This window comes from Camellia sinensis, chromosome 14, assembly GCF_055761805.1.
Source record: "Camellia sinensis isolate YWXY chromosome 14, ASM5576180v1, whole genome shotgun sequence".
Taxonomy (NCBI): domain Eukaryota; kingdom Viridiplantae; phylum Streptophyta; class Magnoliopsida; order Ericales; family Theaceae; genus Camellia; species Camellia sinensis.
The window spans coordinates 67,034,215-67,106,303 of NC_138974.1; the positions used below are offsets into that span (position 1 = coordinate 67,034,215).

The 72,089-nt window shown below is 37.4% G+C and overlaps 7 protein-coding genes across 7 annotated transcripts; 5 read left to right on the plus strand and 2 right to left on the minus strand.

The window, feature by feature from the left end:
* Positions 1 to 22,945: 22,945 nt before the first annotated feature.
* LOC145807049 (uncharacterized) lies at positions 22,946 to 24,229 on the plus strand. Its single transcript, XM_082904964.1, has 2 exons — positions 22,946 to 23,602; positions 23,915 to 24,229. The coding sequence occupies exons 1-2, from the start codon at positions 22,946 to 22,948 to the stop codon at positions 24,227 to 24,229; spliced, it is 972 nt and encodes a 323-aa protein (XP_082761090.1).
* Positions 24,230 to 25,112: 883 nt separating this feature from the next.
* On the plus strand, positions 25,113 to 25,820 carry LOC145807050 (uncharacterized). Its single transcript, XM_082904965.1, has 2 exons — positions 25,113 to 25,206; positions 25,279 to 25,820. The coding sequence occupies exons 1-2, from the start codon at positions 25,113 to 25,115 to the stop codon at positions 25,818 to 25,820; spliced, it is 636 nt and encodes a 211-aa protein (XP_082761091.1).
* A 154-nt stretch (positions 25,821 to 25,974) lies between these two features.
* LOC145807051 (uncharacterized) lies at positions 25,975 to 26,451 on the plus strand. Its single transcript, XM_082904966.1, has one exon. The coding sequence runs from the start codon at positions 25,975 to 25,977 to the stop codon at positions 26,449 to 26,451; it is 477 nt and encodes a 158-aa protein (XP_082761092.1).
* A 580-nt stretch (positions 26,452 to 27,031) lies between these two features.
* LOC145807052 (uncharacterized) lies at positions 27,032 to 27,394 on the plus strand. The gene has a single exon (XM_082904967.1). The coding sequence runs from the start codon at positions 27,032 to 27,034 to the stop codon at positions 27,392 to 27,394; it is 363 nt and encodes a 120-aa protein (XP_082761093.1).
* A 23,724-nt stretch (positions 27,395 to 51,118) lies between these two features.
* On the minus strand, positions 51,119 to 52,801 carry LOC145807987 (scarecrow-like protein 14). The gene has a single exon (XM_082907160.1). The coding sequence runs from the start codon at positions 52,306 to 52,308 to the stop codon at positions 51,268 to 51,270; it is 1,041 nt and encodes a 346-aa protein (XP_082763286.1). The 5' UTR covers positions 52,309 to 52,801; the 3' UTR covers positions 51,119 to 51,267.
* An 870-nt stretch (positions 52,802 to 53,671) lies between these two features.
* LOC114292353 (scarecrow-like protein 14) lies at positions 53,672 to 56,355 on the minus strand. Its single transcript, XM_028236295.2, has 2 exons — positions 56,148 to 56,355; positions 53,672 to 55,943 (listed from the first exon to the last, which is right to left on the minus strand). Exon 2 carries the CDS (start codon positions 55,903 to 55,905, stop codon positions 53,821 to 53,823), a length of 2,085 nt encoding a protein of 694 aa, XP_028092096.1. The 5' UTR covers positions 55,906 to 55,943; positions 56,148 to 56,355; the 3' UTR covers positions 53,672 to 53,820.
* A 2,442-nt stretch (positions 56,356 to 58,797) lies between these two features.
* On the plus strand, positions 58,798 to 60,126 carry LOC114292344 (uncharacterized). Its single transcript, XM_028236286.2, has 3 exons — positions 58,798 to 59,086; positions 59,240 to 59,413; positions 59,633 to 60,126. Exons 1-3 carry the CDS (start codon positions 58,798 to 58,800, stop codon positions 60,124 to 60,126), a joined length of 957 nt encoding a protein of 318 aa, XP_028092087.2.
* The last annotated feature ends 11,963 nt before the right edge of the window (positions 60,127 to 72,089 follow it).

A 72,089-nucleotide genomic window follows, 5' to 3' on the forward strand; every position in this document is an offset into this window, starting at 1 on the left:
CCAATAAAGATGCTTAACACTTGTTAAAATTTGTAGCAATTTACAAGTTTATGTTAAGCCGACATATGATCACCCGCAGAGGTATACAGAAAGACACAGGTTAAAATAAAGGCTAAGTATATTGTTCATTACTTGTTGAAATTTGTAACAATTTACAAGTAGATTACCATTTGGTACTTGTTAAGAATTAAGAAGAAGCTTGCAAAGTTTACATTCCGAAATATATGTTCTATACTTGTTGAAATTTATGAGAAGTTTCCAGGTTAGTATCCTGCCGAAGTAAAAGTTTTATGGTGTACCCGAGGTATGAAACCCCGAGAAGACTGCGCAAAGGAAGCAACACGAAGAAACATACAAAACAATTTTCTATGTACAAGACTGTGCCAAAGCAGTCAACAGAATATCACATCCAGAGGAAGAACTGTTACAATTACACATTGAAGAAACCATGTCGGCCAAAAGAAAGAATTTTTACACTACCCAGAAAGTAAGAAAGTACAAAGCGCAAAAAACAGTAGAAAGAAGGAAAATTGTACAAAAGACAATTTTTCAAGATTCTTCAGTATTGGCCACTACAGAGACTGGGACCTCGGACGACTCCGGAGGTACCTCGTCGGCTACCTTTTCCGCCTGTATCTCGGCGTCAATCTCCGCAATTGTATTCTCCACACTCCTTTCTGCCAATAGAAGATCAGACGATAGCTGCCCAGCGGCAATTTCCTGGATTACCCCCTCAACCTCATCAGCCTCCTCATCCAAGGTTAAATCCATAACTTGCCCTGCAGGAGGAGGGGACCTGACCTCGGCACAATTCTTGGGTTTTCTCACTAAGGCTTCCTCATCATTTTTTTCTTCGTCCTCACCCTCAGCCTCTACCTCGGTCTCTGATTCGTCTTCAGTCTGACTTGGAGGAGGAAACGGTAAAGGAATAGCGTCAGCCTGGCGCAATGGCGAGTCAGCAGGAAGATCAAGCTTCTTTACCAAGGACATCCAACCAAGGGAAAATCCCCTGTTGCATGCCTGCCTGACTTGAAGCTTGTAGTCTTCTGCGACGTCGGCCATGCCTTGAGCATAGGCCTTTTCATCGGCCTCTTTGACTTCGGCCTCCTTGGTGGCCAGAGCTTGTTGAAGTTCTTTTTGCGCTTGGACCTTCTGAGCCTCGGCCTCCCTTTTCTCGGCTTCAGCTACCTTTTTAACGGCTTCAGCAGCTTTGGCCTTCTCAAGAGCTAAAGTTTGGACTTTCGTTGCAGCCTCAGCCTGGTCCTCCAGTTTTTTCATTTTTGCTTCAAGGGCCCTTATCTCTCTCTTCATTGAGGAAGCTTCCCTCTTCATGTCAACCAACCTTTGACGATTTTCAAAGGATTGCATTGAAAATGAATGGGCATGTTGGATAGCCTGAATAAAAACAGCAGTGTCAGAAAATTTTCTCAGAAAGAAACAGAAAGAAAAAACACAAATGTAAACAGAAATACTTACTTGAGCAGAGTGTTGGAGCATAAGAGCATAATTTTCATACTCACTAAGCTTGCCATTTCGCTCCAAGTCATTCGGCAGAAGGAGGGCAGTGCTAAGAGCGACAGCAACATTAATGTCGTCAGCACTCTCACTAGCCATAATGGGCCTATCCTCCAGGGATAGATCAGGGGCCCAGGGGACGTCGGGCTTCTTCGAAGCCGAGGTCGTCGCAGACGATGACCTTGGCCTCTTTGTTTGTGTAGATCCTGAGGGTTGACCCTCAGCAGACCTCTTGGTGGAGACAGAGGCTGATTTCCTGCTTTCTGCCAGCTTTGAAATAGGCACAGTATCCTCAGCTTCGGCATCTGTAGCCTTGGCCTTAGGCTGAGCCTTTTTAACTCTCTTTTGTTTGGGTGGGAGCATTGATTGCACTGGCGCGGCCTCGGCATCAGTTGGAAGATCGGCAAGCAGGTCTTGAACGACAGGCCGTGGACGTACCATCTCGGCAGTTTTTATTAGTCTACGTCGGCGTTTTCGTTCAGGAACTGGTATCAGGAAGGGGGCCGAGGTTGATGGAAGATCGGCAGGGTCAGATGTAGACTCTTGATCTGTTCGGGATGTAGAAGCAGTTAAGGTTGTGGCTGTGGGTGGAGAAAGACTCTTCTTCTTTTTTCTTGGGACGTCAGGTAAGGTGGATTTGTATGTAGGGACGAAGTTTAATAATACTGGGGCTTTTCGTTTAAGGATTGGAAGGCCAAGAAGTGTTTTCAGATCTGGTCCTGGGAAGAAGGATTGACGAAAATTTTTCGGTGGTTGATGAAGATCTGCAACGAAACAGACGTCAGAAACAAAAAGTATTAAAGTCTGAAATAAAAAAAAAAAACTAAGTGTTGACTCAGGGCTCTTACTCTTGCCCTCTGTAAGTGTTCGAGGAAGAGGGTAGAGGTGGATATCTTCATCTGGGCCAAATTCCTAATTTCCAGAAGCAATGAGAAAATCATCTCCAGCCCCCTTGTTGGAGTCTGGGAGGTCGGCTATAATTTTGTACTGAGTGGATCTCGGCTTAAGATAATAGACAAAACCCCTATCCTTCAGATCAAGAGGACACATGGTATAACAATATTGAAGGTCGGCTAGGGTGATTCTAAGGTTTTCTTGCCTAGCTAAGGCTATAATACCATTAATCACCCTATAGGAATTGATAGTAAGTTGCATGGGGTTTAGCTTATAGAAATGGAGAACTTGACGAAAAAGGGGATCGAGTGGAAGCCGAAGTCCACATTCGGTAAAAGCAACTATTGGAAAAGGCATTGTACGGTCTGTGGGCACGATGGTATCATTATCCCCAGCCAGCTTAAGATGAACGTCGGCTGGGATAGAGAATTCCTCCCTAAAGTGTTCAAGTTTTGTTGGGGTATTGACCCTATGCCTCCACATACCCATTATGTCGGCTTGGACTAAGAGGAATATGTTTCAAAAGATGGGCGTTTTTCAAGTTTCCCTAAAGATTAAGGGTTCTACAAACAAATCCCAAAACTATGAAGTATGAAGATAAAAATCAAGGGCACAAATCTGGGGTAGACACAAAAAAAAGAGAAAACAAAGACAAAGTTTCAGATTCAAGAACAGAGGTATAGTTCTCAGAAACAATAGAGATACAGAAACAAATCAAGAAACAGCGGCAAAGAGAATGATGAAAAAGCATAGAGGTTCAAAGTATAGCCACAAAATTCAAGATACAGATAAATCCCAGACCTCGAATAAAATCAGTAATGGCAACAGACAGACAATAGCACATAAAGAGAATGAAAGAATTAAAGGAAGGGGTCTTACCAGGACAAATGAAGCCGAGGCAATACTCGTCGAGCCCAGAAACCAGTTGCGACAGCAAAGAAGGCTTTGCAAGAATACGGGACTAGGAACAGTTCCAGAAGAGAAATTGAAGCAATGGCGGATTCGAAGAAGAAGAACGAGCTTTCGGAAAAAGAAAGAGCAAGAAGATGGAATGAAAAAGTGAAGAGAAAATAGAGGCAAAAGAAGTTTTGTCAAAAATGTGAAACGGCGGCAAAATTAGGGCAATCATTACGCCTAGGGTAACGCACGCGTCAGACGGCGCAGACGAACGAACAGACAGCTTCCAGGCGTGTCACTGACACGCTCCAATAAAGACGAAACACGTGAAAGAAACAGTTAGATATGCATGACAGCTCATGCGCGTGGGAAAGTACGATCGAAGCCTCGTTCTCCGAAGAGAACACGTCGGCTGAAAGAAGATAATCTTGGCAAAACAGTTTTTCTTGAGCCATTACTCAGAAAAGAAGTGACAAAATTTCGGAATAGGTTCCATCACCTCAGAATGCCGAGGTAATAGAACCTAGGGGGCAGTTGTGGGGACATATTTTCTGAATACCAACACGTGGCATGGTGACGCCGACGTGTCAGCCGAGGTGCCACGTGCCCTGGTAGTTAAGCCGAGGTAATCTCGGTGAAGCCGAGGTCATCTCCGAAGATATCGGAATCCGAAGATAAGGGACAAGAGTCCTGAAGCAAAGAGGGGACTTAATTAAGATAAGGATAAAGCTCTTAGGGAGTTTATCTCTATCTTCTAAAGAGTCCAGAGTAAGCACTAAGATTGGGGTTCATAGAAGTCATACTTCCAGTTGGACTTGGATTGAGTATATTATAAAAGAGAGGCACCCCCGTGGGTCTAAGGTATGCAATTCATACTTTGAATATTCAGTTTAGTACTTGATTATTCTTGAGAAACATATTGACTTGATCGTCGGAGTGCCCCCGGATGGAAGAACCACCGCCGGAGCTTTTTCTTTCTGCTACAGGTTGCTAAAGCCATCTATTCTGCCGGTGCTTTGCTGCTGATCACTAAACGGGCAGTGTGGTCAGATTTTTACCCACACAGTAGGTGTGTGGAAAAAAAAATTATCACGTGGTGATGGTGATTATAGAAATATGGATGGAACTAGGAAAAGATTATGAGAGGTCATGACCTTTTATTTCTGTAAAAATTTTATTTACCATTAACATTTTAAAAATATATGTCATATTTTATAAATAAAATAATTCCTCCCACTATAAAAAAATATGTATTACATTCTTTTATCATCTTATATTTTTTTTATTATTTCTATTTAATTTTTTTTTATTATCCTATTAGAGATTCCTTCTATAGTATTTGAATTTTTAATATATATATATATAATTTATATATCATATAATATATAGTAAAAAAATTTATTTGTCTTCGACCCTTCCGATATGAACATATCAGGAGGTGGTCCTGTAAACACGAAAATAAGAAACTTTCAACTGGAGTGGTTAGCCGGAGGTATCTCAAATGCTTAATTTAACAAAATACTTGAACTCTCTATAAAAATTGCAAGTTAAAATGTTGGTTGTTGTGTATTTGATTTGATGAGTTCTTTGTTTACCTATAAGTCAGTGTGTTACTGTTGACAGATTTTAAGCACTATTTTCCCTTTTGTCCACTTTAATTGGGATCATGCCCCAAGTTTGCACTATTCCAGGTAAAGATAAGCATTGTCCCACTTTAAGTGCTCGTTTGGTTTTTACTCTAGGGAAAAAAATCACGGAAGAATAAAATAAAATCAAAAAATTATAAAAAGATAAAAATTATTGAAAGATAAAAAAAATTGCCATTCCAAAATTAAAAAGTCAAAAAATCTAAACAAGAAAAGCAAACAATTAAAAAAGTCTCAAGTTAAAATAATCAAAAAAATTAAAAATCAATTAAAATAGTCACTGCTAAACGATCCCCAAGTGGACCCAATTTACTCACTGTTCGGCCTAGGTTATTGGTCCAAGGATTCTCTATTCTTAAAAATTTCTGTTCCTTGTCCTAAATCACTCACAACTATTCGATATGCCTTGAGATTTGTGAATCTTAAAATTCTCATATCATCTAATGGTTATGAATGATTTAACAACAATGATAGGTATCATGAAAAATATTTCATGAAAATAATCATGAAAATTTTGTGACTCTTGAATTATACTTAGAATAAAACACCACATATTAATTAAGATAATTTAAGAATCATAACTTTTTTATGATTATTTTTCATGAAATTTTTTTCATGATTCTTAACTTTTTTTTTCGTAATTTAAAACAAGGAAATAGAACTTTTAAAAACAGAAGATCGTTGTTGAGGTTGTCCGATCTACTATGGAGGTTGATTGTCTGGTTGATAACTCTGTTCAGAGAGTCGTCGCGTATCCTTTTAGGTCATCGTGCTAATAGCTTGATTCTACTGCGTGACAACTCGAATTATCCCTCCGACAGATAAATTATTATTTTTGTCTTGACACAACCTACTGAATTTAAGAGTAAAGTATAAGTAGGCAAATGTCACTCTGCCCAGACCAATAATAATGTACCAAGACCCTCTAAGAGTTTACCTCACATAAGTTAAAATGAATTTTTTTAGTTAAAATAGTTTAAAAAAATAAATTATATTTTTTAACTTAATAAGATAAAATATCATATTTAAATTATAATTATTTTAGTTTTTCTCTCACAAAAGTTAAAAAAGTCAAAAAATTTATTCCAAACAAAACTTTTTAATTCTAAATTAAAATAGTTAAAAAGTCAATACATATCCTAAACTAATCTTAAATGATGAGATAAAATTGTGGATCATCAATAAACAAAAATATATGCACAGTGCAGGCAATGAATAAAATTGTAGACTCCGCTTATTATACAAATTATAAAGATTCAAACCCAATAAAATTATGTGTCATTTGTTACTATACTAATTGATATATCAATTGATGCATATAATTTTATTCATTTCAAATAGCAAGAGAAATTTGGCTTCGAAAGCCAATTTAGGGGTCGTCTAGTTTTTTAGTATGGCTAAAAAATCACAAAAGGATAAAAAAAGTCAAAAAGTCAAAAATCACAAAAAAATAAAAAAATTGCCCAAAACAAAGCTGAAAATTCAAAAAAGTCAAATAAAAAAACCAAACAAACAAAAAAATTTTAGACAAAAAAAGTCAAAAAAATTAAAAGGCCAACTAAAAAAATTATTATCAAACCAGCACTAATTTTGTTCATTCACTTGAGATTTATCATGTCAAAAGCCAGATGTGCCATGACCATAGGACCATGCTTCTTTTGAATGATAAGAACAGAAAAATAGTGTACAACGTAAACAAAATAAAATGACCTGAATCAATATAGTAATGTTCTTTTAGGAATTATAAATCATAATAGTAAAACATATTAACTAGTGTATTAATTGATGATGTGGCATAATTTAAGAGATTTTTAAATATTTATAATGTGATTAATGAATGAAATCAATAATAATATTATAATTAATGTTAATACATTAATTAATACACTAATTAATAGATATAACATCACTATTATAAAAAGTCACATTATTATTGCTTTGTCTTAAGAAATGACAACATTTGCAATGAGGAGTCGCAAGACCATACCAAAAATTCATAAATAATTTTAAAAACTTGACATGGACAACTAGAAAAGGCAACAGTTAATAGCGTAATATCATAGAAAAGTGATTTCACTCTTTTTCTAAAATTCAATATTAGTAGGTGTGTGGAAAAAAATTTACTATGTAATAAAGATGATTATAGGAACATAGATGAAATTAGGAAAAGATTATGAAGGGTCATGTCCCCTTATAAATCGTAATAGTAAAACATGTTAAAATGATTATAAAAAAAATAATATTATATGTATCAATTAGTGTACTAATTGACGATGTGACATAATTTATGAGGTTTTTAAATATTTGTAATGTGATTAATGAGTGAGATCAATGAAAATGTCATTACTAATATTAATATACTAATTAATACATTAATTAATACATGTAACACTACTCACTACTCTTATAAAAAGTTACATTATTACTACTTTGTCTTAAGAAATGACAACATTTGCAAAGAGGGGTCGCAAGACCAAACCAAAAATTCATAAATAATTTAAAAAATTTGACATGGACAACTAGAAAAGGCAATAATTAATAGCATAATATCATAGAAAAGTGATTTCACTCTTTTTTCTAAAACTCAATATTAGTAGGTGTGTGGAAAAAAAAATTATCACATGGTAAAGATGATTATAAGAATATGGATGGAACTAGGAAAAGATTATGAGGAGTCATGCCCCCTTGTAAATCGCAATAGTAAAACATGCTGTTAAAATGATTATAAAAAGAATAATGTTATATGCATCAATTAGTGTACTAACTAATGTACTAATTGATGATGTGACATAATTTAAGAGATTTTTAGATACTTATAATGTGATTAATGAGTGGAGTTAATAATAATGTCATAACTAGTGTTAATACACTAATTAGTACACTAATTGGTGTAACACCACTCTTATAAAAAGTTGCATTATTACTGTTTTGTCTTAAGAAATGACAACATTTGCAATAAGGAGTCGCAAGACCAAACCAAAAATTCATAAATAATTTAAAAAATTTGACATGGACAATTAGAAAAAGCAACAATTAATAGCATAATGGGCCCGTTTGGTAGAGCTTATAAGCAGCTTAAATCAACTTATACATTATTTTAAACTGTTTTGGTGTGTTTGGTAAAACTTACAATCACTTTTTGTAGCTTAAATTAAGCCAAAAAAGTACTTTTTGGCTAAGTGGCCTCCGGAGTGCTTAACTCATCAGCTTAAGCGGGAAGCTACAAAATTGCGGGACAAAATTACTTAAATGCCCTTTACTAATTTGAAGTATTACCAAGTTGCCATTATATAAACCACCAAGCATCATTGTTCATTCCTCGAGAGAGAGACAGAGGCGATTTCCGGCGAGAGGTCAACCAGTGCTCTCTCTTTCTCTCTCTCACGAGCCAGTGCTCTCTCTCTTAGCGATCGAAACCTTAGCTTCACGATTTCCGGTGAGAGGCGAACCAAATCTCTTTGCTCTCTCTCTCTCTTAGCGATCGAAACCCTAGCTTCATGATCGAAACCCTAACCAGATTGACTGTGTGAAACCCTAGAGTCACGATCCACTCTTTCAGATCTCTTTAGATCTCTTCGAACCAGAACTCTTTTAGATCACGATCGCGATCTGAAACCCTAGAGTCACAATCGACTGCGTGACGATCGACGGTGACGATCAACCGTCCGTCGTCGATCGGCTGCGGTTCTCTCTCCGGCAATAGATTTCAGCGTGTTTTGTTTGTTTGTTTGTTTGTTTTTTTTTTGTTGAAGTTTTCAATGTTTTTTTAATTAAAAAATCATAATAATAATTAAGCATTTTAGCCATTAATGAAATAAATTTTATATTAATTGATACTGTTGGCTACATATTTTGTACAAGCCAGTGACAATTCGACGTGTGGCAAAGTAAGGGTAATATGGGGAAACTAGTCAAGTCTCCGATCCTGATCATACACGTGGCAGTTAAAATTAGTTGTTATAAGATCTGAGTAACAGTGGATCAACAAAGAGATGCAAAGTAACGTGGCTTCAACGGTTACTCACATTCAAATTCAAATATAGGAGGGAAGCCTAACTGCAAGTGAAAACGTAGTGGAACTGTAACGCCCTCAAAAAAATACATAAAACCCATCACTTTAGATATGCATTGATATAAAAGAAACTAACCATTTCTATTCATCAGAGCAATTCTTATACTGTATTACATGTTAACAACAAAAACAAATGCCCTATGGGCTTACAGCTTTCCAAGTCAACACTTGGTTACACAAAAGAAGAGTACTAACTCTATACAAAATAAGCCCTTGGCTTGATATACATGTAATACAAATAAAATAAACAAAAGGAGTCTTCAACTCTCATAATCATCCAAGCTATGTCCTTGGAGGTGGCATACTACCTGGACCTGAAAATAATGTCCCATAAAGGGTGAGCCAACGCCTAGTAGAGATATGCTAAACACAGTATGAGCAATGACTAAGACATTAGCAATTGATAAATGTTCAATTTCCATAAACCAATTCATAACCCATTTCCATTTCATGACCACTATGTTCATGTTTCATTTCAGTTTCCATTTCTTATCAATTTCACAATTTACATCAACGGCTCAGAACCTAGCCAACCACTTATATGAGACAGTGACTCATATTAAACATTTCCCCTTTTTACAGTAGATAAACATACTAGTTGTATCAACATCTCAACAGATAAGCATACAAGCTGTATCCACATTTCAACAGATATGCATATTAGCTATATCAATACTTCCAAAGATAAGCATATGAGCTATATCAACACATTATCTGACAAGCATATGAGCTGTATCAGTGGAGTCCATCCCCTATCTCCTCCCAAACAACATCCGGTTTGGAGGTCCATCCCCTATCTTTCCCTAAACCGTGGAATACATCCCCTATCTCTTCCCACACATACAACGTATATACACAAAGGTCATATACACAATCAATCAATACATATCGTTAATGTATTCTATCAACCGTCATACTCTATGACATATCCAATTGATTAGTTTTAGTTTGCCTAATCATCATGTATTGTCTACAACAATCAAAACTACCCTCCACCGGTAGCCCAAGCAATTATTTTTAAACAGATAATAAAAGCTCCAACAAATAAAATATCAATGTTTTCAAAAGTGAGCGATTAATAAATCTAACTCCATCATTCAACCATATAATGAACAAATTTCATTATTTTCAACTCAATTCCATATAACCACAATTTTCCCAAATTAATCATACCAAATAATTTATACAACCAATTAGGGTTTTCTACCCCATTTCCCAATATTGATCCAATGGTCTAAATATCAACAACCAACATTAATAACACTATTTTAAAACCAACATTAATAACACTATTTTAAAACCCAAAATACATATTATGAGCCCAAAATCACAAAACCCTTTTTAACACATTTTGAAACCCTAAGTCCCAAAATCAACCATTTAAACAATAAGCTCAAAATCTAAGTTAAAACCCATAAGAGTGAGTAAGAATCCCTACCTCAAATTCGGAGCTCAAGGAAAGAAGGTGAAGAAACTCAACGTGCTCCAAAACTCAATATTCTCGGATCAATGTGTAGCCCTCGACGATCAACCCAACTTTTACAAAGGCTGAAGGAAAAGGAAACACTCTAACTAGATCAAACCCTAGAGAGAAGGGAGTTTCTAGAGAGAGGAACTCTCAAAATGTCTTTTTAGAAAGTAAGAGAGAGAGAGAGAATGTAAAAAGTGATTTTAAAATGCCCAGCTGCCAACTGATATACGACATTCCCGCTCGAGCGGAGAACACAATGCTCGAGCGTCAAAAACAAAAACTAAGTACGCTCGAGCGCAATAAGGCCCGCTCGAGCGCCAAGACACAAGAATAAAGTACATCCGCTCGAGTGCGAAAACCAGTCCTCTCGAGCGTGGATTTCCCCCTCCCATAACTTACACCAAGAAGTACTACCCGCTCGAGGGCCAGAATACCCGCTCGAGCGCCACCGCTCGAGTGTAAAGAAATCCGCTCGAGCGTGAAAAACATGCCTGCAGAAGTTCTGCAGAGCACCAAAATACTGGGAGCGTGCAATCTCCGCTCGAGCGCAAGAAGACCCGCTCGAGCGGACCTCCTAAAAACTGGGCAACAAAGAATTGAAACCAAAGCCTAACCAACTTGTAACAACTCTGCCCAATACATCCTAAAACTCAATCAAGTGGAATTAAAGGATGACAACAAGGTATACCACCACCAACATCACGAAACCGAGTTCGGAATACAACAGAACAGTAAAGGGACAACCGGGATCGCTATAGGAACTATTCATAAGGCAACATGATCAGCGATTACAGAGGTGTAGTTCGACAGTTTAATGTGCAGTTTGATGGTTATCTTTGGGGAGTATAAATAGAGGGAAGACCTCAGAGAAAGAGGAGAGGCTCAGATCTAAAGAAAACTAGTCTTACTTTACATATTCCAGTTTTTATATTTCTTGTTCTTTACATTTCTGTGCTTTAAATTCTTGCACTGCACTTCATTTGTAGAAGTAGTTTTCGAGTATATTGTCGCTGTAAATCTCTACGAGGCTGAGATCATTGTAAGTTTTTCATACTAATGAAATATTTCAATTTATTTAATTGTTCTTATGCTTAAATTCTCCTAAATCAAACTACCAATAAGCCACCAGTAAAAGTCCTCTTCATTGAGGCTGAAAGAACTATAACACAATCGTCTGAATAATTGGTTGGCAATTACAATTCTGTAAGGACTGATTGATCCTTGCTGGCACGCTCATAATTATAAAAATAACCTTCGAAAGCCAAAAAGCCAACATATATTTTTGGCGCGCCCGGTGGGATTGCTAAGTGTAAGACATGACAAACGATTAGGATTTCGCCATTCGAACTTGTCAATTTGAAATATATTGGCGTGAAAGAAAAATTTTGGATCTTCAAGAAGAGATCCATTTTCTTGATGAAATAAACTTTCATCCATTACAATATTATTTGGTGGAAGAAAAAAGACACCATTTAATTGGAGAAATTCATCAACTTGATATGGAAATTCGCCAATGGAATGATGAGTTATCAACTCTCACTACCAAGTCTTTAACTGAGGCTTTAATGGCCGGAATTGGTGAATTTTTTCAGAATTTTTCCATGGTTGAAAATAGCAAAAGCAAAGAGTTGCTTTCATCAATGGCTCGGGGGGTTCAAGAGTCCGTTTTTAAAGAGCCAATTTTTAAAGAGCCAAATTATGAAATTAACATAATGAAAGAGTATGTTTTTGAGCCAAATTTGGCTAAGAATGATATTTCATACATGGCTCGGGGGGTCCAAAAACCAATTTTTAAAGAGTCAAGTCATGAAAATAACATTCTTATGGGGGATTTTCATAAGCCATTAATGGCTAACATGGAAAAATAACCCACTTTGCCAAAGAATTATGAAAATCAATTCGGCAAAAGTCATGTTTTAAAACCAAACATGGTCAAGAATAATGAACAAGCCACTGTTCATGAATTCAAAATTTTTAACATTTTTCAAAATGTCAAAAAGTATGAATTTTCATGGTTACACTATACCATGACTTTTGGAGTTCAAAATCCTTTTTGAATTTGTGGTTCACATCAAAATATAATTTTGATGATGTGGCTAATAAAATTAACAAATTGTTCTTATGAGTTCGAAGCATGAACTTGGCTAGGACAAGGGATGACCATTTAAAATGCATGAACTTGGCTTGAAAAAGCCTATGCATTTAAATAAATGGTTGAGAATGGCTTATCTTTTCAAATTGATGGCCAGTTGTACACAATCAAAGCATCGAAGACACATTCGAAGCATTAAGAGTTGTTTCGAAGGTTGATTACTTCGCCTTCGAAGCTGTATAAAGCTTTGAAGATACATTCGAAGCATCAAGAGTTGTTTCGAAGGTTGATTACTTCACCTTCGACATTCGAAGCATCAAGAGTTGTTTCGAAGGTTGATTACTTCACCTTCGAAACTATACAAAGCTTTGAAGATACATTCGAAGCATCAAGAGTTGTTTCGAAGGTTGATTATTTCACCTTCGAAACTGTATAAAGCTTCGAAGATACATTTGAAACATCAAGCCTAACTTCGAAACTTCATTATAAGTATCATCATCCTATATCAATGCTTCTAACCTTCGAGGGGTGATGTTGTTTCTTCAAAGTTGTGCCACAAGACCTTCGAACGATGAATTTGGTTTTTTATACCGCCTTCGAAGTTTGTTATTGGTCATCTAGTCATAATTTTATACTCATTCGAAGCACTTTATTGGTGCTATTATATCATTCGAAGCACTTTGTTGATATTATTCGAAGCACTTTATTGCTTAGATTAGTCATGTGCTTGGTTCGACCCTTCAAAAATTTAAATAAATATCATTTTTAAGGGCCGTGGGAGGTAATGTCGGCACTATAAATCTACAATTTTTATTATTATTTATTATTTATAAAATTGCAGGACATGTGGCATCTTCCTACTCATTTGGAGGTTATGAGAAGTTATGAAATATGAAAAGATGATGGAGTATAAAGCGGAGAACATGGAGCATGAATTGGAGGTTAAAAGAAGTTATGAAGACATGGAGGGATATGTGGCATTGTGGGAATGAAGATGGAAGAGTGGGTAGTTTTAGGTAGTTATTGGGTAGTTATTGCTGGAAGTTTTTTCCTACAAATATTTGCCGATAAATAGCCATTCATGACTACATTGTAAGGGATCCAAAACTCATAATCAAAGACAATTGATTTTAATATTTCTTGTCATTTTCCTTATCTTAGGAGTAGTTTAACATAGATTTATATTTCGAAGCATTTATTTTCAGCATTTCTATTTCGAAGCATGTTATGCACTTTCTTTTTGAAGCATAGGAGTGGAGGTAAGTAATTATTACTTTGATTGTTCACTCAATCGTTTTTCTCCATCTCCCTTTCTTCTTTTAATTTTTCTTTTCTCTACACTTGGCAAATTTGAAGTCCTCTTCGTTGAGGCAAAAGAACCGTCAACACAATCGCTTGATAATTGGCTTAAATTTAATCTGTAAGGATTTTTCAATCCTTGCTGGCACGCTCGCATTTATGATATTTTCCTTCGTAGGAAAAATAAGCCAATAGATACTAATTAAAAATTTTAGTATTAATTGATGCTAATTAATCCATTAATTGACACTAATTAATTTATAAAGAAAAAACGAAATAATTATACTAAAAATTAAATAACACTAAAAAAAATGATATAAATTGAAAAAAATGAAAGGATTTGTCAAATGAATAAATGAATTACTAAAAATGAAAAAATGAAATATTACTAAAAATAATTAAAATGAATAATAATAATAATAATGATAATAATAATAATAATTGATGGACAAATTGCTACTAATTTTAATATTTGATGAACAAATTAATCATAATAATAATAATAATTAATAATTGATACTAATTTTAATAATTGATGAGTAATTGATAATTTTTATACTAAAATCACAATTAATAATAATAAAGAAAAGCAATACAGATATAAATAATTAAAATGAACATATGAAAATAATTTGTAATGAAATCACAACATTAATATAAATTAGAACAAGAATATTAATTTTAATGAATTAATAAATTAAAAAAAATTAACAAAGAAGGAAGAGAAGAAAAAAATTAAAAAAAAAAAGAAAAAAAAAGGTTAAAAAGAAAAGAAAAGAAAATAAAATGAAAAAGAAAAAAATGTATTATAAATGAAATCACAAATTTTATATCTTATAAGGGCAAAAATGACAATTATACAGCAAAAAGCTATTTTACAGCTTATTTACCAAACACTACTCTGCTGTTTAAATCCATAATCCCACAGCTGCACCAAACAGGTTACCAGCTTGTGTTCATAGCTGTAAGTTATAATCTGTTAAAATATAATCTATAATCATTTTTCCACAGCTCTACCAAACGAGGCCAATGTCATAGAAAACTGATTTCACTCTTTTTCTAAAATTCAATATTAGTAGGTGTGTGGAAAAAAAAAAAATATTAGGTGATAAAGATGATTATAGAAACATGGATAGAACTAGAAAAAGATTATGAGGGGTCATATCCCCTTATAAATCTTGATAGTAAAACATGTTAAAATGATTATAAAAAGAATAATATCATATGTATCAATCAGTGTATTAATTAATGTACCAATTGATGATGTGACACAATTTAACAAATTTTTAAATATTTGTAATGTAATTAATAAATTTAGTTAATAATAATATTATAATTAATATTAATACACTAATTGATTTATGTAGCACAATTTTCAAAAAAGTCACATCATTACTGCTTTATCTCATGAGATGACAACATTTGCAATGAGAAGTCGCAAGACCAAATCAAAAATTTATAAATAATTTAAAAGATTTGACTTAATAGCATAATATCTTAGAAAAGTTCTTTTTCTAAAATTTTATTAGTAGGTGTGTGGAAAAAAAAAATTATCACGTGGTAAAGGTGATTATAGAAATATGGATAGAACTAAGAAGAGATTATGAGGGGTTATGACCCCTTGTTTCTTTAAAAATTCTATTTACTATTAATATTTTTAAAATATATATCTTATTTTATAAATAAAATAGCTCCTCTCAGTATAAAAAAAATATATATTACATTCTTCTATCATCTTACATTTTTTTTTTTTTTTCTATTCAATTTTTTTATTATCCTATTAGAGATTCCTTCTATAGTATTTGAATTTTTTTTATATATATATATATATAATTTATATATCATATAGTATATAGTAAAAAATATTTATTTGTCTTTTATCCTTCCCATATAGTATATAGTAAAAAATATTTATTTGTCTTTTATCCTTCCCATATGAACATACCAGGAGGTGATCCTGTGAACACGAAAATAAGAAACTTCCAACTGGAGTGGTTAGCCGGAGGTATCTCTAATGCTTAATTTAAGGCCCTGTTTGTTTGGGGTTATAAGGAGAGGATTGAGATTACCAATTCCTTGGTATTACTAATGGGGTGTTTGTTTTGAGAGATGGGGAGAGGGCTATTAATCCCTTGATATTAGTAGTCCCCTTGAAAGGGAGATTGGTAAGGAGGAGATAGAAATGGTATTAGAAAAATAATGAGGGGATTAGAAATTTTTTTATTTTTTTTATTTTTTATATATTGGAATTTTTTTTAAATATTAATGTTTAATTTTTTATATTTATTTATTTATTTTATTATTTTATAGAAAAATAATTTAACAATTCCTCACTATTAATTCCCTCACTAACAATTTTCTCACTATTAATTCTTTCACTATAAATCTCCTCCATTCTATATTTGAAAACAAACGGAACCTAACAAAAGACTTGAACTTGAACGCTCTATAAAAATTGCAAGTTAAAATGTTGGTTGTTGTGTATTTGATTTGATGAGTTCTTTGTTTACCTATAAGTGAGTGTGTTACTGTTGACAGATTTTAAGCACTATTTTCCCTTTTGTCCACTTTAATTGGGATCATGTCCCAAGTTTGCACTATTCCAGGTAAAGATAAGCATTGTCCCACTTTTAAGTGCATGTTTGGTTTTTACTCTAGGGAAAAAAATCACGGAAGAATAAAAAAAAATCAAAAAATTATAAAAAGACAAAAATTATAGAAAGATAAAAAAAATTACCATTCCAAAACTAAAAAGTAAAAAAATTTAAACAAGAAAACCAAACAATCAAAAAAGTTTCAGGCTAAAACAATTAAAAAAAGCTAAAAAACTAACTAAAAAAGTCACTACTAAACGATCCCTAAGTGGACCCAGTTTACTCATTGTTCGGGCTAGGTTATTTGTTCAAGGATCCTCTGTTCTTAAAAATTTCTATCTCCTATCCTAAATCATTCACAACTATTCGATATGCGTTAAGATTTGTAAATTTTAAAATTCTCATATCATCTAATAGTTATAAATGATTTGATTAAAAACAGAAGATCGTTGTTGAGGTTGTCCGATCTACTATGGAGGTTGATTGTCTGGTTGATAACTCTGTCCAGAGAGTCGTCGCGTATCCTATTAGGTCATCGTGTAATAGCTTGATTCTACAGCGTGACAACTCGAATTATCTCTTCAACAGATAAATTATTGTTTTTGTCTTGACACAACCTACTGAATTTAAGCGTAAAGTATACGTAGGCAAATGTCACTGTGCTCACACCAATAATGTACCAAGACCCTCTAAGAGTTTATCTCACATAAGTTAAAATGAATTTTTTTAGTTAAAATAGTTAAAAAAAAATAAGATATATTTTTTAGCTTAATAAGGTAAAATATCACATTTAAATAATAATTATTTTAATTTTTCTCTCATAAAATTAAAAAAAATCAAAAAATCTATTTCAAATAAAACTTTTTAATTCTAAATTAAAATAATTAAAAAGTCAATACACATCCTAAACTAATCTTAAATGATGAGATAAAATTGTAGATCATCAATAAACAAAAATATATGCACAGTGCAGGCAATGAATATTCTACCCTATCAGTTTCTCATTATCACTGTCAACAGTGTGAAACTTCAATTAATGTCACCAAAAATTCAACTATATGACCTTTTCTCTTCCCATCAGTTGGACCATTCATCATTTCATTGTTGTCAATACGCACATGCAAATTAATTGAAAGTGATTTCTTCATCAAGACCAACATGACATACGTAACCTTAACAATAGTTTAGGTGTCGTTTGGTAACACTTACGTTTTCAATTTTCTGTTTATATTTACAAAAATTTAAAAAATTCAAATAAAATCTTGTTTGGTAAAATTTTTGATTTATAAATCAATGGTCTCAGTTTATAAATTTGACCAAAAAATGAAAACACAAAAAATGTGTTTCCGTTTTAAGTTTTGAGTTTTTTTTTTTTTTATCACCCAAAACTAGCCACTACCCGCCACCATTTTCTACCACCGTCTTCCGGTACCACCACTCACCACCACCTGTCACCACCACTCACCACCCACTAGCCACCACCTGCCACCACCAGCCACCACTCACCCGCCACCCACTCGCCACCACTACCCACCCCTCGCCGCCGCCGCCACCACCATCACCCACCACCCACCCGCCACCCACCTGCCACTACCACCCGCCACCCACTCGCTACCACCTACCACCCACCACCATCACCCACCCAACCACCACCACCACCACCCGCCACCACCCACTACCACCATCACCACCACCACCCGCCATCCGTCACCCACTTGCCACCATTACCTACCACCTGCCACCGTCACCCACCCACCCACCCGCCATCCGCCACCCACCTATCACCACCACCCACCACCTACTCGCTACCACCAACCACTCGCCACCGTCACCCACCCACCCACCACCACCCACTCGTTATCCGCCACCTGCCTGCCACCACCACCCGCCACTACCACCATCACCACTCACTTGCTACCACCCACTACCCACCACCGTCACCCACCCACCCACCCACCCACCCGCCACCACCACCACCTGCCACCTACCTGCCACCACCACCCACCCGCTATCCGCCACTCACTTGCCACCACCACCAACCATCCGTCACCACCACCACCACCCACTCGCTACCACCCGCCACCGTCACCGTCACCCACCCACCACCACCACCCGCCACCACCACCACCCACCCGCTACCACCCCCCACCACCCGCCATTCGCCACCCACCTGCCGCCACCACCACCAACCACCAACCACCGCCACCACCACCAACCACCCACCACCCACCACTATCACCCATCCAACCACCACCACCACCACCCACCCGCCACTACCCACCACCCACCGTCACCACTTGCCACCACTTGCCATTTCTCACTCTTTTTTATATTTTAAATTTTTTTAAAACATTTTGTCAATTACCAAACGCGTTTGTAGTTTATATTTTTTTAAAAATAAACAAAAAATAAACAAAAACCAGTTTATAAAATTTTTGTAAATATAAACTGAAAATGTAAACGTTACCAAACACACCCTTAATGTTTTAAGTTTTCATAGGAGTAATTTTTTTCCAGCACAACACATTAACTGTGTGCCAATTCAAAATTATAAATGAATTGAGTTGAAAGAAGTATAATATTATTTAAATTTGGAAAATGTTTGAGGGCTACAATTTTTATAGCCACAATGACTCAAAACTGTCAAAACAAAAATGTTTGAGGGTTACAATTTTTATGGCTACAATGGCTTCAAAACTGTCAAAACGACGTCGTTTTGGCATGTTTTGCACATAAAACGACATCGTTTTGACAGTTTTGAGTCATTGTGGCCGCAAAAATTATGACTCTCTAGCATTGTTGTTTAAATTTTGAGCCGTGTAACATAAATTAAACTTGAGTTACTTGATTTATTTTACAGAGTCCTTTACGCATGCCTAATAATAAAGACTTTATATTTACAAGTTTTGAAAAATAAAAATAATAATGATTAAATTACGGAACACTTTGAATACTCGACGACGATGTTCGGGACCTACGTGTAATTTCTTCGTTTTGGGACCCACTGGTTCCATCTCCTCCATGGGTGACTCAAGGGGTTCCTTGAAGTGGTTATATGCTTCGCCACCTAAAGATGTTTCAATCATTGACCCACCCATACATAGCCACCGAAGGTTTGTTTTTTAAAAAAGGTCATATCTGGGTTCGGTTACATTTGAGCAGTTTCCAACAATGCTAGGAATTCAAAAAAATATTTAAAATATTATTTAGAAATGTATATTCATGAATCATAATTATTTTAAGTGTGAATCACATTTTACTAATTAATTTTAAATCTACAATATTTATCTCATTTTCAAAATAAAAATAAAGATACAATATAACATTTTTGAATAGTTTTAGTTTCTTTTGTCACTTTAGGTGATAATAGGTTTTGGGTTAGTATTGCTATATATTTGCTCATTTTAGGGTTGGATTGGCTGTTTTAGCAAAGTTTAAAATATATATATATATATATATAAAAGTGCACCACCACTACACATACCAAAAACCTCTGACTTTTAATGCACTTTTTGTTTTTATTTATTTTTTATTTTCCTGTTTTTTGTTTCCATTTTTGTTTTGTTTTGTTTTTGTGTTCGTTTTTGTTTTTGGGTGTCTAGAGCTGTTACGTATTCTGTTGCTAGTCCTTTGAATTACATGGTGATGCAAATCATATACTCTCCTTCTAGAGTCTTTTTTTTTTTTTTTTTTTTTTTTTTTTTTTTTTTTTTTTTTTTTTTTAATTTTAACGTACGAACAAATGTTTTATTATAATTTGATATTTGTCTAAGGATTTGGTTTATCTCCAATCCTTCATAAGGATTGGATGGTTCAATTCATGTTTGTGGGTGCACCACTTGACATATTTTGCTGATCAAGTTTATTAATTAAATTGATTTGACAGTTGAAATAACATGATCCAAACATATTTGTCAATAAAATAAAATTATTTATTTTTTAAATTATACTTATTATCTATATTTTAAAAATAAATACAATAAAATTATGTGATTATAATTATCAAATCAGACTAATTTTCATAAATATTCTATAAATAAGGACTCACAAATAAACAATTCAACCCGTAATAAATCTATAAACTCGAATTTCATCTATCCAATAATCCATCATTAAAATAGAACACGTGACACATCCAAGCTACATTAAATGGTTTAGTCCAAAAATGAAGCAAAGAGAAGCACACATGACACATTCTATTGTCAAAACTTGTTCTCATTTTTCCAACCAAAACAAATAAATTTTTATAAAAACTTATTTTACTTTTTTCCCTATCTTTTCACTTTAATTTATTTTCTCTTCACAATTACAAGATTCAAACACAATAACAATATCTTATTTGTGCAGAAAGATGGTGGTGTAAAGTGTGAACATCATAACTATAATTGTGATTTCTCTATCATGATTTCTAATGATCTTTTTGTGTTTTTTTGTTAGAGCAAGGCACATCGATAAAGGATATCTAATTACATGGTTTTAAAAACAAGAAAATCATTGAAAAATTACAAAATAACATCTGGTGGGCATACGACTTATATAAATAAATTTATAACAAATTGAAAGGGCTAAATGTGAAATGGGTCGGGTCCAAGCCTTGGGCCGGCCCAATCCACTGAAGTCCGAATCTAATTGGGCTGGATGAGTATATGAGCAAACCAATTGAGCCCAACTTCATGATCAACAGTCCACCCAAGTCCTCAAGCACTTGGGCCGTACCTGCAGTGGAAAGGCTAGTCCAGCCGTGGTGTTGGGCTGGGCCGAGCTGCGAGACTGAATCTATGGGCCGAACAGAAAATAGGCCGAGCCCATACAAAGATACCCGAATAGACTAGCCCATCTCCATGAATGATCCTGTAAAAGGCCGAGACAAGGCATAATGATGCCGAGTTGAGGCGCATCGATACCGAGCTGAGGAAACCTCGCAAGGAAACGTGGAAGTTGTGAATGTGTACATGTGCAAGTTGCCACCTCAGCTGGTCCCCTACACCTAGAATCACAGAAGTTGTTGAACTAAAGGAATGTGGTTTGTTATCAGCATGACTACAATGAGTATATGCATTCAATGACAACTACCGGGTGGTCCCCCACCTTGAGCAATGCTAAAAGGACATCTGGCAGCATCCAAACTCCATGAACCCACCTTGAGAAGCAAGCAAGGAACACTACATATACAACATGAACTTCACATTGAAGGTAACTGAACAATTCCAAGCAAAATCACACTTAGATACAAACTCAACTCTCGATACATTTTTTCTCCGATTGCTAATTCCCACACCGGAGGGGTTATCCGGCCAACCCCGGCCGGGCAGCTCTAACGGTGTTTCCTGTGGCAGGAACCTCAGTCCCTGGATAGTCCAATCGAGTGCGGAGCCCCAATCCACTTTCATCTAGTGCAGAATCCGGTACGTACAATTGGTGCGGTCAACGTGGATGACTTCATCTCTGAGCTTTGCACTATGTTCCGGCGATGGGGATTGAGGACATTTCGCCTTCAACACATACTCCACAGACGGAGAAAATGAAGGACAAAGGTTTGGCACTCCCAACAGTCTCGGAGGAACAAACTGGAAACAATAATCGAACCCCTGAATCCGTCGAGCATCGATTACCCTTCGCTGGAGGTTCTTCTCATCACTTTCTTCTGGAAAAGGATTATAGAGATCAAATCATAGACTCCATGGGGATGGAGACACAGGAGTTGAAAGCCCAACTTAAGAGGGTGCCGGGCGATCCGACGGAAAAGAAGACGGAAGCGGAGCCCTCTCGTTTGCGACGGAGGAGCTTATCCTGAGAGCCACCAGTGAAGAAGTTCCCTAGGAATGAGTCTGGGCAACAAAGCCAGCCTATCCCAGTACAGAGTGAGGCAGCAAGTAGTCACACTCACGAGTCACGCCAGAGAAGGGCCAAGAGGCAAAAGACAGTTTGCCAACAGACTGACTACCTTCCCCAGGACCTTCGTACTTGGTTGATTGGAAATAGGCAGAACGAACAACATCGGGATCATCTGGACCGTACTGTTCACCAGAGAGAACACTGAGCGCTGGACAGGCTCGTCTCTTCGCCATTCTTCCCGGAGATTGAGACCTTGAGACCTCCAAAGAAATTCACCCCACCAAAGTTCACTTCATACGACGGGAAGTCGGACTCGTGACACATATTAGCCATTATAGACAGATGATGTCCCTATGGAACCGAGATGAGGCACTGATGCATAAAGTCTTCCCATCCAGCCTGGGAGAAACCAGGCTTCGATGGTTCGATCGTCTCCCCGCTGGATCAATCCATGGATGGAAGTAGTTCTCCGAAGAGTTCCTAGCCAGGTTCGTCTCCAACACTAAGATCCCGAAGGAGCCGGATACACTGTTCGGTCTCCGAAAGGAGCAGGAGGAAACGCTGTGCAATTATGCTAGGAGGTACTGGGAAGAGTATAATGACTTGGAGAAAAATGTGTGTAGCGAACAGATGGCCGTTATGTCCTTCAAACATGGTCTGCGCCCGGAAAGTAAGCTGAGACAATCACTTACCAAGCGCCCGGCCACAGCTTTGAAAGATTTGTGTGCCAGGATTGAGCAGTACGCTCGCCTCGAGGACGAACAGATCCTCATCGAGGAAGCGTCAGCAGAACAAACAGCTCGGTACAAGAAGAGAACAGATCGAGGAGAACACCGAGGGATTGCAGTGAATGAAGTTGATAAGTCCAAATCCCACGAAGTCGTTGTGACTGTATTCAAAGAGCCAATCTATCGAATCCTGGAAAAGATCAAGAGAGAGCCCTTCTTTGTTTGGCCGCCGAAAATGTTGGGAGATCTAGCTCGGCGCAATCAGAAGCTCAGATGCACCTACCACCAAGACAGGGGGCACATGACTCAGAGGGCATTGAAGCAACACTTGGAAGACCTAGCGGTAGCCGGGCACCTAAGGAATTACATTGATCAAGATAAGGAAGTGGCCGAACTGGGGAACCCGCCACTAGAACCGAATGTTGAGCACCCACCTCGGTTGATAATAAATGTGATCCACGGGACAACGACTCAGGAATCTGATGAGGCACTGAAAGAAGAGATCACTAAGGCTGTGCAAATTCAGAGGGTCATGTCAGTGGAGCCTGCATCGAAAAAGGTACGTACAGTACCTAAATCCCCCTTGTGTACTGTTTCATTTACTAGTAAAGATTTAGAAGGCATACAGCACCCACATACTGATGCACTGATTATAACTGTGGGAATTGGAAAACGATTTGATGTAAAATGAGTCCTAGTAGATCAAGGCAGTGTAGCAGACATATTGTATTATGATTTGTTCAGAAAGCTTGGTCTCTCTGAGCAGCACCTTACCCCAGCGGCAGCCCCGTTGGTTGGTTTCAATTCACAGCCAGAATGACCGCTTGGCAGAATAGTGTTGCCAGTCGTGGTAGGAACAAAAACCCTCCAGATAGAGTTCTTGGTTATTAATACACCATCCCCTTACAACGCCATACTTGGCCGCCCATGGATTCATCAAATGGAGGTAGTCCCTTCAACCTACCACCAGCTCATCCATTTCCCAACGAAACACGGAGTAGAGCAGATCTCAGGGGATCAAGTTGCGTCCAAACATTGCTTCATGGTAGCATTAAAGGCAAAGCAACTCTGCAATCGGGCACAGACGGTAGAAGTGGTTGAACAGCAAGTCTTGGAAAATGTAGGGGGAACCCTAGAGGAAAAGATGGTAGAGGATTTGGAGAAAGTCTTGGTAAACAGAGGATAACCCAGAAAAGTACTTCTTTATCAGTACCTCGCTAGGCGCTGATGAGAAACTTCAGCTGCTGAAACTGCTGAGGGAAAATATGGAGGTATTTTCATGGTCAATGTATGATACTCCAAGGTTGGACCCAGAATTTGTTTGCCACAAACTCAACATCAACCATTCAGCTCGGCCCATTGTGCAGAAAAGTCGGAGATCCTCAGTTAAGCACACCGAAGTAGTAATTTCCGAAGTCAAAAAACTCCTGGCTTCAGGAGCAATTAGAGAAGTTCAGCAGTACCCGCAATGGCTGTCTAACACAGTTGTAGTCAAGAAGAAGAACGAAAAATGGAGAGTTTGCGTTGACTTCACTTGCTTGAACAAAGATTGCCCTAAAGATAGCTTTCCGCTGCCTTGCATTGATCAACTAGTAGACTCAATAGCAAGGCATGAGCGCATGAGCTTTCTAGACGCTTATAGCGGTTATCATCAGATACCACTGTTCGGTCCGGATCAAGAAAAGACAGCGTTTATCACTCCAAGGGGAACTTACTGCTACAAAGTAATGCCATTCGGCCTCAAGAACGCTGGGACAACCTACCAGCGAATGATCACTCGGATGTTCAAGGACCAACTGGAAAAAACCATGGAAGCTTATATAGATGATATGGTAGTCAAGAGCAAGTTCGCTTCAGACCATCTTACAGACTTGAGAGAAATTTTTGACATCTTAAAAAACCATCAGCTTCGCCTCAATGCCTCGAAATGCGCTTTTGGGGTAGGAACAGGGAAGTTCTTAGGATATATGGTCACTCACAGAGGAATTGAGGCAAATCCAAACCAAATAAAAGCAATAGAAGATCTTAAAGTACCAACAAAAGCTAAGGAGCTATAGAAACTGGCCGGAATGGCGGCCGCATTGAATCGGTTCATCCGCAAATCTTCAGATCGGATGAAGCCCTTCTTCCAGTTTTTGAAGAAAATGGCAGCATTTGAATGGGGTTTTGAGTGCACTGAAGCACTGTAAAGTCTCAAAAAATACCTCAGTACACCTCCCCTTCTGTCTACTCTAGAGCCAGGAGAGGAGCTGTACCTCCATCTAGCAGTCTCAGATCATGCCGTAAGTGCAATATTAATTCGAGAGGTTAACAAGGATCAGAGGCCTGTATACTACGTTAGCAAGACTTTACTAGATGCCAAGACACGGTATCTACCATTGGAAAAGTTAGCTTACACGCTGCTTATCGCCTTGAGGAAGTTACAACATTATTTCCAGGGGCAAACCATCAATGTCCTCACTGAATTCCTCCTCAGATCTGTATTTAGCCGAGCCGATTTCTCTGGTAGAACAGCAAAATGGGCAGTAGAACTTGGCGAGTTTGACATTCGGTATCAGCCCAGGACAGCAATTAAGGCCCAGGTCTTAGCAGATTTCGTCGCAGAATTTGCTCCCATCCAGAGTACCAAACCAGGAAACCTAAGTTCGGCACAGGTGCCATGCATCAACGAACAAGGAAAGCCATGCGCTTCGGAAGCCTGGAAACTCTTCATCGGAAACATCTGGCAGCTCTATGTTGACGAGTCGTCCAATAACCGAGGTTCGGGGCAGGAGTAGTACTTATCTCACCATAAGGATTTATCTAGGAACAGGCTCTCAAGCTCGGTTGGAAGGCTTCGAACAACGAGGCAGAGTACGAAGCGTTGTTGGCTGGCTTACGCAGTGCCGAACACTTCAGTTTTCTGGGGTCTACGAAACATGGGATGAAAGAATGGCCATGTACGCAGGCAAGGCCAAAGACTTACTCAAAAAGTTTCAATCCATACGAGTGGAACGAATTAGTCGGGACAAAAACGGCCATGCTGATGCTTTGGCTTGTCTCAGCTCATCAGTAGATACCAAAGATGCCAGAAAAGTTTGGGTTGAGTTCGTGCTAGAGCCAAGCATTGCATCACCAGTCCTCTGCAGCAGCGTAGAGCCGAGTTGGATGAATCCAATACTTGCTTTTCTAAAATCTGGTACTCTCTCCGAAGACAAAAAGGAAGCCAACAAAGTCAGACACAAGTCAGCTCGGTTTTGGATCTCACCATCCGGGAAGCTGTACAGACGCTTTTATCTTGGCCCTTATCTTCTATGTGTGCATCCAAATTTGGTCGAGAATGTTCTCTACGAAATTCACGATGGGATTTGTGGATGCCACGTTGGCGGAAGGTCGCTAGCGCACCGAGCCCTCACTCACGGGTATTAGTGGCCACGGATGCAACAAGATGCTCAGCAGTACGTACAGAAGTGTGATAAATGTCAGAGGTTTGCTTCATTCATTCATCAGCCAGCCAAAACTCTCACCCCACTCACCAGCCCATGGCCCTTTGCCCAATAGGGTCTGGATATTGTCGGACCATTGGCGCGAGGCACTGGGACACAGGCGATTCTTCATTGCAGCAATCGATTATTTTACTAAATGGGTTGAAGTCAAGGCATTGGCATATATCAAAGAGGCAGATACAAAGTGGTTTGTTATGAGAAATGTGGTAGTGCGTTTCGGCATCCCGCGGGTACTGATTGCAGACAATGGAACATAGTTTGATGGTAAGATCTTCATAAAGTTTTGTACCGACCTCAGGATCGAGTATAGAAACTCTTCTCCAGGGTACCCGCAAAGCAATGGACAGGCAGAAGCCTCAAACAAAACCATTATCAACGGAGTAAAGAAACGGCTTGAGCATGCCAAAGGAAAATGGGTTGAAGAGTTACCCCACGTGCTATGGGCATACTGAACCACAGCACGGCGATCAACGGGGGAAACACCTTACTCACTAACTTACAGAATGGAGGCCGTCATCCCACTCGAAGTCGGCCTTCCAACCCTTCGGTTTGAATTGTTTGAGAGCACCAATAACGAGGAAACTATTGCACAAGCACTAGATATGGCAGAGGGCCGAAGAGAAGTAGCACCGATCAGATTTGTAGCGTATCAGCAGCAGCTCATCAAGAGTTTCAACCAAAAAGTTTTCCCAAGGCAATTTACACCAGGAGAACTGGTTTTGAGGAAAGTTATGGATAACAAAAAGGTGCCTGGCGAGGGCAAACTTGGGCCTAACTGGGAAGGTCCCTACAAAGTCACAGTTGTTGTCAAGAATGGAGCTTACTACCTAGAGGATCTTAATGGCAGAGCTATACCTCGGCCCTAGAACGTAGCAAATCTCAAGAAATACTATCAATAGAATTGTCCCCCACCTTCTCTATCAGAATGTAAAGGCATTTATCTGTTGACCAATGCAAATTCTTCCCTACTTCTCTTAAATTTATCAAATTCTTGTAATAAGCTTTGATGTTTATCAAATGGAATTAGCTTTGGTTCTTACCAAACGGAAATAGCTTTGATGATTATCAAACGGAATTAGCTTTGGTTCTTACCAAACGGAATTAGCTTTGGTCCTCACCAAATGGAATTAGCTTTGATGTTTATCAAACAGAATTAGCTTTGGTCCTCACCAAATGAAATTAGCTTTGATGTTTATCAAACGGAATTAACTTTGGTTTTAACCCAAATGGACTTAGTTTCAGAACGACCGGACGTAATTTAAATTTGGTTAGCACTCAAACATGCTAAGTGGAATTGCTTGGTGGAATAATGTTTGGCAACTAAATTGGACTTTAGCCAAGTGGAATTGCTTGGTGGAAACCACACTAACATATCTTAAGTTAACGTCTTTGAATCCACAGAATTCCTCAAGTACCAACACGTCAACACTTCAGTACTGATTCAAACAAACAGAGTTAGAACAAGCATGCCCAGGTTCTATCAGGAGTAAACTTCCAACATTAGTTTTACTCAACTCCAGGTGGGGGCACACAATTGTTTTTCAAAACCAACCTGGACCTGAGTAAGACACCTCTTCATGCCTTTATCACATTCAAATGCACCTATGCTATCTAAGTTGAAACAGACTCAAGCAGTTTTACATGAGGGGACAATCTTCAGTACCGATCTTACTTAGCACCATGTGGGGGTAAACAATTGTTTTCTTTCAAAACCAACCTGGACCTAAGTAAGACCCACTTACGAACTCAAGCACTGCTGTACCACATATCCGTCAGCCACACCGAGCATCAGTTCAGCCCTAAGGTCCCAACAGTGCTCGGTCGGGTGCAACCAGTACAATGCCACACTGAGCATTAGTTCGGCCCCGAGGCCTCAACAATGCTCGGCCGGGGACAAGCAGTACAGAATCAAACAGAACATCCATTTAAAAGCAGTACAGAATCAGACTGTCACGAACCAAACCCGCCCCTGTAGGTTTAGCACCGTGACCGGCCAGTAATCCGTGGATTACCAAAGGCCTCTGAACAGATTAGCAAATAATAAGGGGCTGCGGAAGTAATAATACAAAATAGACAAGGTCCAATGAACTGTGATAACGTACATGGGACAGAACATTTCAAAGCTTATTTATATATACATAAACATGCCAGTCCAGATACACAATATTTACAAGGTATTTACAGAATGTACTTCCAAAGACCTGACTTTACAGAGCATACACAAAGACTAGCATGAATACAAAAACAGCCATGGCTTAGGCTTCGTTCGGAACCTCCTCGGGAGGCACAACGGTTGGTTGACAAAATAGAACAGAAGGCCGTCAATTCTGGCCCTAGTCACACGCCGGCTCACCTACATACATAATATAAACTGTGAGCTAAAGCCCAGTGAACAATAACAGAGTAAAGGATTTAATGAATGATGTCCGTCACAGAGTTAGAAATCAAATTCTTATCAGAACACATTCATATACATATTCATAATCATTTCTATATTCAGATTTCGCATATAATCATACATGGTACATCCCTTAGCGTTAACAAATCCAATGGCCCATAAAAGGACGACCTTGAAGGCATTCTGATGACTCATGTGCACAGAGACGTTTCTGATGACCCATAAAGGGACCTGATGACCCATAAAGGGACACATATCATATGATGCTAAGGATGCCATGAATAACTTTCAGAATTTTGGACAACCATTCATTCATTTCAAACATAGCATAGCATTTCAAAGAACTAATTACTTCATATCATAATATTCAGAAATTACTTAACATTGAACATAACTTTACAAAATTATTACTCACAGATGATTGATAGCCCTAACTAGATGGTAAGGCGGCCCTTCATTTGTTCTGAGATGCGTGACCTACATGAACACACATACGAACACACACTTGAAATACACGTTCGAATTGTACATAACTTACGTCGTTTGCTCTTTGTGTGTTTCTAACCCTTAATCCTTAAACATGGCTTAGAAATGCCTAGGATGGAATGAGGATGCAAGAATGCATTGGAAAACATTTCTCAAGATTTGTTGAATATAAGGTCCATGCTTGAGCGTGGTTTCCCTCGCTCGAGCGGACATGCAGACAATGAAGCTTCGCTCAAGCGTGAATCTCCTCGCTCGAGCGTACTGTAAACTCATGAAAAAGTGCTGGATGCATGATTTTCACGCTCGACGGGCGCTCGACCTACGCTCGAGCGCGAGACTCAGAACCTCGCTCGCGCGTGGATTTCCTCGCTCGAGCAGACTGTAAAACACAAGATCTTCTGGGTATATGCATTTCATGCTCGAGCGTATACTTTCACGCTCGAGCGGAGTGCACGTACTCAGGGTTCACACTCGAGCGTAAAGTCCCACGCTCGAGCATGGATCAAATTTCTGGAAATTCCAGATTTGATCACCAAGCTCAAATTCGACCTTTGAAGCATCAAACTCAATTTTCTAGACCCAAAACTTTGGAAAACACTTAATAACTCATAGAACAACATGTTTAAAATATCATTTCAAGAAATCATGGCCCAAAAGGATATCAATTTTGCACAAACTCAACTTAAATTCAAAATCAATTGATGAACATCTCATGCAAGTACATTTTTGAGCTAAGGCTCTTAAAAACATGATCAAATGCTACCAAATCACATGAAACTCATTGTGTTTCCAAAATCAGAATAGACTCAACACATGCATGAAGGAATTCTTGAAATAAATCTCTAAAATGCCATGAAACATGCATGCATGCATGAATTCATTCTTAATTTCCAACCTTTAATTCAATTCACATGTTAATTCGCTTACATAACTGATTTCAAGCATTAATCAACTAAATTACAAGGCTAGAGACTAACATTCTTACCTGAAGTTCTCAATTCCTTATGGTTAGAGATGTTCTTGAGCAAACCACCAAGGTCTCTTAGCAATGTCTCCTAATCCTCAAGCTTGATCCCAATTCCTTTCCTCTCTCACTCTCTCCCACGTTTTCTTCCTCTCAAAGCTCAAGTGTGGTTAAGAATGACTAAAGGAGGTGAGTGGGGCTCAATTAGCCTAATAAGTGGTAATGGCTCACAAATAAACAAATGTCATTATTTTAATCAAATTTAATCGTTCCGAACCGAATTTTAATTAAACCTACCATAAAATTCTATAAATTCTAACTAGTACATAAATCAAGTCAATTTCTGATTCGAATGCCGATAAGGCTTTCAATTCGCAAACCGAAATTAAATCGTGAATAGATCTTTCTACGCCTAACAGATATAAACACAACAATGCAACACACATACATGCATTTTAATTCAAGATTCAACTAAATTTCTAATTAGGCATAATTAATCATGGATTAGCGTTAATCAGAGGTTAGGGTTGTTACACAGACCGAGCATTTATTCGGTCCCGAGGTCCCAACAGTGCTCGGCCGGAGGCAGGCAGTATAGAAAACATTCAAACAGCATCAGATTGCAAGTTCAAAAGGCACAGATGGCCCCATAACCAGATGGCACAGGTAGTATAGAAAATTCTATCAGCCAACAAAATGCACAGATGGCTCCATAACCAGCAGCAAAGAAAAAAAAAGAAAAAAAAAAAATTGTCTTGGCAAGTGTACAAAGAAAGCTCGTCATGGAAACCGAGCCACAATACATCAAAATAGAAAAGCAAAAAAGTTCAAATCCTTTCAACATCAATTTTCATTAACAAAGGGTAACTCAGGAGCAGCATCAGCAATTTTGTCCAGGCCGTCTGGGGGAGGAAAAGTAGAGGCAGCTCCAACTTCTTGAGAAGTAGAAGCCTCCTTAACCACATCTCCCATGGCTTCGGTCTCCAGGGTTTCAATCCCTTCAACATCCACCGTTTTAGCGGCAACATTACTGTCCTGGGTCTTGTTTGCAGAATCAGCTTCTGGGAAAACTTCGACTGGAAGAACAACAGGGGTGGAAACAATCTTCGAACCCAAGGATCTCGAAGGAAAGGGAACTTTCTGAAACAGGTAAGAGCCTTCAGGAACCAGCGCAGCAGCCAAAGCACTCGTCCAACCCTTTAGATGGAGCTTGTCTCGCAGTACTAGCACCTCCTCCTTATACGCTGCCCCAACTTCATCCCAACCTTGTTGCCAATGCTGGGCCTCCAAAGCAGAGCGCTCGGTAGCCATCACAGCAATAACGGCTTCCAGTTTGGCCACCTTCCCCTCGAGTTGAGCTTATGTCCCAATAGCAACCTCCTTCGATTTTTCAATTGAAGCGACGATCTTGTTCAACCGAAATGTTTTCCTCTCCGTGGTTCGGCGTCCTTCTTTCTCTGTCTCCAAGCTTACCGTCAGTCTCTCAGCGTTCATTGTGGCCTCCAGCACGACCCTTTCTAGCTCTTCAGCACAGGTAATGGACAGATGCATTCTCTGGATACACTGCAAAGGACAACGAAGAATTAAGAGAAAATGAGACAGCAACGCAACAATAAAGACAAGTAAAACGAGGAAACACTTACAGCAGTCATCATCTGAAGGGTCCTCTTCAGGATAGGAATATCACGGGGCCCATTATGGTCAGCCATGTTGATTGGCATTAACAAAAACTTAGTCAAATCAAAGGCAAAATCTTGTGAAGCAACAACTGAATCAGAAATGAAAATGGGCCTGCCTTTATGCGACATTGGCGGCTCCCATTTCTCAAAAGTGTCATCCTCAACAGGATCCTCAGAAGCTTCCCCCACCACTGCTTTGCCAGTCTCTCTTCTTCTCTTTTTTGCTCGCGCAGCGACTAAAGCTGAGGGCTTGGCAGCAATCGCAGGGGTCCTAGAAGCTCCCACCTCCATCTTCACTTTCATTAGGCTCTTCGTCTCGGTCCTTTCCGAAGGGGTTTCCAAAACATCAGAGGCTCCGAAAGCCTCCGTTTCTAAATCCACCAACACTCTTCTCTTCGCCACAGACCCGCCCCCTGCGAAACTGGGGGCAGGGGAGGGCGCTTTCTCAGAAAGTGCACCTTGACTCCTGCGACGGTTCGTGACCAAAGGAGTGAGAGACGTGTCGGTCTCGGTATTAGAGTCTAGAAGGGCAGCAGTGAGCCTCGCCTTCTTTGAAGTAGTGGAACGATAAGTAGACTGATATTCCAATAACTCAGGTGCAGATCTCTTTTTATACCTCAGGGCCGCTTTTATGGCTTCAATGTTCTCTCGGTTTGGTCTTCGTTGCAAAAAAGAAGTGATCCATTAGAGCAACATCCAAAATAAAGTAAAAAATACAAAAGACATTAGAAGGAGAGGCCCGAACCTAGGTAGCCATCTTTCTGCGGCATCCTCTCAGATTGAAACTCAGTTCCGGCGGGGAACTCCCAGTTTCCACCAACTTGTAAGAAATCATCGTTGTGCTTATCCGAATTGGGCAACCTAATAACCAAATGGCAATCAAACAAGCGAACACGCAAGTAACACGTGCTGTGGTCTTTGTTATGAGAAAGAGTATAACAACCTAAGATATCCTATATGTCAAGGTTCAAACCCAATCATCTATTGAGGGCAGACACGCCACAAACAACACAAAAAAGGCCCTGGCCCTAGTGGTCATCATTGAGGCCCTGGCCGACCACCGGGTTACGAAGTCAGAAAAACTCTCCTTAGGCTCCTGCCTAGTCGTCTCGAGATCACGGGTTGTGACATCGATCTGTGTATTATAGGCGTACTGAGCGTCAAAAGCCTCGGCCATCTCATCCCAATCCTTCTTAACATCGTCTTCCTGTTTTGCGTACCAGATGGCCGCCACACCCGACAGGGTCCGGCCGAATAAAGAAAGCTTTTGTAGTCTGGTGAGGCCCATCAGCCTTAATATGTCTGAAAACAGCCGTAAGTGTACCATGGGATCCCCGGACCCGTCAAAGCGGTCAATATGTGGCATTTTAAAGCGGTCTGGCAGCGTCACGGCAGCTTCGCTATACCCATCCTCAATGTCCGGGATGAACTTGATGCCCTGAGATTTCTTGAACAGCTTTTCAAGCTTACTCACCTTCAATGCTGTGGGGTCCACCTTGGACTCAAAGGGAGAATCCGAAAGGTTGGTGGGTGTTTTGGATAATTGGGGTAGGATTGGGGGCAGAGCCGGTCCTGTCGGAATGTCCGTATCTCCCTAGACATTTGATGCCTCCTCAGGTGCTGGAACTCCTGGTGAGGGAGGGGCTTGGTGCGAAGCAGATGCTCCGGTTTGGTACTGTAGCCGGGTAATTAACTCTGCCTGTTGAGCCATGATCGTAGCCTGCTGTTTGGCAAATTCTGTCTGGCGGGTAGCGTCTTGCTGCATGAGTTTCATACTTTCTTGGAGTTGACGCATCATTTCTTCCATCCCTGCCATGTTCTGATGTTCCGACTGACTGACTGGTATATCTATCTCTGTGATAAAAACTGAGGCCTTAGCCTGACTGTTCACTGGTGGGGTGAATAAGGGCCACTGATCTGGTAACTGCTGAACCGGTGATCTGTGCCTAACTGGCCCCTTTTACCCTGCCTCTGGCAAAAGAACGCTGATTGCCCTTGAATTGAATATCTGACCCAACAAAGTCTATCAGCATAAGTCAAATGAATCCGGGGGATCTCAGAGCCTTCTGAAGCTATGGTTCCAGGACTACCTAGCAAAAGAGAAAATAGAGAGCATCTCAGCCTGACTTCACTAGAATAGATACGAACACAACTGAATGACTGCACTCTTTGCTGAATTCTGCCCCAAAATTCTGCCTGTGAACTGATACCCTCAGGTAAAACTGATTCCCAAATACTGATGCCCGTAGGCCTGATACCCAAATTTGCAAACTGATGCATGTATTCCTGTAGAGGCACACTCTAAAAGCACATAGCAAGCAAATGAGAGCCAAAACACCCCTATGAAGGGGTAGGGTTTCCCTGTCCTATTTTGTCAGGAGCTAGGGTTTCACTATGCACGCAGCGATTTCAAACAACCTAAACTCGGGTAAGTAACCTGTCCTAGCTTGGAATGATCACTATGGATTCCGAATATGCACTAGGGCGAATGGTCAAAAAAGGTGCCCCGGTAAAATCGGGGTTTGTGTTCCTGTCGTGGCAGAGCCCACAACCGGTCAGCCTTATGGCACGCTTCTCGAAACGAGCCTCCGGTAAACCGTTTAGGAATAGCATATGGCAAACACGGTGTTCTAGGCGCACCAATGCAAATGCAATGCAAAGAAACACATAAGTGTAGTCAAAACCAGACATCATGAGTACGAGTCAAGTTCTCTAAATCCCCAGCAGAGTCGCCAAAAACTGTAGACGCGCCCTCGGGCCTTACTACAGTTCAGGACTCAAAGTCACGGTCCTATATCTAATCTCGCAGAGTGCAATGCAAGACCGATGACTCATCAAAGAGTCTAAATCCGGCAAATCGTTTTGGAAAACAAATTTTTTAGAAAGAAGTGCTAAACATGGACTGTTTTGCCAAATGCAGAGTCGCTACCTAAATATTTATTTTGGGGGAATTTAAGAAACCCTGACTCATTGCCTAAGGACACGTGTCCGTCATCACCAAAGTTGCCTCGGCTCGAGAACTTGGGTACGATTGGGGAAGGTCACTTCGTGAGCACCCCCGCTCGCCCGATCAAAGATCGGCCTCTACTAACCATGATATCTAGTTTTGAAAACATTATGCGTTCTTATTCCGGTTATTAGCCTAGATTTACTATGTGATGCGCACAGCATACAAGTATAGACTGGATCGCCTGAATTGGAACAAAACATTTCATTTTGGTTTTTGAAAGCAGTTTGTTACTCGTAAGTAGGCTTGAAATGTAGATTTTGCCACCCTCGGGTGGGCTTAGAAAAGATGGTTTTGTCACTATCTAGTGGGCTTAAAACCCACAGTTAATGCATTATTTCAATTCAAATAACCCAACCTTCACTCACAGACATTCGGGCAGTTATATCATATAAGCAAATAGCCTCATGGTAAAGTATGCTATCATGGCAGTCACTCACACGCGTGCAAGAGTGCTAAAGCATAACCATTTACCGAGTACTCCAAGCCAAAACAAAAGCTAATTAGAAATCCATGCATGGTCCTAACTATATAGAAATGCCTAATGCAACACATGCAAAATGCAACTAAGATGGGCTCGGCTATTCTAAAGATGGCATGTGAAATGCTACAACTAACAAGTATTCAACTCGGAATTGAAATACAAATGCAGTTAGTATGATGCGCTGAGCCCGGTGCATGCAATAGAGATGAATGATGCAAACATGCAAGCATAAGTATGCTAATTGAAACATATCCTAATCTAACCATCATAAGCTGGTAAATAAAAAGGAGAAGGACGTGAGGTTGGAAGACATACATCATACACACGCACACTTATTATAACATTGCCCTCGCTCGGAGGGTCCGAATAAATAATATACAGTCCGAATAAATAGTACAGTCTGAATAAATACAAAATCCTAATTAATTAACAATTTAACTAGGAAAGCAAGTAAATAGCGTGCAAACTACAAACTGGACTGCCTCAGCTCTTGTTCCGAATGATGAATGATGCATGCTTGAGTTGTCTGGCGCGAAAATCCATTGCGATGCCCCGATTCACCTCTGTTTGCAATTAATCCCGGAATACTATGCAAGGCTTTAGAAAGCTGCTGATTTCTGATTTGCTGCAACAGACAACAAGAAAGGGGCACAACAAAGTATTTTCACATGTGTATGCATGACTACTCTTCAGGGAGTGTAATCCTCGATCCTCATGCCATCAATCATGCATCTCGATGCATGATGGCCGAGGAGTCGAATTGCACGACTCAATGTGAAATGAATGCACATGAAAATACAACAAGACCTAAACTCCATCATGGGTAATCCGGAGTGTCGGCGACCGGGAATTGAGACACGTTCCGTCACTCGGAGTACGAAACGTCCCTCGTTTCCTGTGCTTGGGCTAACTCCTATCCCAAACACAATGCAAATGATATGGCATATACAATGCGACTAACATACAACCTAGCATACGCAATGCTATGAAATGGCATACACAATGCTCGATGGACTTACACCGACATGAGTGGACCTCAGCCACACTCACATCAGTGGCCATTAGATGAAAATGAGACAACCGAAACGCATGCAAACATGCACAAATGCAAAGGACCGATCCTGAGGCATATCATGCAACTCTAACTAAGCATGGCAGAGGATGAAGTATGGCATAGAATGACACATGATACAGCTCTGAAACATGAGACAAAATGGTCCCGAAACATGCAAACATGGCACACAATGCAAGCTAGGGGGCCCGGGCACCAAAACTAGTGAAGTACGTTACACTAGAGGTACCCAAAGCAATGCACCAAAGGAAAAACTAACCCCAAACAGACCCTAGGTAGGTCTGAAACAGTAGGGAAATGGCCTAAAATGATGGCTCGGAATGCAACGGAATGAAGCTCATTCAATGGTCGGTAAATGAGGCATACAAGCCCGACTCTCAAACGCATTTAAAGAGATGAAAACATGGCAACATGGCATTCAAACAAGCTCTGAAATGTGATGAATGATAGGCTCAAATCATGGAAATATCTTAGTACATGCATGCAACGAACCTCAAAACTCGAAGATAGGCAAGTGCATTGAACTACAAGCATGCAAAACTAACATCATTCAACCACAAGACCCAAAAACAGAGCTAGGGTAGTCTAAAATGAGCACATTATCAGTTCAAGGCATGACCAAAAGGTGCCAACATGAAGGGCCAAAACAACATGCAACATAGGCTAGTGAACCATGAGTTGTTCTACAGCTATATGAAGCATATGAGGGTTCACCCAACCAGCCAAAAATAGAAGTATTTCATGCCAGATAAACCCCAAATAACCACTGAAATGCATCCAATGCATGCAAAAATGATGAGCTTCTTTGGAGGGCCATGCAAGGGGTTACTCAACACATACAACAAGGACACTTAGCATGGCAAAACCAACTCTGGAAATCAAATATGACAAGCCTAAAACTCACCAAATTGGCCCTGAAATGGGTCAATGAAGTATACAATGAAAGGCTCCCTCAAAAGGCCTTGAATGGAATTGCTCTGCACATGCATTATAGACACAAAATAAGACCAAAGAGGCTCTGGACAGAGCTAAGGCAGGCCTTGAAACTCACCAAATTGAGCCCAAAAAGTGACTTCACAACATGCAAGTGAGGGTCCCTTTGGGAGGCCAACAAAGCTAGTAAAGAGAATGAGGGGTGAGAGGGTCACCCCTCTATGATTTTGAAGCTCAAAGGCACATTTAAGCCACTGAAAATCTGCTGGATTTCAGTGGCTAAAAGGCCAAATCAAGGCCAATGCAAGTGCTCACATGCATAGCTCAAAACATGAGAAAATAAGGCATGAGAGTGGGTAGATGACCCTAAACAGAGAAAGTATCTTAAAAAAACATGTTTATAAGCTCCAAAGAAAACTTTTTCAAGTTTATGACAAATCTCGAAAATGCTCACAAGTAGGCCTAAGATATGATGCAAAATAAGCCTACAAAGAGGGACAAAGCATACAAGGGTGTAGGAGACGTAAAACAGAAAAGTGTCCTTAATCAATATTCAAGAGGAGCTCAAAATATGACACTTTTTAGTTTATGACAAAGTCCAAAAATACTTGAAAGTAAGGCTAATCAATGGAGCAAAAAAATACAAGTTTAAGGGAAATAGGTGCTTACCCTTGAAGAGCAGCAAAGCTGGAGCTTTTGGACCAAGTTGGTTAACCTTCAACCCTTGCAAATCAGTCCCAAAGTTCTGGAATGGATGGAGGAGGTGTGGTGCTAAGGGTTGTAGTGCAAATGGTCTAAGAAAACTAGGGTTTGGAGGCTCAAGTGTAGAGATATAGAGAGAGAGGTGTATAAGCTCTAACCAAAAGGTTCAACCCTTGCCAAAGAAGATTAGCCTCCCCTTTATAGAGGAGAGGCTCTAAAATATCCCTCCCCTTTATAGAGGAGAGGCTCTAAAATATCCCAAAAGGTCCAATTGTCTCACAGCTGGCACAGCTGTGATGCATTCAGAGAGGGCAAAAAGCAAGAAGCAGGCCGGCCGGTTCAAGTGGCCGGCCGGCCACTCCCCCTGGTCGGCCGACCAGGGGTGAAAAGGTTCAAGAAGAATTTCTGGCCGGCCACCCCAAAAAGGTGGCCTCCCAGATGAGTGCAACACAGCTGTATAGTGAAAAACCAGAAAATGTGACACAGGAGAGAGAAAAACCAGCTTTTTAGCAAGGTTCAAAAGGGTCAAGATGAATTACTGGTTGGCCTACCCATATTGGTGGCCTCCCAGATGAGCACAAGACAATGGTGATATGAAAAGCCAGAAATTGTGGCTCAAAAATGAGAAAAACCAGTTTTCTATCAGAGAAATCAGCTTTTGGGGAGAGAAAAAGAGAAAACTAGTTTTTCAGGGGAAAATGTAGCCTCCCACCATACTACCACCTCCCTAACAATGAAAATAGGGTCTCTACCAGAAACGGGCCAAGACGGATGCAAAACAAAGGTTTGGGGGCCAAAATGCGCAGTCCAGGGCCTTGAAAACAGGCTGTTAGGTACCGAAAGTGGCGTATGACCACGAAGGTGATTTTTCGGGCCACAGTGTCCCTCTAAAGGGAGGAAATAAGGTGTGTGCCAAAAATCGGAGCAAACGGAGGTAGTTAAGCGGTCCCGAACCGAGGCACACGGCCGACGGCTCCAAAAATCGGAAATTGGCCTCCAAATGGGAAAAATGGCCTACGATAGCGAAACGTAGCCTACGGCCACTGAGAGATGATCTACGGGACCTCTCCCTCCATTCGGGAAGAGAAAACAGAGAAAACAGGACTTAGTTCGCAAACCGAGACAAAGCACAAAAGATCTCCAAAGTCCGGAGGCAAGGCTCGCAGCCGAGACTCTGAAACCTCAGAACGAGCACAATATACAACATCACCGAGCGCTCAACTGGTGATGTTTGAGTCTTAAGGTCGGTCAAAAATGGGGTGTCTACAGCTGGATGAGTATATGGGCAAACCAATTGAGCCCAACTTCATGATCAACAGTCCACCCAAGTCCTCAAGTACTTGGGCCGAACCCGTAGTGGAAAGGCTAGTCCAGCCGTGATGCTGGGCTGGGCCGAGCTGCGAGACTGAATCTATGGACTGAACAGAATATAGGCCGAGCCCATACAAAGATACCCGAATGGACCAGCCCATCTCTATGAATGATCCTGTAAAAGGCCGAGACAAGGCATAATGATACCGAGCTGAGGCGTATCGGTACCGAGCTGAGGAAATCTTGCAAGGAAACGTGGAAGTTGTGAATGTGTGCATGTGCAAGTTGCCACCTCAGCTGGTCCCCTATGCCTAGAATCACGAAAGTTACTGAACCAAAGGAATGTGGTTTGTTATCAGCATGACTACAATGAGTATATGCATTCAATGACAACTACCAAGTGGTCCCCCATCTTGAGCAATGCTAAAAGGACATCTGGTAGCATCCAAACTCCATGAACCCACCTTGAGAAGCAAGCAAGGAACACTATATATACAACATGAACTTCACATTGAAGGTAACTGAACAATTCCAAGCAAAATCACGCTTAGATACAAACTCAGCTCTCGATACATTTTTTCTCCGATTGCTAATTCTCACACCGGAGGGGTTATTTGGTCAACCCTGGTCGGGCAGCTCTGACGGTGTTTCCTGTGGCAAGAACCTCAGTCCCTGAATAGTCCAACCGAGTGCGGAGCCCCGATCCACTTTCATCTAGTGCGGAATCTGGTATACGCACAAATCAAAAATTAATGCATAACCACCATGTAATTAAGAGATATTTTTTAAGATGTTGATCTTTTTTTCCTTCCTTTGATTTACAATATGAGATAGCACTCGCAAGCAAACATTTTTAATAATGAGAAAAAATTACAGATCAGGTGTGCTTTTTAAAAATAATTATTTACACACGGAAAAAGTATATGATTTTAATCATAAAACTTTATAAACTTTATCATTATTCTGATTTATTTTTTTATTTTTTTATTTTTTTTTAACTCCTGCACTAATTTATTATTTCCCCTAATAATTATTATGATGTGTGTTGAGAGTGATGATGGGAGAAACAGTGAGAATGGAATTGAATATACATCTATATTATTATTAAGGTCTTGTTTGGGGTATACTATATAATCCATCTTTTTATCTTTTTATCTTTTTTTCATCACATCACCTCTCTACTTTTCTGCACATCTTTTCGTAAAAAGACAAAAAGTGCACTTTTTTAGGACACCTCAAACCAGCCCTAAGTGAAGGTTTAAACCGATTTAGTGAAATCTTCTTCGCTTTATGTCACGTGACAATTTTATATATGTTAAAATAAAAAAAATTATTATATATATAAGCAAGTTTTGAACCCAAGACCTTAATGTTGTGTTTGGTTGAGAGATTTGATGAGGGATTTAGAAAGGGAAATGAAAAAAGTATGTGAAATGTGAATAAAATATACGTATATTTCACCTGGTTTCACACACTTTTTCCCTTTTTCTTTTCAAATCCCTCCTCAAATCCCCCAACTAAACACAGCGTAAGTATCATTAAGGATATACTTATCACTTAAATAACATATAAATTATGATATTTAATTTTTTATTATTTATTTTTATTATTAGTTATCTGAATTGCACATGACTCCCGTGATGGCCTGCTAATATATATATAATATAATAGTTGACCAAGGTTTGGCGTTATACATTAAAATCGGACCAGGTTCGTCCCACGTAAGGATTATACATATCCCCGTGATCCGCTGATAATATTTTATTGAGAGAATTCAATTCAACACTATATTATTATTGACTTTTTTACTGGAAAAATCAACCATTTGTTATAGGAGGATATAATATTTTAGCCTTCACACAAATCATATGATTGGGGGATTTGGGAAATACATCGTCATATTCCCAAATTAACAAATGAACTTTCTTTTAATTTAAATTAATTAATTTGCCACCTAGAAAGAAGTGTAATAATCGTAAGATTGCTTTTGGGAGTGGACATGAATAATTGAGGCCAAGTTTGGGAAGACTAAAAAAGTGCACTTTTTGTCTTTATGGACTAAAAAATTGAGGTTGAAAATATGGATGTTTGGGTTAACTTTTTGACTTTTTATTGAAAAATGTGTAATAAAAAATTGTAAAAATTGATTTGTAGGGAAAAATTTGAATTGGGAGTTGTGCAGCCGTAATTGTTGACTTTTGGTGAATAGTGTTAACTTTTTAACTTTTTGAGTAACTTTTTGACTTTTTGACTTTTTTTGAAGTCCCCAAACTTGGCCTGACTATGACTTACTCAACAAGAAAAAACAACTTCCTGGAAGTTTACATATCAAGTCTGATATCTTAGTCCTAAAGAAAGGAATATTCAAGAAATAGTTCTAGTGTTAAGGATAAAGCATAAAAGAAGGTAATTAAAAAAAAATAAATTACAAACACATCTTTTAATATTTATTTAAATTATCAATTACCTTTTATAGTTCTAAAAATTACAACATGTCCCCTAAGGTATCTAAATTCATAATAAATAGGTTTTTTTATTAATAAATCATCAAATTAATTAATAGTTTTTAATGATGTTAAAATTTTATTTTAATTAATAATTTAGATAATTTTATTATTGTATAGGAGAACAGATAGAAATTTTATTTTTTTAGTTAATTCTGTTAAATAAAAAATTTTGACAGAAATGTATTTGTAATTTTTCAAACCATATGGAGTAATTCGTATTTTAAGCAAATCTTAAGAGATGTACTTATAATTTATCCAAAAAAGAGAGAAGAAAAGACATAAAACTATTGCAAAAATAATGTACAATTCAATTACATAGCATGGATATGGATAAACAATAATAATAATGCAAAATTATTAGTAAATAGCAAGGGTATGAAACTTAAATTTGGACTGAAACTCAAATTTCAAGACATAAAAGACAAAAAAAAAAAAAAAAAATTCAAAAATCAATTATATGCTTATAATTTTTTTTAAAAATTTTTTTATTAACATTTATTAAAAATATTGATTCTCCCCGAGAAACTACATTCTTACTTCTTTAGGAAGTTAGCTAAAAAAAAAAAATCGTTAATTGACTAAAATTAAACTTACAAAAAAATCAATCGTAAAAAAAATTAATAATTTGTTTGGTACATTCTTACTTCTTCGACTTGTATTATTACATTTTAACACAAGTATGTTTGGTAACTTTGTTAGTTTTATTTATTTATTTTATGTAAAATAACCAATTTAGCCATGAATAAAAGTCCAATGATGGAATAAGAAAGATGGGTAAGGGCAAAACACAAAAAACACAAAAATCACAAAAATGTTGGACTTTGTTGTCTCATTGACTTTTTTTTTTTTTTTTGATAGGAAATAAGCCATTTAGGCACAGTTTGATTAGGATAAAAATAGTAGAAAGTGAAGAAAATGATTTCTTTTTTCTTTTCTTTTTTTTGGAGTTTTTTTATAATGTAAGTGGTGGAATTTACAAAAAAAGGTAATTTTTTTGCACAACTCATACTAGCATATGGTAAGTTTCTAGTTTCTAGCAAAAACACAAAAAAGTTTTAAATTTGTTATAAAAATAATTAGTTATAATTAGAATTTCTATTTTCTTCAAAATTTTCATCCTAATCAAATTCATAGGAGAAAATTTATTTTCTTTTCCTTTTTTTTTTTCTTCTTTTACTTGACTTTCTACCATTTCATTTTCTATTAGGCTTAGTTTGTTTAGGATGAAATAAGTAGAAAGTGAGGAAAAGAGAAGAAAACTAATTTTCTTGTATAACCTATATTAGTATTGTAACTAATTTTTTATTTCTTGCAAAAAAACACAAGAAAACATAAGAAAAATTAAATGTATGAGTTATTTATAACTAAACTTTTAAATTTTTCTATCTTTTTCTTACAAAATTTCATCTTAATCAAATGCTTGCAATAAAATATATTTTATTTTCTATTTCTTTTTTTTTCACTTTCACTTTTACTTTTACTTTCTAGCAAATTTTCTTTCTAATCAAATGGAACCTTATGTATTTATTTCTAATCAAATGGAGCCTTCACTAAAGTGGGCTTTTTAATGAAAATTGGGATGATCAAATAAGTTAAGATTTAATGTTCGTTTGAGAGTTGATTTTTTTGTTATTTTGTGATTTTTTATAAAAAGATATGTAAAAAAAAAAAAAAAATAGAGAGAGCCAATTTTAAATATATATATATATATATATAAAACAAGAGTAGAGAAAGTGAGTTGACTTTTTGTATAGATTTTTTGATATTTTGACTAATTTAATGTATTCCCAAATAAACTCTTAATTAACTTAAGAAATGCAAAAATTACACAATCAGAGATAAACGTGATCTGATAATGAAAATGTAGATATTATAGGTTGAATGTTATAAGATTTTTGGTTATTTTTCTTAATAAACATTTCTCTTGGTAATATATGACTTTAACTAAAGGGAATTACTACTTCACTTTTTTGTTGATACTCCACAATTTGTCTTTCTCTCTAATGTGATTGTGAGTGCGAATAATAATTATTTAATAAAAAAATCATGTCTTTTGTTTTTAAAGAAAAGGTGTATGCAAATAAAACAAAAATAATCAAATTAGTGGTGCCCACAACTTAAATCTGAAGGGTTGAATTGAACCTTAAATTTCAACAACTAATCGACGGAAAAAAAAAAAAAAATCAACTCTATGCTTATCATTATCAAGAAAAAAAATAAATAAAATGAAGAAGAAGAATGGTTCCGTAAAAATTAAAAAGAAAAATAGAAAGAGAAAAAGAAGGTAAATTTCACTTTACAACTTTTATTTTTTTACATCTAATAATTCTTTGCTCCTTCACTTTTTAATTTTCTCAATCAATTTTTTAAATTTAAAATCAAGTTGTAATTGAATCCATTTATATTATGTTGTTTTGAAAATTAATAGAGAACGGCCATGCAATGGTATTAATTATTTAATATCCATATATTCGTATCAAAATCTTATTTTAGTCCCTTCTACTTTGACCCTTAGTAAAATCTTACTTTAATTCTTCCACCGCTTTAGTCTCTTGTCAATTTTTAAAACAACGTTATATAATTGGACTTAATTATAACTTAACTCAAAGTTTAGAAAGTTGACTGAGACAATTAAAAAATTAAGAAAAAAAGGGAGACTAAGTTTAAAGTATACGGGTATAAATTATAATTTGAAAAGGGGGGCAGGGGTTGTTAGATAATGTCTCAATGGGACCATATAATTAAATGTGGTGTTATCATTTATAAGAAGCCTACAATTTAAGTGATTCAATTTAGTTAATAGGCTTAAGGGTATATGTGTTATGGATCTAATGTGTAGATACTAGTTGTATAATTTCTATTTCTATGAGGGGCAGAAATAGAAATTAAAACATATTGGTTAAAGTTGGTTTTCATTCCTTTTGAACTTCCACAACCTTTCAGTTTTGAAAACCAATTACAACCTTTAAAAGGTTATGGTCCCTATTCCTTCCCAGGTGAAAATAAGAACACTGCCATTTTTCTTTCTAAATCCTCTCAAGGAGAAACATAAGGCACCAAAGGGGAAAGGATTAGAAGGCAGTAACATAATCAATAACAAAGAGTTCATTGATAATCACGCTTCCGTTTAACCATTCATCAATGGATTCAGGTATGTCATTTTGTCTTGATTTCTTGATAATACACATGGTAAATGATCCAAAGTGTAAGGTTTATGTTCTGAAATTTATGTTGACAATTGGTATTAGAGCATGCATATCATGTGTCTTATCAGAATTGATATGCTTTATTCATTCTATTTAGTTTCCTGGAATCAGATTCTGAATTTTTTTATGGATGTAAATTCTGTTTTTTCTTGTTTTGTTCTGTGAAAATGGCAAATCTGTTTTCTGGAATTGTAAAATGATTCGGTGGACAGTTTTTTTTTCTCAAATGGATGAACATCATGTATTTATATATATATAGATATATCTTGCGATTTGATCGGTTTAATTTTGAACATTATAAAATAAAAAAAAAAACTATTTGTTTTTTGGACCCGTCAATTCTATTTATATATGTATATATATAATTGGAATTGCTGTAGATTATATAACATATACGGGGTCACAAATTTAGAAATCTTTAAATTTAATGTAATTTCATACAACGTCTACAGAAATTTAATTTTCTAACACTCTCAATATAAGTCAATTCAAACAAGATGTCACAAAAGTGATCTCTCTTGTCTAGATTGTTTTATATGGAATGTTTTGAAGTTCATGTCTGTGTATCTCATGCGGGTATTTATCGGTCCAAAGACATGATTAAGACTTGGCAGAATTACACACACATTTTGTGGTGATAAACATGTGCCAATTGTCAAGAAAACCTAATGTGAATAATAAATCAATCAAAAGATAGATTTGTTATTTGACATAACTTATTGTCAATGTTTGATCATTACAACAAGAATACCACTTACAGTTAATATCACTACCCAAAGGCTTGGTATTAATGTTGTGCTAGGTATCTTGAGATGTTGTCATTAAATTAATTTATTTAGAGATTATCTGTTTGGTAACTTAATGTGAACATGAGGTAATTGCAACATTTTTTGAGGATGTTGAGTTTGGGGGGAGAAATCCAATTAGAGACATTGTCTTTGAGGAGGAAGCAGGAGTAATCCCACTTCCTACTACTACTTTTGACCAATCACAGGTTCCTATACCTGTCATTGCTCGAGAAGTAATTTCGGATCCTCAACCAGACAATGTTGTTCAAGATAATATAGTTCAAACCCCCATTCAAGATGAGGTAATTGTTCTTGAGGAACAAACTCTACAACCTCAACCTCAAGAATCTGTGCCATTAAGGCGATCCACCAGAGAAAGGAGATTTGCATTTTCAGATGATTATATTGTATATCTCCAGGAACATGAGGTAGAAAATGGAATGTCGAAAGATGATCCAATCAGCTTTCGTCAAGCCATGGAAAGTTCCTAGTTGTAAAAGAAAGAATGCAGAGTGGACAGATTTCCATAGAGCACATTGGGACAAACTCCATGATAGCGGATCCACTTACGAAGGGACTACCACCCAAGGTCTTTCATGAGCACACTGCTCAGATGGGTGTTGTTCTATTTGAGAACATTCTGGTTTAGTGGGAGTTTGTATTTATATTATTGCTTTATGTCAGCCTTGAGTTTTATCTATGTAATTAGATTAATTTCTGCAGAAATGAAATATTCAGTTTATTACGCTCTGTTACGTATTGTGAAGTATTGATCTCAATAAAGTTAAGTAGGACCAGTTGGAAATAGGCATGTATGGATCACATCACATGTAATTTCCATGCTACGCATCCATGATTGATCTATGTCATTTAGCTGTATTAGTATACGTGACCATTGGTGGGTCGAGTTACGATTGATGTAACGAAGACCGCTTTGATCCTATATTAATATAGTTAATGGACAAGATTGTTTTGATACCCTCAAGTTATGATAACAAATTTCTGAGCTCACTAAAGTTAAGCACATTTTTCAGGATACATATGTGGTCCAGTGGGAGATTGTTAGATAATGTCTCAATGGGACCACATAATTAAATGTGGTGTTATCATTTATAAGAAGCCTACAATTTAAGTGATTCAATTTAGTTAATAGGCTTAAGGGTATATGTGTTATGGATCTAATGTGTAGATACTAGTTGTATAATTTCTATTTCTATGAGGGGCAGAAATAGAAATTAAAACATATTGGTTAAAGTTGGTTTTCATTCCTTTTGAACTTCCACAACCTTTTAGTTTTGAAAACCAATTACAACCTTTAAAAGGTTATGGTCCCTATTCCTTCCCAAGTGAAAATAAGAACACTGCCATTTTTCTTTCTAAATCTTCTCAAGGAAAAACATAAGGCACCAAAGGGGAAAGGATTAGAAGGCAATAACATAATCAATAACAAAGAGTTCACTGATAATCACGCTTCCGTTTAACCGTTCATCAATGGGTTCAGGTATGTCATTTTGTCTTGATTTCTTGATAATACACATGGTAAATGATCCAAAGTGTAAGGTTTATGTTCTGAAATTTATGTTAACAGGGGTGACACTCAACAGTGTAACAAAAAAAAAAAGAGTAATTATCAATAAGTCTTAATAGTTGAACTTAATTCTTATCAAGTACTATTAAAAATAAGTCTTGATAAAATTGTCGTTAAAAATAATTTTTTGTAACGATTTTTTGGATATGTTGCTAAAAATTAATAATTAGTAACTTTTTTTTTTGGGTCACAATTTTCATAAATTGTAGCTAAAACTTAACGTTTTCTGTGATGAAATTTTTAAATTGTCGCTGAAAGTTGAAAATTAGTGACTTCTTTTGTGACGATTTTTTTAAACTATCATTAAAACTTATAATTAGTGACATTTTTTGGGACAATTTCAAACTGTCAGGGAAAATTAATAATTACTGACAATTTTTAATAGTGATTTATGAAAAATGCCATTAATTATTATAGAATCTATTGAATGATAAGCCTACTTATTAAGACCTACATGTAACTCATAAAAAAAAAAAAAAAAAAAATACAGACATAAAAGGGGTGTTGCACCTCCACAAAATTTGAATTGTACTCATTACAAAACGAGTTGCACTCACTCACCATATTTGTGTATATATATATATATATATTTAATGTTTGTCGAACTGTTTAGTAATCCCAAAAAGAAGAATGACTAATCATTTGATCACACTCATTTGGAATGGCATACTAATCAATTCAAACTTCGACAAAAGCTTGGCTCGTCATTAAAAAAAAAAACAATGACTCAACTCTGAAGAGTTTTCTCGATTTCAAACTTTAAATTTGTCACAATTTGTGTATGGAAGCTTTTTAAACTTGTTTACATAATAAATTATTTTTAAATAAATTTATAATAAGTTAATCGAGCTCGAGTAATTTACTTCATTTTATAACCTTAGTTGTGCTTTGATGTGCAATTTGTGAAGGGAAAAAAAAAAAAAAAACAGAAGATATGAAAGTAAAATGAAATATTATTATCTTTGATTTAGTTACCTATATAAAAAGGAAAAAAAATTTATCTTTGATATAAACAAATAAATAAATCCATTATTTTGTTTAGTTATCTATATAAAAAAAATGAGTACGTATAAATAATTCTATTTTCTTCTTCCTACACAAATCCAAAATATAAAGTCTATTTATATATAGCTCTCTGAAACTTTGTAGTGTACAATAAAATAAAATAAAATAAAAAAGAAATACAAGGCAAATGCCCAGTGACCTGCTTACGAAATGGGTCCTGATCCAGCATTTGGAATGCACACTTGATTTAGGCCCATACAACAAAGAACAGACTGGGCGCAACGATAATGGTCTAATTTGGTATAGCCGTTAAAACAGATTATATATTATAACTTAACAGATTATAGATTATAACTTTAATCAGAAGTTGTTAATCTGTTTGGTGTAGCTGTTAGATTATAGATTTAAGTTGTTGAGTAGTATTTGTTAAATAAGCTGTGAAATAGTTTTTTGAATTAACTTTTATTTTTTGTTATTCACTACTTGTCTACATTTCTCATAAAAAATAATAATAATAATAATCTATAGTCCATTTGGGTTTTTTTCTATTTTTTAAAAAATAAAAAATAAAAAAAATCTAAGAGTATAACCTTAAATTAATATGTTCACAGCAGAAGCTGATAATCAGAAGTAAGTGGTGGGTAACTTCTCAGAATCAATTTTTTTGAGTTAAAATAAGTTGTTAAAATTATAAACTATTTGAAATAAATTTAACTAAATAGTCTAAAATAACTTTTCTAAAGCTAGAATCTATAAGGTGGCCAAAATAAGCCACACCAAATGCCCCCAATACCATCTCCCATGGCCTCAGCGATCAAGATGTATCCATTGAAGGAAGAAGCAGTCAGATGAGCAGCAGAGTTTGCTATCTTTGAATAGCGAACCAAATTGGGACAATGCTCAATATCATCATCACCAAGTAGAGCTACTTTGTTCATAATCTCAGCAACCACCTCAGACTAATCAGATTCAATGACAAGTTATTGAGATGGCAACATTTAGTGCAAACCAAGCTGCCTTGTTGAGGGCCAAAAACAGCACTCACAATGAAACCTGGAGTTCTTTCCCACCACCAGTCTCCCATTGCAGTTCATAATAACAAAGCAACATCTACATTAGCCTTAAACTTGCCTTCCTCGGGATCGTTAAATTGTTGAACACAGAGAGCTGGGAAATGAAAAATGGGGGGCTTTGTTTTGCTTGGATGAGGTTGAAAAGAACTCCTCAGATGAGTGCCGATAAACTATAATAATAATAATAATAACTCCTCAGACGAGTTTTTTCTGCCAAATCTGTCCTAAGAAGTTCTCATCCCAGTCTCAATAGAGACCTATTCAACACGAGAGAGGGTACAAGAGCGAGGCTATATGGCCCTCCTCAACCCCTCCCTCCCCTTTCCTATTCTTGACAGTAAAACTCAATCCCATGAGGATTTTTGCCTGCTTTTGATCTTTCTTCTACCCTGTAAGTTTCTTTATTAAAATCCCATCAATTGGGATGGCAAAATGAACCATGGCATTAAAGTCGCAGCCGATACAATTGCATCCAGTACGCAGCATTGTGAAAAGTAACAAATGTGAGATTTCTGCACTAAATCTCTTCAACATGACACAGGAAACTAACATCTAAGATTTTGGAGAGAATCCTTATAAATGGCCTGATAGTAACTGGTGTCGACAAATGAAAAAAATCCATGTACAAGATATTAACTAGTGATGACAACAACATAAACTTTAGGCGTGGTGTTCCTAAAGACGACTAGCAAGTAGAAAATAGGACCACTAAAAAATCAATATCAATATCAAACAAAGTTGTTGCACTTGTATACATACATAATCCAAGGGATAGCAGATAGAAAAATAGAGGTAACAAAAAAAGTAAAATAAATAAGAACCGTGGGAGCCCCGGCAAAAAGGAAACTGCTCGGGTTGAGGCAGTACTCAATCCACAAGGGTTTTAATTAGGGGGAATTACAACTCAGTGTAAATTTAGAAAAGAAAAGAAAAAATTACACACAAGTGATAAACTTTATAAATATTAATAATTAAAATCATAAACTTTTCCATTTATCTGTAAATATTTTTTTCTACAATCCACTAGATTGTAATTGCCCCTTTTAATTAATTTCACAACTTTCTTCTGCCATAGAAATTAGAATCCCATAGAGTGTCTCAATTACTGCAGTAACAGCTAAAAATTTCATGATATGTAACATTTCTTCACCAAGATGCCGGTTAATAAGACTTTAGTGTTTGAAGAAAACATTCATAACATGATAGTAAAAGTACAATGTTGAAGATATCAACTCATGATAAAACCGTAAACTACAAGTTGATGAGATTCCAAAGATGATTGGCGGTTCCCACAGATGATAGACAAGTCAGAACAACAAAAACTCAGGTTTTTTTATTTTTTTATTTTTTAATTTTTATCTGTTGGATATCACACGTGATACAGTTATGGAAATAAAGTAGAACAAATTTTATAACAAAAATATGCACAAAATCAGAGATATACATGATTGAAAAAAATGTGGGTACCTCTATCAGGTTTACAAATTGTTGAATTACTAGAGCATCATAATTTATCAATTCTAACCAATAGCATTGCTAGTTTTTTATTTCTTGAGCAGGTTTCCAACAGGAGATAGCACTTGAGATTCGCCCCTTCCATCCCTGCAGCATCCAGTTGCCGTCCACATCCAGCACAAAATCCTTGTGGTAACCCAACCTGACTTTAGCCCTCACATCCTCCATAATCTCAGGATCGAGTGGGAGCTGCCTCAACCCAGCCTTCGTGTTCCGAATTTGCCACTGCTTATATGTCTCTGGCCTTACAACCCTCTCAGTACCCTCACATGCTATGACACTCATTGTACCACCCCCCAAGACCTCTCTTTCATATAACATCCTCCCCTGATTGTCACGCGGTAAAACAGCATCAAACATATCAAACATTGAATATGCTTGGAACAGTACTTCCCGGAATCGTGTGACAAAGAAGGGGGCACTGTATGTTCCATTAACAATTCCATGGATGAATAAATCTGGATTGGTCCTCTTGATTAAGTTCAGAACAGCATCCCGTGGACTGCCCTCTATTGTCTCATCCAGGACACACCTTAGCCAGTACAAACAATTAACAGCAAGCACCTCATCTCTCTTAATCTTGAGATCCTCAACTCGGATAGTATCCCATTTCTTTGCTACACTATTGTACTCAAATGGGACATTAAATTTCTCACAATAATATGCCAGGAGACGTCCAGTTTCCTCGGCTCTTTCTTCAGGACGAAAACCGGCTTGGGGAAAGTCTATTCCTGTAATGCGAACCCTAGGAGGGCCACCGGGTCTCCGAGAGAGATGCTGGATAAGGTTGGGCCATTGAAAGCCATGTGTAATTCCAAAATCAATTATGTGAATCTGTGTTGCTTTCTCAGCTAGTTTCAAAATCAATTTATTTCTGAAGAAAAATGACACCTTCTGGAAAGGGGACGCTGTAAGAAATGCCTCATAAGCTTTTAAGGTATCAGCAGCTGATAACCTCTTGATCAAATGAGGTGCATCCACTGCTCTCCCAGTGCCAGCCAAGCGTGCCTCAAGGGCATTTGCAATGTAATGGGCCAATCTTTCCCACCACCAGTCTCCCATTGCAGTTCATAATAACAAAGCAACATCTACATTAGCCTTAAACTTGCCTTCCTCGGGATCGTTAAATTGTTGAATACAGAGAGCTGGGAAATGAAAAATGGGGGCTTTGTTTTGCTTGGATGAGGTTGAAAAGAACTCAGATGAGTGCCGATAAACTATAATAATAATAATAATAACTCCTCAGACGAGTTTTTTCTGCCAAATCTGTCCTAAGAAGTTCTCATCCCAGTCTCAATAGAGACCTATTCGACACAAGAGAGAGGGTACAAGAGCGAGGCTATAAGGCCCTCCTCAACCCCTCCCTCCCCTTTCCTATTCTTGACAGTAAAACCCAACCCCATGAGGATTTTTGCCAGCTTTTGATCTTTCTTCTACCCTGTAAGTTTCTTTATTAAAATCCCATCAATTGGGATGGCAAAATGAACCATGGCATTAAAGTCACAGCCGATACAATTGCATCCAGTACGCAGCAGTGTGAAACGTAACAAATGTGAGATTTCTGCACTTCAACATGACACAGGAAACTAACATTTAAGATTTTGGAGAGAATCCTTATAAATGGCCTGATAGTAACTGGTGTCGACAAATGAAAAAAATCCATGTACAAGATATTAACTAGTGATGACAACAACATAAACTTTAGGCATGGTGTTCCTAAAGACGACTAGGAAGTAGAAAATAGGACCACTAAAAAATCAATATCAATATCAAACAAAGTTGTCGCACTTGTATACATACATAATCCAAGGGATAGCGGATAGAAAAATAGAGGTACCAAAAAAAGTAAAATAAATAAGAACCGTGGGAGCCCTGGCAAAAAGGAATCTGCTCTGGTTGAGGTAGTGCTCAATCCACAAGGGTTTTAATTAGGGGGAATTACAATTCCATGTAAATTTAGAAAAGAAAAAAAAAATTACACACAAGTGATAAACTTTATAAATATTAATAATTAAAATCATAAACTTTTCCATTTATCTGTAAATATTTTTTCTACAATCCACTAGATTGTAATTGCCCCTTTTAATTAATTTCACAACTTTCTTCTGCCATAGAAATTAGAATCCCATAGTGTCTCAATTTCTGCAGTAACAGCTAAAAATTTCGTGAAATGTAACTTTTCTTCACCAAGATGCCGGTTAATAAGACTTTAGTGTTTGAAGAAAACATTCATAACACGATAGTAAAAGTACAATGTTGAAGATATCAACTCATGATAAAACCGTAAACTTCAAGCTGATGAGATTCCAAAGATGATTGGCGGTTCCCACAGATGATAGACAAGTCAGAACAACAAAAACTCAGCTTTTTTTTTTTTTTTAATTTTTCAATTTTTTTCTGTTGGATATCACATGCGATACAGTTATGGAAATAAAGTAGAACAAATTTTATAACAAAAATATGCACAAAATCAGAGATATACATGATTGAAAAAAATGTGGGTACCTCTATCAGGTTTACAAATTGTTGAATTACTAGAGCATCATAATTTATCAATTCTAACCAGTTGCATTGCTAGTTTTTTATTTCTTGAGCAGGTTTCCAACAGGAGATAGCACTTGAGATTCGCCCCTTCCATCCCTGCAGCATCCAGTTGCCGTCCACATCCAGCACAAAATCCTTGTGGTAACCCAACCTGACTTTAGCCCTCACATCCTCCATAATCTCAGGATCGAGTGGGAGCTGCCTCAACCCAGCCTTCGTGTTCCGAATTTGCCACTGCTTATATGTCTCTGGCCTTACAACCCTCTCAGTACCCTCACATGCTATGACACTCATTGTACCACCCCCCAAGACCTCTCTTTCATATAACATCCTCCCCTGATTGTCACGCGGTAAAACAGCATCAAACATATCAAACATTGAATATGCTTGGAACAGTACTTCCCGGAATCGTGTGACAAAGAAGGGGGCACTGTATGTTCCATTAACAATTCCATGGATGAATAAATCTGGATTGGTTCTCTTGATTAAGTTCAGAACAGCATCCCGTGGACTGCCCTCTATTGTCTCATCCAGGACACACCTCAGCCAGTACAAACAATTAACAGCAAGCACCTCATCTCTCTTAATCTTGAGATCCTCAACTCGGATAGTATCCCATTTCTTTGCTACACTATTGTACTCAAATGGGACATTAAATTTCTCACAATAATATGCCAGGAGACGTCCAGTTTCCTCGGCCCTTTCTTCAGGACGAAAACCGGCTTGGGGAAAGTCTATTCCTGTAATGCGAACCCTGGGAGGGCCACCGGGTCTCCGAGAGAGATGCTGGATAAGGTTGGGCCATTGAAAGCCATGTGTAATTCCAAAATCAATTATGTGAATCTGTGTTGCTTTCTCAGCTAGTTTCAAAATCAATTTATTTCCGAAGAAAAATGACACCTTCTGGAAAGGGGACGCTGTAAGAAATGCCTCATAAGCTTTTAAGGTATCAGCAGCTGATAACCTCTTGATCAAATGAGGTGCATCCACTGCTCTCCCAGTGCCAGCCAAGCGTGCCTCAAGGGCATTTGCAATGTAATGGGCCAATCTTTCAGTACCATCGCCACGAGGACTAGAGTGTTGCCTGATCTGCTTCAGCAGATCATTAGCAGTTCTGTTATCAGTGCTCGCCATAGCTTGTGAACATTGAGTAAGGAGAGTCATCAAATCCACCACTTCCCTTTTGTTGCCTTTCTTTCGATGTGGCTTTCGTCCACTTGATCCTGTTGCCTGCCCATTCTTCTCCAGCTTTCCGCCCACTCCACTCTGTGGGGCTTCATCTGAAAGAAAAGCTGAGGACCCATTGTGCAGATGAGGATTCAAAGCAGGACCAAGCAACAACTCGTCATACATCTCAGATTGCTCGTCAAAGTTTTCAGCATAACTTGCTAACTGCTTGTTACTCCGACCAGCTTCCAAATCATCACCATCCTCTCGGTAATGACTTTTCTTTCCTCTTGATTGACGATTCTTCTCAGCCTCCTCCTTTGGGAGTATCTGGGTAACTTCCCCTACCCCTTCCACTTCCCTGAACCATGAGATGGCTTGGCTGCCATTAGATGGATCTAAAACCTGAAATGAATCAACAAGAGAGTCCACTGTCCCATCAACAGCATCAAAGTTGTGGTTGTCAACACGAGAAGACTGGACAACCAATGACCCCCCAAATTTGTTCAGATCACCAATTGGGCTGCAATCAATGACGTTGCTGACACTAGCAGAGCTATTATTAGAAACGCAACTACACCTAGAACTAATGAAATCATCATCCGGGCTCTCTGCATTTTCACAAACTGGTGGCGGGTTAGGGTTTGGGGAAGGGGGGTACTTCTCACCAAGTAGATCATACAAGGATTTCTCAGCTTGTTGAAGAGCCAAGCTATCCTGAAACACACTGGACCTAGTTTCCAAGTCCTCATCATCCATAAGCATCTGGGTTATGTACTTGAGTACAGCATCGTACACATTGCCCTGAGGCCCTAAATTAATCGGATTTGGGTGATTCGAAAGGAAACCAAATTCATGGTGATCTGATTCGGAAGGAATCAATATGTGGTCAAAACCAAACAAGTTCATTCTACCGAAATGTCTATATTCTTGGACAAGGTCATCCATATACGCAAATTTGACCAATTTTCAGGAAAAGAAGAGGGCTTTGCAGAGTCCGAAAGTTAAAAGATGAATCGCATTCAATAGACATGGAAAAATGGAAAATCAATAGAGAGTAGTAATACAAAGATAACACAAATTGTACAAATTCAGACAAATTGAGTACAATCTAAACGAATACAAGAGCAGAGATACATATATAAATTCAAGTACGGAACAAATGAAAGAAAAGAGGGAAGGAAGAGTACCCTGAAGCGAGAGAGAGAGCGAGACCTAATCTATGGTGGGGAGGGAGAGAGCAGCCATTAAGGAATACTGTTTGGTTGGAGGATAGAAGAAACAAACGACTCCTCCCGCCGTATATTCGTAGGGGAACAACAACCACTGGCCTGTCCTCCCCCAAGCTCATCGGCCATAAATAAAAAGTTCAGGGTTAAGGGTCAAAAACCCCGCCATTTTTATATTGTAGTCAAACCCTGGTGTTTTTAAATAATCAGTGTACAGTCAAAAAAAAAAGTTATTACATATTGATAAGGAAGTTTATGCTTTTAATTATTAATGCTTATAAAATTTATTATTTATTTGTAATTTTTTTTTTTTTTAGAATCCTACCCTGCATTGAATTTTTTTCATTTTTTAACAAAATTTTTAGATGCAAATAATTTGAATAGACTTAAAAAAAAAAAAATTGTAAACAAAATCCGAAAACAAAAATATTCAATAAAATCACATTGTTAAAAAGAAACAAAAATAGAAAAAAAAAAAAACCTAGAAAGTAAAATTTTATTTACATCTAAAAATTGTGCTTGTGAAAAATGTGTTGGCCCCATTTTCAAAAACAAAGCCTAAAAAGTAATATGAAAATTTGAAAATCAAACAAATGAATGTGTTATATAAGTGTATTTTTTGACTTTTTGACGAACAAAGTAGAGAAAAAAATATGTGTTTGAGATAATTTTTTAATTATTTACGAAAAGATGTAATAAAATTAAAATGACTACTCTACCTTCGTTGACTTTTTGACTTTTGAGTAGTTGAATTCAAAGGGTAAAATAATAATTTTGCCCTCTAAACTTTTCCCAAATAATATGGATTTTATAATTTCTTTAGTAATTTTTTGATTTTTTAACTTTTATATGTTATCCCAAACCAAGTCCTAATTTAGGCACTAGTTTACTTTTAACAAAAATATTAGAGATCTCAAAAATTTCATATATTGTGTGGGTTTCACACCCATATAAAATATTGGTTGTTGTTTGGGATGATCTATATAAGTGTATTTTTTGACTTTTTAACTAAAAAAATAGAGAAAAAAAAAAGATATATGTTTAGAAAAACTTTTTGACTTTTTACGAAAAAATGTGTATATAAAATATTGTAACAAATATCAAAATTATCGGATTGCCCTTTCTAACACAGTCAGCAACATTGCGCTGAGTTTCCATGCATTTCAAAAATTTTTTTTTTAAAATGAGAATTTGTGGCTTACATTGTGCCACGTTTTCTTTTTCTTTTTTTTTTCCTATTTCTTTTTAAGGAAATTTGTGACTGCACTATTTGTTTTTTTTTTGACCCGACAGATTTCTTGCCAAAATAAAGTAAATAGTATAAACTTTTTTGCTTTTTTAATGATTTTTTGAGTTTTTAACTTTTGTAGGTGATGCCAAACCAACCCTTAAATTTTTTGAGATTTATAACATTACTTTACTTTTAAATCACAAATCACATACTCCATGTGTTGGTCCCATTTTTCAATTCTATGATGCGAGATTCTACTTACATCACCAATTTAATTCATTACACTTTTAAAATTCAATTTTGTTATTTAAATTTTTTTTTATAATAATTCTTATATAACCCTCATTCCTAATCTTCCTCATTTCTCTTTACACTCAAAACCTAAAAAACCCTAACCGTAATTCTGCCCCACCATTATCTCTAACTACCATTTTCACCGTCGTAGCTGCCTCACCACTGCAGCCACCACCCATTTCTTCAACACTCTCAAATCTGCGTTCGCACCACGGAAATCCACCAGCATCGCGACGTGTTCTCCTTCTTTCCCAAACTTAACCCTAATTTCAATCCACATATCCTAACCTTAAACAAATTTGTATATTCATCTTCACATCAAAGACAAAAGAATAAGAAATGTTTCAGAGAAAGAAGATGACAAGGACTTACATTGAAAGATTTGATCACTTTGATTCCTTACTTGATGATATCGTCATCTCCATCCTCTACAAGCTTAGTTTCTCATCTCGTTCCCCTTTCGATTTCATTTGCAAAAGGCTGAACTGGCTAGATCTTCATCCCTGGTTTTGTCAAAAGCCGGTTCGGATGCCGAAGGTAGTGATTAGGTCTCAAGCACTGTCTCACCGTGATTCAGTTTAACGATAGCGGAGGTTTGAAAACTGACAAGTTTTTTCGCGCTGAAGTCGCGCTCTGCGCAAGTGCCACTTACCTCAGCCGCGTCGACGTTTTGGGTTGGGGGTTACCGAAGAAGGGCTTATAAAGGAGGAGGTGGTTCGGCGATGGTGGGTGGACCGGTGGAGAGATGATGGTGATGAAATGGGTGTAAGAGCATCTCCAAGGATTCACCAATTTTTTCACCAAATCGGAGTAAAAAAAAGGTAAGTTCCTTTATCTGACATGAGTTGCTCCAATGATGACACTATAGCTTGCATCAAAAGCCTCGGCTAGTCAGGCATTGAATTTTTTTTCCCCTTAAATTTCTGTTTCCCATTTCTTTTCCCCCCCATTAAATATATTCCATTTTTTGTTGCCTTCAATAATGATTTCCTTCCAAGAATTGATATAAACACATTATCCATGTACCATATAGTAGACAAGAGGTACATTATATCTGGAAGACACCATAATTGAAAGCAGAGCATAATGAGTATCTCAAATTCTTACCTATTCACTTCATTTTCATCATCTTCTTCTTCTTCATCCTCTAATAATGAGTCTGATGATGAAAAAATGATCACACTTTTGGGTGTTGATGAGATAAATAATACTAGTATGATTCAGATTCTACAATCAACTGATCGATCAAAGAAAAGAGGTGGTTCTGTTATAGGACATAAGTACATACGTCGCGATAGATGGAAGGGTCATGAGCGATTGTTCACTGATTATTTTGCGGCAAATCCAGTTTATTCATCTGCAACATTTCAGAGACGTTTTCGAATGCGTCGTCCTCTATATCTGTGAATTTTGAATGCTATTGACGCACACGATCCATATTTTGTTCAAAAACAAGATGTAGCTCATATTCTTGGATTGTCTCCCCTACAAAAGATGATATTAGCAATGAGAATATTGTCATAAGGAGTGGCAGCAGATGTAGTTGATGATTATATACGTATTGGGGAAAGCATTGCAATTCAAAGTTTGCAATACTTTTGTAATTCAGTAATTGAAATCTTTGGACCAGAATACCTGAGATCTTCAACATCAACTAACATTGCTAGATTACTTGCTATTGGGGAGGTTTGTAGGTTTCCGGGTATGTTGGGAAGTTTAGATTGCATGCATTGGGAGTGAAAAAATTGTCCAAAGGCATGGCAATGTCAATACGTAGGCCATCAGAAAAAGCCAACCATCATTCTTAAAGTAGTAGCTTCTTATGACTTGTGGATTTTGCATGCATTTTTTGGAATGCCTGGATCACACAATGACTTGAATGTGTTGGATTGACCGCCCTTGTTTTCTGATCTTGCCCAAGGTAAAGCTCCCCTTATCCACTACACTATTAATGGACACAGTTATAATATGGGTTATTACTTTGTTGATGGTATATACCCTCAATGGACAACACTAGTTCAAACAATCTCTTCTTTCCAAGGAGCAAAGAAGAAACATTTTGCAATGATGCAAGAGTCAACAAGGAAGGATGTAAAACGGGCATTTGGAGTGCTCCAATCCCGATTTGAAATTATAGGCGGTGCCGTACATTTTTGGGATCCGAAAATGCTTGGAAATATAATGAAGAGTTGCATTATATTGCATAACATGATTGTCGAAGATAAGAGAGATGAGCATCTTGATTTTGATTATGATACTTCATCAACCAACTCACCAGTACAACTTTTCTGTAATACTAACAATGACTTCCAATCATTTCTCTCTTGTCATTTAGGTATTAGAGATAAAAATGTATATCATGCCCTCCGCAATGATTTAATAGAACATATGTGGCATCTTCACGGTGAAAACTAAATTCACCACGTGGACGTGAACATGTACTTTTGGTTATTTTTTGGAATTGGAGGTCATTACGCAAAGAAAGCTGTCAGTGTTTGTTTGTTGTTAGTGCTCTTCATAATTTTGCCAATTCTTAATTTTATGTTCCAAGTACTTGACAAGTTCTATTCTGATATTGTGTTCTGATAATCCAATTCATAAATTTGACAATTCATAAATGTTGTGTGTTGATTATCCAATTCATAATTTGACAATTTGTAAATGTTATGTGCTGATTATCCAATTCATAAATTACTGATAGTCTGTTCTTATATATATATATATATCCAAATATATTAAATTACAAAAGAATTTCAGTTTTGATTACCATGTCTTAATCAGTTACAAAAGAATTATCAAAGAATTTGCAAATATATATTTAACAGAATTACAAAAGATTTATAAAATAATAAATGTACCATTCATTTATTGAATACCTCATGAAAATTTAATACCTCATTAATTTGTGACCATTCAATACCTCTGTACAATCTAAATTATTTGTGAATTCAACATACAATCCAAATTTGACAATTCAATACCTTATATCAGAAGTGGCATACGAGTTGTAGGTTTGGTCAATGCCTCATGACACACACCACCTTCCAATTACTTCATTTAAGCAATTTACCCACCTCATTACTTCCCTTCACCACCTACCTCATTTATTGACCCTCTATATACACTCAATATTAGACAAAAATGGCTATAAAAAATCTGCTCCATAAACCCTAATCCAAAGAAGCAGCAACCAAGATCAGCAAGCCAAATTCTACTCCCAAAACATTGTACATTCACTCGATATTCACTAAATATTGGAAGTGTGTATTGAAAGAATCAGCAAGGCAAAGCAACAGAAGCAGCAAGCCAAAGAGTAACACAAACCGAATACAAAGTGTGTAAAGGGTCAGAAATTAAGCTCCAAATTAAGTATGGGCCTAAGTGCTAAGGTTGCGCCAATGGGGTGACCTCGAATGAAAAGGAGCATGGGCTAAAGCCCAAGGGAAGTGGCCCAACAGAAGGCCGAAGCAGGTTCGACCCACCAAGGGTCCAAATGGACTCCACAAAGGAAAATGCCCAAGTCAAGTTGTAGAGGCAACACATGCAATGGTCAAGCTATGGAGGGAACACTTGCAGCGGTCAAGTTGTTGAGGCACTTTGCCTTAGTGCCGCCGCCATCTGAAGTTGCTGAGGGAAAGAGAAATTCGAAGAAACTAAGTTACAGAGGTGACACTTGCGACGGCTCAGCGCCGCCATTCCAAGTATTGTCGATTCCGCTGCCACCTGGAGTTGCTGAGGAAAGGAGAGGACCAAAGTAACTAAGTTGCAGAGGCATTACTTGCAGAGCTCAAGTTGCAGAGACACTTTGGCGGCGCGCCATCTCCAATATTGTCGATTTTTCCATTTGAACTTGCCACGAGAAACTATTGCCGCAACAACTATAGTCACCGTAACCAATTTGCGAAAGGAACATCCTGCCAAGATGATAGCAGCCATTGGAAAAAAGCTTTCCCTCTGCAGGAAGCAGCTAATGCTTGGCGCTAATAGCAGGCCCCAAGGCATTACTAGCCTAGGGCTGATAGCAGGCCTCAAAGTTCATTAACTTAGCACTAATAGTAGGCCCTAAGACTTACTGGTTGGAGCTGATAGCAGGCCCAGAAATACCAGTTTGCTGCGGTGATCCCGCGAAGATGGGAGGAGGGTAGCCCGAATATAAGGGACTTCTTTTCCATTACCCAGGTCATAGACTTGCTTTTAGTCACACATGCAGGATTAAGGAAGCCCCCTTGGACTTGGTACTAAGGCATAACATGGCTGATAGCAGGCTTGGTTGTGGCCTTCACCTTGGAAAGCTGGGCAGTTTGTGGTTAGGTGGCTAATGGTGGAGGCTTCGCTGAGGTGAGCACAAACATAGTTGATAACAGACTAATAGAGTCCTGAGAATGCATGTACTGGCCAAGTAGAATTGAGAAGGCAAGTGTCGCAGCAAGGTTTACCGCTGTAAGTGCACTTGCTGAGGTTCGAGCTAAGAAGGTAAGTGCAGCGGCAAACGCTCCCGCCGCAACTATACTTGTTGAGGCTCAAAAGGAAGTTACAGCATCAAACACTCTCGTCGTAACTACACTCGCTGAGGTTCAAAAGGATAGTTGCGGAGGCTAACAGATAGTGCACAGTACATGCAGAGGGACACGTGGCACCTTCAGTTTGGTGGCTGAAGGAAGAATATTCTGTGTGATTCTTAGGGGCACCTGTCTTCTCTCTATTTGGCCACTTGGTGTCCTCTTCGTACCAAGGAAAAGCCTATACATAAGACCCATTTTCAAAGGTTCAACAAGAGGAATTTTGGGGATTTGGGGGAGATGCTGCCTATTTGTGCACTGCCATACATTTCTTCTTGAACTACCTACTCCCCCTTCACCTAACTGCTTACTTTTCAACTTCCTAGACAGTTGCTATTGCTCATCCTCTAGCCATTCCACCATTGTTAGACTATTAGCATAGTTTTGCTTCTCTAATCACTTTCCTAACCTTGAACCCCCTTATATTTCTGGCGACTTTGCTGGGGAGGCTGCTTTGTTGATGGTTTATACCCACAGTGACTTACATATTTCACTGGAAAAGATGGTAGAGGATGAAGTTCAGCAACTCTTACGACAACAAGGCTCTTTCAATGGCGGAGCAACACGTGCGGAGGACTGTGACCACAGTGTTGTGGTTAAGGCAGTCCAGTCACTCCAGGATACGCAGAGGGAGATCCTAGCAGCTTTGCAAACTCTCACTGAGACTATTATGGCCATGGCATCCAGACCAGCCCCAGCGCAAGCACCTTCGCCTATAGCAGTCCCAAACCCAATGCCTAACTTGTCCCCTAAGGTTCGAGCTCCGATCCAGGTGCCTCTGGTGGTACCTCAGGCGAACAGTACGGCCGCTGGTTCAACTACCCAGGAGCAGACTGGTCCATTCCAACCCACTCACTTCATTACTCTAGCCGACGTACAAGTTATGCTCGAACAAAAGTGTAGCAAGAAGTAACTGCCATCACTCCCAAACCCAGATGTGTACTCTCAGGAGATATTGACCATGCCATACCCAACTGGGTATACAATGCCCAAGTTTATTAAGTTTGATGGGAAGTAAGGCAATGCCAAAGAACACGTAGTGAGGTTCATCGAAACTCTTGGTATCCATGGCAGTGACCACTATCTGCGCCTTTGGGAGTTCTCCAAATCATTTACTGAAAGGACTTACAGGTGGTATGTGAACTTGGCTCCCAACTCGATCAAGAGTTGGAAGGAGATGGTGAACAAGTTTCATATGAAGTTCTTTCAATTCCAAGTCGAAGAAAAAGTTACAATCTTCACACTTGGGTGAGATGTCTAAAAAGAAGGTGAAGATATATTGGACTATGTTAAGAGGTTCCAAAATAAGACTATTGAGTGTCATGAACTAGTGGATGAGGCCTATTTAGTCAGCATATGTGTGAAGGATGCCATACGCGACTTCAAAATTTTCTTGGTAAACCATAACCTGCCTAACTTTTCAGCCTTGGTTGAGGCAACTAGGAACCTCAGTACCACTGGCCCTTTGCATAGATCTCACGACAGTCACCGCTACTCCCGCAATAGCAAAGTTGCTGCGGTAAAGGACAGAAATCCATATCCTTGTAGCCTTGAGAATGTTAAGGCCTTGGTTAAAAAATGGGTAGCCAATGGTGAACTTACTTTGCCTCTGGTTGATGTCCCTCCAACCAAGAAGGACAAAGAAAGCACAGATTATTGTATCTATCACAGAATCACTAGACACCCTACTAGGGACTGTTAGACTTTGAAAAGTTTCTTCAAGAAGAAAGTTGACGCAAATGAGTTGAAGTTCAAAGATGCCGGTAATCGTGATGTAAGGAATGACCCTTATCCTAACCACAAAGAGAAGGGAAAGAATGTACATATGATTGGGTATCTTGGGCCCGTGCATGATCAAATACATATGGCGTCCTACTATGATGAGTTAGAAGAAATCGCTAGTGGCCAACTCCTTGAGACAGTACCTGCAGAGGCAAAATTCGCAGAGGATACTCATGCTTAGGCCTTGCAAAACTCTGTTAAGTTTCGCACCTTTTTTGACTAGCTGGGCTGAGCCAAGCCGCCAGGTTGAAAGCAATAAAGGCCCTCATTAATATTTCTGAAGTGCACCATGTTGACGCTGTTGAGGCTAAGGAGTATGTGCCTCGACGCATCCAGGAAGATTATGGGGCCATTACTTTTTCAAAAGCAGACAGAGCATATCTATTTCCTTATAACCGTCCTCTTTTTGTCACAGCTTACATCAATGATGTAAAGTTCAAGCGTGCTTTCCTCGATGGTGGGGCATCCATAAACATCATCACTACTGACACCTTTGCAATGGTATCCCAGAGTCCAGGATGGTTTACCAACTTATCATTCTGCAACTAAGTTCCATGTGATTGAAGCGGACACAAATTACCATATGATACTTGGTAGAGCTTGGATGCACCGATATAGGGCTATTCCATCAAGTTATCACCAATACGTGAAGGCAAAGTTGGGAAAGCGCACAGTAACCATAAATGCGTCTGAAAAGCCATTCGAAGTGGAGAAGGCATACTATTCGGATGTAGTTTTCTTTACTGAGTTGTCAACGGATGAAACTCCAAGGACTGGTAAAATTGCAGGGATAAAATTGCCGAAATGGGAAGACATTCGAGATGCAAAGACTGCTCTAGAAAGTAGTGGGCAGAAGAGGAGCAGTAAGTCCACAAGTCCTCCGCCCAAGATTGTCAAGGTGCGCGAGGGTGGCAAGACAGTTTACTACTTATGACGATCTTGGGGACTAGACTTCATACCTTGAGAGAATGGCCCCGAGACGAATAAATGTGATGATAATGAGTCCTAAGAAGGGCTGGTGGAGACGCTTGAGCTCGCCCCTGAATGCATGCAAGATAGACTCAAACCGCAACAAGAGGTACTTGTTGAGGTCAACCTCAGCGACTTACCAGGGCAAAGCAAGCCTATGTTTATTAGTGAAACAATGGCTCCGGCAGCTAAGGCAGAATTGATAAACTACTGATACGGTACAGTGACGTCTTTGCTTGGATATACAACGAGATGCCTGGTCTTGACCCATCCCTTGTCACTTATCATCTGGACACTTTTTCCAACTCTAAGCCAATCAAGCAGCATGCTCGAAAGTATCACCTTGATCTTGAAGCAAAGATTAAGGTAGAGGTAGAAAAGTTGTAGAAGGCCAAGTTCATTGAGCCTATACAGTACTCAACTTGGCTAGCAAATATTGTGTTTGTAAAGAAGAAGAATGGCTAGATCAAGGTCTGTGTAGACTTTCATGACTTGAATAAGGCCTGCCCAAAAGATGAGTTTCCATTGCCCCATGTTGACACACTTGTCGATTTTAGTATGGCCATTAGATGTTCTTCTTCATGGACGGGTTCAGTGGTTATAACCAGGTCAAAATGGCACTAGAAGATGCAGAAAAAATAGCTTTTAGAATGCCCTTGAGAAATTTTTTCTATACGATGATACCCTATGGTTTGAAAAATGCGGGGGCAACCTACTAACAGGTTATGACTACAGTGTTCCATGACATGCTGCATCATAAAGTGGAGGTATATGTGGATGATTTGGTAGTCAAGTCTACTGAGGCAAACAGACACCTTTATGACTTGGAAATTTTTTTTTAGCATTGCCGCAAATTCTGCTTAAAGATGAACCCTCTCAAGTGTGCCTTCAGAGTTACCGTCAGCAAGTTCCTTGGCTTTCTGGTACACCAACAGGGGATCGAAGCAGATGAGGATAAGATCAAGTCAATCATGGAGATGCCACCACCACACTCTCAAAAGGCCTTGAAGAAATTCCTAGGCAAAGTGTCATACCTCAGGAGGTTCATTCTAGCCCTTGTTGAGATAACCTTTTCCTTTAGGACACCACTGAAAGGGAATCACAAGTTTGAATGGTTGCAAGAACACCAACATGCATTTGATATGGTAAAGAAAGCACTTACCTCTCCACTTACAATGATTGCCCCATAACTCGAAAAGCCTCTGCTGCTGTACCTGACCTCTATACCTCGGTCCATTGGAGCTTTACTTGTTCAAGACATAGATGGCATTGAGAAGCCAGTCTATTATATCAGTTGCAAGGTCAATGGTGCCGAGTCGCGATATACCCCAATTGAGAGGCAATGTTTAGCCTTAATCTTCACAGCGCAGAAGTTGCGCCACTATTTTTTGGCACACCCGATCTAGGTTGTGACCTGGAGTGATCCAGTCCGCTACTTGCTGAGCAAGCCCACTCTGACTGGAAGAATGACAAGATGGCTTTTGGCTCTAGTAGAATATGACATCACTTGTGTTACTCCCAAGGCTATTAAGAGCCAAGCACTTGTAGACTTACTGGCCCAATTTCTATTTGGTGAACATGAACCTGCATAGGTACCTCTACCAGGTAAGGTCCATGTTTCAGTAGCTGCAGTTAAGACTTATTGGGACTTAAAATTTGATGGAGCTTCTGGAACTAGAAAAGGTGGAGCTGGCATAACGCTAACCAATCACGAAGGAGAAAAGTTTCATCAATCATATAACCTTGACTTCGAATGTTCAAACAACGAGGCTGAATGTGAGGCGTTGATATTGGGTCTAATTGCTGCCCAAAAGAAGGGCCTCCGCAAGTTGAAAATTTGGGGCGACTCCAAGCTAGTTGTCAAGCAAACAATGGGTGATTTTGCCTTGAAGGAGCCTTTGTTGGCCCCATATCGCATCGTAGTTCAAAGGTTGCTCACTCAGTTTGATAATGTCCAAATCCAGCATACCCCTCAAACACACAATCGTTTCCCCGATGCCTTGGCTACACTGGGGGCAAAGGTGGATATACTAGATGATAGTATAGCCATTGTCATCGAGAAAATAACAACACCAGCAGTGTTAGCCGAAGAACATACAGAGCAAGATTCTGTTCCTCAAAGGAGAGTTGTATTTTCGCGGTCCTAACAACCTACTAGCAAGGTGCGTCGGTAGACAAGAAGTAACTTACAGACTTAAGCAGATCCATGTTAAGTCCTTTGGAGATGGAGATATTGGTCTATACCGACGGATATAGAGGCAAGGGTATTATTGGCCAAAGATGGAAAAGAAAAGCACTAAGTTGCAGAGGCAATGTGCAAAATGTCAGTCCCATCCTAAAGAGAAAGAAGTCAATTTCTTAAGCAGTGAGGCATAGAGGCAGCCATATATTGACTATCTTGGAAATGGCACACTGCCTGAGAACAAAACTAATGAAATTATAGTTAAGAGACGGGCCCTCCGCTTATTCCTTGACCAAGGCAAGCTGTACCATAGAAGCTTTGTGTAGCGACCCTAATTTTCTTAAGTCATTATTTTGTTTTATTATTATGGTTATTATTAACTTATCTTATTTTTGGCTTTATTAATTGTATCGTTACATGAGAATTTAATGTGTTGTTTAGTTAATTTAATGTGATATTTAATTAATTTAATGTGGTATTTAATTGTATATAATTAATAAGAATATTTATATTTATATATTCATAAATACAAAAAAAAAGAGAGGGTGTTATATGTATTGTTTTTATAAAATATATTTATATATGTGGTAGTTATTTGATAACATAAAATATATATATCATATTTATTTAGGTTTTATTTATATTGTATTTGTATTATATAATATAATAACTATTAGGATTTATCACAAGTGTTTAGGTTATATAATAAATGTTTAGGTTATAAACTTAAGGAAAAAGAGAAGTAGAGGCAGCAGCTACGGGTGGGAGAGAGAGAGAGAGAGAGAGAGAGAGAGATAGATTAATCACAAAATAGAGATGCTGTCGAGAGAGAGGGGACTGACGGGAAAGAGAGGAAGAAAGAGGAGAGGAAAGAAAAAGAAATATTAAGGTTTTGTTTTGGTGACTCTATTAGTTTTCAAATATTCTTTAATCTTCAATAAAATATTGTGAGTACAAAATCCACTTTTCTTTGTTTATATTTGATTCGTTATATTTATTTATTTGTATTTATTTAATATTGATTTGATTTTTGTATTGATATGAAGATGACAGATTTATTTTAATTATTTTGATTAATTGGGTATGTAAGGTTTATGATTTTTTAGATGATTGATTAATTTTAATTATGTTGATTAGATGTATATGTAAAGTTTAGGATTTTTAGATGATTGATTAATTTTAATTATGTTGATTAGACGTATATGTAAGGTTTAGGATTTTTAGATGATTAATTGATTATAATAATTTTAATTAGTTGGGTATGTAAGGTTTGGGATTATTTTTAGATGATTGATTAATTTTAATTATGTTGATTAGATGTATATGTAAGGTTTAAGGTTTTTAGATGATTAATTGATAGTAATAATTTTAATTAGTTGAGTATGTAAGGTTTAGGATTTTTTAGATGATTAATTAATTTTGATTATGTTGATTAGACGTATATGGAAGGTTTAGAATTTTTAGATGATTAACTCATTGTAATAATTTTAATTAGTTGGGTATGTAAGGTTTGGGATTTTTTAGATGATTGATTACGTTTAATTATGTTGATTAGACGTATATGAAAGGTTTATGATTTTTAGATGATTAATTGATTGTAATAATTTTAATTAATTGGGTATGTAAGGTTTGGGATTTTTTTTTAGATGATTGATTAATTTTAATTATGTTGATTAGACGTATATGTAAGGTTTAGGATTTTTAGATGATTAATTGATTGTAATAATTTTAATTAGTTGGGTAGGTAAGGTTTGAGATTTTTTTTAGATGATTGATTAATTTTAATTATGTTAATTAGATGTATATGTAAGGTTTAGGATTTTTAGATGATTGATTAATTTTAATTATGTTGATTAGATGTATATGTAAGGTTTAAGATTTTAGATAATTAATTGATTGTAATTATTTTAATTAGTTGGATATGTAAGGTTTAGAATTTTTAAATGATTGACTAATTTTTAATTATTTTGATTAGACGTGTAGGTAAGGTTTAGAGTTTTTTTTGGATGATTGATTGATTTTATTTATTTGCATTAGTTGGGTATGCAAGGTTTAGGGTTTTATTTTGGGTGACTTTATTAATTCTTTGAGTGATTCTTTGATCTTCAAAAATAATTGTGAGTACAAAATCCACTTCCCTTGATTTATATTTAATTTTTTGTTTTTATTTATTTATTTATTTGATATTAGTTTGATTTTGTATTCACACAAAGATGATAGATTGATTTTAATTATTTTGACTAGTGGTGTATGTAAAGTTTAGGGTTCTTGGATAATTGATTGATTTTAATTACTTTGATTAGTTGTGTAAGTAAAGTTTAGGATTTTTAGATGATTGATTAATTTTAATTATTTTGTTTAGTTGTGTAAGTAAGGTTTAGGGTTTATAGATGATTGATTGATTTTAATTATTTTGATTGGTTGTTTATGTAAGGTTTATGGTTTTTAGATGATTGTTTGATTTTAATTATTTTGATTAGTTGCATGCAAGGTTTAGGGTTTTTTTTATATGGATTGATTTTATGATTGTAATCACACTCATGATTATATAAAATTAAAATAAACTTAGAATCCATTGATATTGGTTAGAGGATGGATTGATTCGTTGTTTTTATTTATTTATTTTTATTTGATGTTGGATTGATTTTGTATTTGCATGTAAATGAAGGATTGATTTTACTTATTTGGATTAGTTGTGTATGCCATGTTTATGATTTATATAGGGATTTATTTTATGGTTGTAATTACACTCATGGTCATATGAAATTAAAATTAATTATGAACCTATAGATAAATTCCTTATACTCCACCATGACTCCATGGATTGTTGTTTTATTTGAGTGATGGGGAGAAAGAGTGTATAAAAAAAAAAGTGAGGATTATGAGATTTATTTGAATGCCTTAAGCTCGGCATTGTTATGTTTATTCTCATGTGTGAGATGTTGTGTATATATATATTGTTGCCTCGTTCTCATGAGTAGACGAGTGCTTTGATTTGCGCGCATACGTATATGCTAACCATCCGGGGAGTGTGAGTCAAACTCGGGACGATATCCCCGTGCAAGTTTGGCTTCGGAGCAGTGTTAGGTATACGGGAGGCACATGGGATATATGTGTAGGCCGGAAGGGGAGAGCTGAAGTGGTGGAGTTAAGGAACAAAGAATTTAATTATGAATTTATTAGTATAGTGTGTATGGTATTGTTATGTACATGATAAAAAAATAGTAAACGATCTTGATAAATTATGAAATTTGAGCAGAGGCATGTATTCGTGATTTTGGACAACTTTTGTGTTGTAGCTTTTTATTAAAAAGATCGATTAGAACTTATAATCGGATGACCTTGGCTATTGTCGGTTTGATTCACTCTGGTAATGTAGATTTTTATAGGCTGTTTTAACCACGAAACGAGTTCATTTTTATTGGTTTCGTGTAAACTGAAGTAAAACATTATTCTGCACACTTTTCATGTTTTGAACTTTTTCGGAAAAAAATCATCTTATGGCAGTTTTTGTTCGTTTTCAGCTTCATATTTTTCGATTGAATTCCGTCTAGATTTTTAGATCAAGCCTTTCTCTTAACCTGTTCAGTTTCTATTAAATTCGTTCACGCTGTCTTTTAGGAAATTTGATTCTGTACAACTTTCGTTCTTTGAGTTTTGATCAATTCGAATTATTTAAGTATGAAACGGTGTAATTTTATATTTGTTTTAACAAGTTACTTATGATTAAATTATACTAACTTTATTTGTTTTGCAGGATGGTGGGTCTTACTAACTTTTTATGCAGGGCTGACCCACCATATTTCTATTTCTATTTTGTTTATTTTATAATAAATTTATATTTCGTTGTGTACGGACAAGAAGCTAAATGCCACCGTGTCTCGAGAAACTACCCATTCGTCTCGGTGCGGTTGGAACTACTTGTCTTGTCCTGTAATAAGAATTTAACGAATTTTTGTTTGTGTCTGGTGGACACGTGTTGAATCTTGTACTCATACCAGTATACCTGTATACTGACTCGTTTTGTCTCTTGACAACTCGGGTGCGTTCTGTTGAGCGCAGTTGAGCTTCCTTTGTAGGATTAGTTGAGGCTACGATGGTGACGAGAAGTAACTAAAGTTTTTGGGCATATCTCTTGGATTTCTTGTTGTTTTTTTTTGAGCTTAGGCTTGTTAGTAGTTTATGTATTTATTATTATTATTTTTTTTTTATGACTTTAGTATTAGAATAATTTGGCATGTTTTGTAACCGTACTTTATTTAAGTTGTTTTGATAGGTTGTTGCTACCTTAATGTTGAGGTATTTGTTAGTTATGAATTTATGGTGGATGGTTTGGGTTGGCGTTTTAGTTTTTTTTTTTTTGTTTCACCCCTAGGATTTGGATGATGGAATATTAATTGGGATTTTGTCCTAATTTAATATTTAATTGCTCAAATTTTGGGGCATGACACTTTGAAGGGGAACCTTTGGCGTGTTTATCAAATGACGAGGCAAACGAAGTGTTGAGGGAAGCCCATAAAGCAGAACATTACGGAGCGCAGCGATTGTATGGGCACCTTATTCACCTCAGCTACTACTGGTCGACAATAAAGAAGATGCTAAAAACTTTGTAAGAAGATGTCAATCCTACCAGAAGGTTGGGAACTTAATACATGCATCGGTGGTTAAACTGCACTATATCAAGACCCTTTACCCATTTCATACTTGGACATTTGACCTAGTAGGTCTTATAGCGCAGCAATTCAAAGGCCACAGATGGATACTTGCAGCGACTGAAGTTAGTACCAAGTGGGTAGAGGCTATACCGATGAGGAAAGGAAATGGGGCAAGAATTGCCAACTTCATCAAACAAAATATAATCTATAGGTTTGGCATATCCAAGGTGA

Bases quoted from the DNA above. Each gene is read 5' to 3' on its own strand.
- LOC145807049 (XM_082904964.1), top strand. From the start codon at position 22,946: ATGGCCGTTATGTCCTTCAAACATGGTCTGCGCCCGGAAAGTAAGCTG. The intron at 23,603-23,914 runs GTACGTACAGTA...AAAACCCTCCAG, and splicing joins TGGAGCCTGCATCGAAAAAG to ATAGAGTTCTTGGTTATTAA.
- LOC145807050 (XM_082904965.1), top strand. From the start codon at position 25,113: ATGGCGGCCGCATTGAATCGGTTCATCCGCAAATCTTCAGATCGGATG. The intron at 25,207-25,278 runs GTTTTGAGTGCA...TGTCTACTCTAG, and splicing joins AATGGCAGCATTTGAATGGG to AGCCAGGAGAGGAGCTGTAC.
- LOC145807051 (XM_082904966.1), top strand. From the start codon at position 25,975: ATGGCCATGTACGCAGGCAAGGCCAAAGACTTACTCAAAAAGTTTCAA.
- LOC145807052 (XM_082904967.1), top strand. From the start codon at position 27,032: ATGGAGGCCGTCATCCCACTCGAAGTCGGCCTTCCAACCCTTCGGTTT.
- LOC145807987 (XM_082907160.1), bottom strand. From the start codon at position 52,308: ATGGGAGACTGGTGGTGGGAAAGATTGGCCCATTACATTGCAAATGCC.
- LOC114292353 (XM_028236295.2), bottom strand. From the start codon at position 55,905: ATGGATGACCTTGTCCAAGAATATAGACATTTCGGTAGAATGAACTTG.
- LOC114292344 (XM_028236286.2), top strand. From the start codon at position 58,798: ATGAGTATCTCAAATTCTTACCTATTCACTTCATTTTCATCATCTTCT. The intron at 59,087-59,239 runs GTTTTCGAATGC...TGTCATAAGGAG, and splicing joins ATCTGCAACATTTCAGAGAC to TGGCAGCAGATGTAGTTGAT. The intron at 59,414-59,632 runs GTATGTTGGGAA...ATCTTGCCCAAG, and splicing joins GGAGGTTTGTAGGTTTCCGG to GTAAAGCTCCCCTTATCCAC.